Below are 72,089 nucleotides of genomic sequence, written 5' to 3'. Positions count from 1 at the left end.
TTTTGAAGCCTGAGGATAGCCCCCCCCTTCCCAGCCCAGTTCTTTGTATCACTTTTATCTGATGATCTGTAGGAAAGGAGCAAACACTTAGTATTTGTTTTTGTTTTTGTTTTTTTTTCCCCTTTTAAGATGGGTTTGGAGGAGCAATTGTAAATTCAGACACCATAAATTCTCACCCTAAATAGTAAGAAGCTTTACTTCTGATACTCGTAGGACCGCTTTAAACTACAGGCCATTTCAGACTGTGGAATCTAAATGAAAAAGGCATGTTAAGTTGGTTATAGAGTGCATGCTTTTAAAACAACCCATTTCCAAGTGTTTGCCCGCTCTAGCTGCGTGTATGCACCTGGCAAGTCTGGTAATGAAAACTACCAATCGCTGGGGAAGCCATAGCTGACACAACGTGGTGATGGACTATTCTTGCCTGCCCCTCTCACCTCCCCACTCCCCCACCCCCACCCCCCCAACACAATGGTCTTCTTCGAATTTAAATTCACAGAGCTAGGTAACAGAGAACCCAGCTGATTGACCAGGGTGATGATGATGATTTATTAACCAAAACATGTGGGTATATCCTAGGTAGGAAAATATTCCAAGGTCAACTTGGGGGGTGGGGGGGTGTGCGCGCGCGCGCGCGCGCACGCGTGCGTGCCCACAAACGCGTATGAATTTTTGTGTCTGTTTTTTTAAAAACAAAACCTAGAAATATTAACTCAGTCTTGCCAGAGGGGTGGCTGGATTTTTGGAGCTTGTGGTTCTAACAGAACTGAACTCCCCTCTCCTTTGGAAACACTCTATCCAGACCGTTCCTGTACATTATACAGTGTTTCCTTTCTGGCTTGGAACTGAGTAGTTTTGTGATGGATTAAAATCATCGTGGCACATCAGAAAACAATTCTCGCACTTTGGTGTCTCTGTTTTTTATTATTAGATCTTTTGGCATTTGAACTCAGCTATTGTCTGAGGAGCTGGGCGCAGCTTACCAGACTGAAGGCTGCTCTTTTGGACATTTTCCCCAATGTGGGAAAATGTGGCATCTCTTGGGTGAATGTGGAAATTCCCACTTATGTCAGGCTACCTCCTTAGGCCCACCCTAGACCCGTCAGCCACAGGGAGTCTTCAAGAAAGTGTGGTTATTTTGTTCACCTTTACAATACATTCCCAACTTTAAAATATATTACCAATATTTATTGATATTTGATACTTCAACTACTACATGGTTTGCAGCAATATAATTTCAGCCTTATATTTGGAAAAGAGACTTCGGTAGTAGAACTAAGTGACTTTGCTCACTGTAGCTTCATGTACTGGGGTCTGTCCCAAGTTAAAAGTTAGGTATCCCCTATTTCTTTGAAGGCTCCTCTCCTCCCAAATTTTCTGTAGGGAGCCTGATTACTCAATAAAGCCCAAGGGAAGGATCCCAGGCTTACAGTGATGCTTGACAGAGGTCAAATCTTAATTTAGTATTATATCAGGGTGCAAAAATCCCCATAAGTCACGGCATGTATTGTCCAAAATGGCCTAGGCTGTTCCCTTTATTTTTTGTTCACGACACAAAAACAAGTAAAATTTGACTTGGACAAACACTGACTATTGAAGTATCATAAGTTTGAAAACACTACGATTTTCTTGCAGGGGTCTGATAGGTGATTCTTTGCCAGGGCTTTAAAGTCCGATTGGAACTTTCCCTAGAAACTAGGTTTGCCTTGAGGGACACCAGCGTTCCAGGGCTGCATTGCCTAGTGGAGCGCCCCATTTGTGACTGTCGGAAGCAACTTCTCCTGAATAGGTGGTGACTTGTGGGAGTCTCAGGGCCAAGCTCTTCTTCCTTGGACTGCATTTTATTTTTTTAGATTACAGTTTGTGTAATAAAATTAAGAGGATCCCATTACTCCCTTTCTCTCTAAACACTGCTCTTAAAGGTCTTTCAAACTCTCGTTTGAACGCCCACAGCGGCGTTCAGAAGTTAAATTAGCATTGCTTTTCTATGGAAAAGAAAAATGGAAAGAGATTTAAAAGAAAAAATAAAAAGGCCAAGGGAGAAGGAGAAAAGGTAAAAGGAGTAAGGTGGAGAAAAAAGGAGGGCGATTGGGGACCGAAAGGGACAAGAGAGAGGGAGATAGGGGTGCGGGACAGCGAAGAGGTGAAGGCCGAGTCACCCTAACAGGTCACTGGGTACACAGGAGCAAGAGGGAGAAGTCCAGGAAAAACAGGGTGCAAATCGCTCCCCACCTCCCAGGCCTCCTTCCCGCTCCGCCGCTGGAGCGCCGACTTGGAGCTCGGCGCCGCCCGCCCGCCTTTGTCACCCGCTCGGTGCGCGGCCGCGGGCTCCCGCGGTGGGCTTTGTTCTGGTGGAGCAGGGCAGGACCCCTTCGCACCGCCGCATCCCCGCCCTCCCCGAACTGGGGACAGTGGGGGTGGGGACGGGGCGTAAGGGAAGGGGACCGGAGGAGCAGCAGCGGGCGCCTCCGAGCCTGGGATTTCTTTCCTTCTCTCCTTTCCGTAATTGAGCTGTTGTTCTCCCTTCGGGAGGGGGCCAGGGCTGCGCGGGAGGAGGGAGAGAGGGAAAGGGGGCGCCCGTTCTCAACCCGAAGCAAGGGCAAGGTGCAGCTCTCCATGCCTGCGTCCGCATATTTGTAGGGTATGCATGTATGCATAGATGGATGGAGACATGCATGTATGCATGAGGAGAACCATTGAATTTGGTCCCACGTTCTAGGTTTCTAGCCGAGGTTTTGGCAACTACAGGGCACCTCAGGTCGGTGCTGGTTATCTCCTAAGATCTGCTCTCGAGATGTTTTGGGGCCGCGGGTGGGCGCTGTGGACGCTCCCTGGGTCCGGGGACTGCCCACGGAGAGCGCACAGAACCCTGTGGCGGAGGCCTGTAGCGGGGGACAAAGAGGCAGACACTGGGAGCAATCAGAGGGCAGGCGCGCACATGCACCCACGCGCGCACCCCACCCAGAGTCCCTCCCCATGAGCCCCCGCGCCTGGATGCCCAGGGCTCTGCCTCTGGAAAGTTCGCTGCTTGCAGAGCTAGCTCCCTTCTCTCACCGTTGCATTTAGAAAACGGCGTTTTAACGTGTGTCACCCTCTCCCCAGCCATCCCCAAAGGTGTGGGCAGATTGCAAGAGTTACTGCTCTGTTATTGTTTGTCAAACAGGCCCTTTCTCTTGGGAGAGGGGCGAGGGGCATGTGGCGGATCCCGGGCCAGGATTACATTAATCAAAGCATTATTTCCCCAGAGAAGTCGAGCACAAATGAGAGTAAATCCTAATAAAATTGGATCGCGGAGAAATGGTACGCTTTAAGTAATCTGTACTGCCAGATAAAAATCTCACATTTATAAGATGTGGGTCTTTAAAAAAAAATTCGCACACCTCTGGCCATGGCTTGGCTGCTGGGTCCCGATCAGGACGTGGGACAGTTACTATCCAAAGCTCAGCTGAACTTCTGGAATGAGAAAGGGACGTGGACCCCAGAGTTCGAGGTTTCACAAAGTCAGGTTTACTCCAAAGGCACTTTTGACCCTGGGCGCCCCTGTGGGGTGTGTGCAGAGTCCCTGGAACAGATCAAGCTCCCCCTCTGTGCCTGTGAGGACTTGAACTCTATACTTTGGGAGCGTGGCCCCTACTCTCCTCCTCCAACGATGCTGCAGGGTGGGCTAGTCCCCGGGGATGGGGGCGCAGAACCCCGCCGAGCGGAAAGGCAGACGCGGCCGCCGATTCCGGGTCTCCCCGTTCCCCCAGCCCAGGACCGGCCGCATCCACGCTCGGCCAGGGAAGGGGCGTGCATTTGACGGTGACTGCTGGGGAAGCCGAGGGTGCAGCTCGCCGGCCGGACTTCTGGTACTTTCGGGTCGTCCCACCCAGGAAGCAAGGCTCGGACTTTATCCGCCGTCGTCCCCCGAGTGGTAGGAAACTTTGCGACGTTTTGCGCGGCTGTGCGAAGAGCGGAAAGAAAGCCGCCTTTCTCCCCCCAACTCCAGAGCCAGGACTGAGTCAAGCTAAGCCAACCAGCCAGGTGGCAAACACCCCCTGCCAGCTCTCGGCCTCCTGCAGCCGCGAAGACCGGCGAGCGGGCTGAGACGCCCCCCGGCCTCTCGTTGATGACCCGCGTGCAGTCACTGAGTCTGGTGCGGCGGGTGAGCCCCAGCCTCAAAACTCCGCCCGACCCTTACCGCGCCGCGCGGGGGAAACCCGCTTCTGTCCGGGTCCTCCGCCCCGCCCCTCCTCCGCGCCGGGAGGCTGGCTGCGGGGCCTACCGCCCCCCGCGCCAGCGCCCCCGCCCCCGCCTCAGCGGGGCGCCAACTCGCGGCGCCCCCTGCAGGCCAGCGCCGGGAGGAGCCAGCGCGCCGCTCTCCTGGCCTACCGGACCGCGTGGGCTTCCCGCGCTACCCACGGCCACGCCCCGCCCCCCTCCCCCGGCGCACGCGGCGCCACCGCCTCCTTCGAACGCCAGCTCCCGGCTGCGGGACGGGAGGAGGGAGCGAGGGCATGCAGGGAGGCGCGGGGAGGGAGGCGGCGGCGACACCCCATCCACGGCCTGCTCCCGCCCCCTCTCCGGTCCGCGCCGGGCAGCCCCCGCTCGTGCGGGCGGTCGCGCGCCTTGTCTCAGGCCCGCGGGCTCCGGAGCCCCGAGAGCCGCGCGGTGCGCTCGCGGGAGGCAGTGCCGGACCGGGCCGCCTCACCTCCGGCGAGCGCACCTCGGAGGGGCTGCCTCCTCAGCAGTCCGGCGAGCGGAGCTGCTTGTAGCGGTGTGCGTGTGCGAGGGTGTGCGTGTGCGAGGGCGTGCGTGTGAGTGCGGTGCGCGCGCAGAGCAGGGCAGGAGGCGGTACGGGATGCTCCGGGACAAGCGTAACCTTTGTAGCCTTGAGATCTAAATCTGCAATAACCCCCCCACCAACACACACCCCATCTCTGCACGTGCGTCTCCTTCTTTTGCCTTCGTCGGGTCTGATTCCCAAAGAGATCCCTCTTGTGGTCCGGGGATATTCATGGACGCCCCGACTCACGTGAGCGAGGGTAAGACTGAAAGGGACAATGTTCTCTGAGAAATGCCACCGAGAGCATTTCCATCATCCAGCCTGCTCTGAGGACTTGATTTCACTCACCGGGAAGCCAGGGTTCAGGGGCTTGTGTATCTGCTTCCTCTCTTTCTTGGCCTTAAAAACTGCTTGGAGGTGGTTTTGATTTTTGGACGCTTAGGGAGGAGGTAGCAATCAATTGAAAATCACTTTCTGGCTGTCTCTTTAGCTGACTAGTGCTCCTGTTCTGTGCCACTGTCCTCAGCCCCTTCCCAGTTTACTGGCTCCTTTCCAGTGATGGGCAATTTTTTGGGGGGGGGGCGTGAAGACACCCACACCTTTTCAGTTCTGAAATAATGACTCCCCTTTCCTCCAGTCTGTGATTTCCATAATTTCATACAAAACAGGCCTGTCAGTTATCTCTCATTAGAGAAGAGAAAAGCAGACTAGCAGAAGAAAACTTGGGCCAGATGCAATCCCTCCTTCTTAAAACATTAACCAGTCCCATCCAGATTGTTCAACTCTCAAAGGGAAGACAGGGCAGAGAGAATTCAGAAAAAGGCTCCATATTCTCTCCATTACTGAGAATATGAACCCAATTGCCGAACTGTATTTTAATAGTGTGAGGCTCAGAGGACCCTAAAGAGAAACTTTATAAACACTATTAGTTGTCCTCTTTTTGCCCTTCTGTTTGCGTCTGAGGATTTTTAGTAATTTGGAGAAAACAGTGGCATGTATATATATTTTTTATTTCTTGGATTTATTAATATTAGGTGTTTTTCCTCTTAGCCACAATTCTTTATAAGACCTCCTGTCCTGGAGAAAGGCTGTAAGTGAAATTTACAGATCCTCATCTCAAGAGACCTAACCAGCTAGCATCTTGATAGAATTTCAGTAATTCCTTGTCACAGGATAATTTATAGATGGCTACATTTTAATAAAGAACATTAATGGTGGATGTTAATGTTTAACGAGATGCGTTTTTGTTTTTGGAAAATCAGAATTTAGCTTTTCTTTGAATTATTAATCAGGCTGTTTGCCCATAGGCTTTCCTAAGAGAAGGGGAAGGTGCAGGGGAGGGTATCACTAATTTATTTAAAGCTTATGTTGACATACGATTATACAACTAGCCTTTTGGAAAACAGTAAATATCTAAACCATGTCTATAAACACCCACCTTTGGGACTGTGAGAAAAAGGAAAACCTAATTACTTCCATAGAAAACAGCACTCAGTTAACAGTTAACTAAAATATTGTTTGGCAACCCTTAGAAGCTCCTCCTCCTCCTTCAGTATAGTACCCTTTGGTAATATACACATATTTATACATGATGTAAATATACATATGCACATGGGTAGATGTTTATGTACATAACATAACAACATATATACATACCCCAACTGAATACATTTGCATATAACATGTCCATGTGTAATATAGCAAACTTCTACGATTAACAATACATTCTATAACAGATAGTCTTAAAATAGCTGGGAGAGTGAGTAAATCGTATTCCTATTGAAAAAATGTTCACAATTTATTTTGAAGTCTGAATTGTGCTAACTAAGATGACACCACAGAAATCAGTAAATAATACATACATAGTATTAATATTTTAAGCACACCCCATTCAAAAGTACTACGAACTTAAAATTACTTGTCTTATGCAGAATAAAAAGGTATTGTATTTTAGAATGCACATTTAAAATAAAAATATTCTATCTAAATTCAGATATTTTCCCCCCCTGCAAATTAAATACTGTTGTTTTAAAACAAAAATTAAATTCTGAATGCAATGAAAATAGCATTAGTTTTATTTTCCATTCTACCATAAAGAAAATATTTTTAAGTATTTTAATTTTATGGACCTTTCTATCATCAAAAGACTTTCAGTAGTCTAGTGATAATTCAGAGTGTAAACAGGAAATCTGAAGCTGTATATTGATACTTGAAATGATTTGTTTAACATGGGATGACATGTTACCTATTTGTTTCTGGTTAGATAAAATTCTGAATCGTAGCATTTTCCAAGTTTTTTTTTCCCTTCTTAAAATAAGAATTACAGTTAAAATGAATATATTGGCAAGAATCCAAATATACTTTTGTGTCGGCAAACGTAAAGAAATGTTATACCCGAATGTTATGCCTTAAAAGCGATTTGTCCTAGTTAATAAAGGAATCAATGGTAAAGTTTTGAAACTTTCTTGAAGACCATGATAGGATGAGCATTCTCACATAAAAGAGTTGCTTTTACTAATGTCATAAAATATTATTTTGGTGTTTCTATGTTTATATAAATGTATATTTCTTTCCTGGAAAACATATTTAAGGTGGTGTTCCCATGTGTAATTTGTCATTTATTGCAGAGAGTGTATTTCAAAGACCGATAACTCCTCAGTGGTATCTAAATATTAGTGGTGAGCTTATAAAAACAAAATCCAGTTTAGCAAGCTGCTTTTCCAGGTTTGTTTCTTAACCTCTGTATTAAAAAGTTTGAAGTCACAATGATGGAAATACCACAAGTGAAAATCTTAAAAAAGGAATATTGCTTGTAAAGAGGCAAAAAAACTTTTTATTCTAGATGGGGTTTTGAAATAACTGCAAAAATAAATTAGTCTTTTATTTTAAGAAAGTTTTCTGTGTGATGGTGTGGCGTGATATGAGTAGGCACAGGCTACGTAATGATTTTAAAATGCGCAACATTCATTCAAAAATTTGGACCAAGAGTCATTCACTACCAGAATGTAAAAGAATCTTTTCTGCCGATTTAATTAATGAAGTGGGTAAAGAACTATTTTAGTAGGCTCAAGTTACACATATAGAAAGATTTGTCAGAATAAATACTTTGGCATTCTGTGGCCTAACAGCAGACAGAACTATAATATAGCAAATAAAACACCCCAGACTGTAGGCATCCAAGATTCAATTTTATTAAAAAATTTGGCAGTTAAAGAAAAGAAGGAAAAATGCTTATTAAATCAGGGCAACTATAAAATGTTGACAGATCTCAAGTTTCATATCCAACGAGGCTCTGAGGAAACAGCTAGATGTTTGTGGACTACACGTTCGTTATTCTGTCAAACCATTTTTCCTAGCGAATTACCTTTTCAATCCCCTCAAATTTAAACTCCCAACTTCATAGACTAATCATTTTCTCTCTCCCTCCCCCATTCCCTCTCTCTTTCTCCTTCCCAAGCCTGTAAGCTTTTGGGTGAAGCTGATTCAGTAAAGGTTCCGAGAGACACCCTAGAGGGATTTCAGGTAGTCAGTGTTAATGTTTAGACGTTACCAATGACACACATCGAGGGGAGATATATCGGTGCTCTCTCAAAACATTTATTTATTTTTTTCTTCCCTCATCCAACCACCAGCTTCTTTTAAAGAGAGAACCAGGCGAGGTCTACCGAAGGCAAAATAAATTAGAGAGTTGAATTAATTATCTGGAGAATTCAGGCTGCTCTCCCTTCTGCCTAGCTATTAAGAAAAAAAAAGAGGGAAGACATAGCAAAATTTCAACAATCTAGATTGGCTATCTGTAGTGATTAAATTTGTAAGATCGCAGCTAATTCTGTGAGATACTGCTTGATTCTTCATTCTACCAGTGTAATAAGAGATGGAACACGCACCTGGATAGATCTCCGGTTGAGATATTTACCAAATTTAAATAAAAAGGGGTGAGGGGCCTGACTTGCCAGGTTTGGCTGAGGATATTGATGGGATCATTGTTCACCTCTCTGCTTAGCCCCATGAGAGGAGACACATACACATATCACAAAATACTTTAAATTAATGTTAAATAGTCCAACTGGGATCGCTAAAGTTAGTTACATCTAGCAACGGATTAAAATGTTAGCATTAGACGTGTAATGAACTAGAATCTTAGTCTCCTCGTCTGCTATGACTTGGAAACATTTGCTGAACAGGTTTTCAAGGGTCTTGTAGGGAGGACAGTTTTCTCAGTGTAATTTGGAAGGTGGTCTCCTTTTACTTTCTTACTTTACTTTTTCCAGAGGGAGACGAGGGACAAAATTCTAGAAAATACGGGAGGGCAATGTTACGTATTGTAGGTGGTAATTAGGCCCACAGACTATTTTAAAGTAGTGTTTGGTAGAGTAGGCTAAGATTGAGCATGATTTGGGCTTAATCTAGAGAACATTAATAAACATTAATTACTGGTGACTTAAAAAAAAGACACCTAGTGACAAATATGATTTTAAAAATAGCACCTAAGAATCTCTATTAATAAGCTTTGCTTTCTCAAAAATTTCTCGAAAATTGTGTCACTACATTTTGCATTCATGTAATTAAACACACTGAAGTATTGTTCTAACACATAAAGCATGAATACTCCAAGAACAAATAAAAATGTAGGCTAGATAAAAATAAAATATTGCTGATTTCATATTTGGTATAACTTCAGGGGGGAGTGGCCAGGTTAAAAATTATGGGCTAGTAATGCTTTATATTTATTCATAAAGTTTTATTATCCTGACCAAAATGATATCCTCTGGATTACGCCTAGAAAAGTGAGATCATCTTTTAAAATTTTAAATGATTCCTATTTCTATATGCACATAAAAATAGGGAAATACTTAATAGCGTTCAGGTTTGCTTGCACAGAAATTAAACACATAGCAAGATTTAGCGAGTAAATGAATGATGTTTAATAGACTGGGCAGTTAGACCCAAGATTGTACTTTTGTTGTTTAAACAACAGCCTACCCTATTTTGTTCCCTTGAGAATCAAGAACTTGTATCATGTGAAATTATTCCAGAATCACTAATTATTCCTCACCTCAGACCCTTTTCAATGAAGCGAGGCTATCCACTAAAGATTTACAGTGAAACAGGATGTTGAACTTATTATTAGGGAGCTCTCCTGTCAAAAGAATTTGCAAGATTTTTTGGAAATAATACCTACAGGGACATTTATTTTGCTTCTTCACTTTCTCATTGAAAAGTTAGGGCCCAGTGCTCCATGTTGGCCGTTGATCACGGTGGAGGCTCCTGCGAGGTAGGCATGTAATTTCTTTATCTTTCACCTGCAAATTACACACATTATTTTACAGCTCAAAATAAGCATTCCCAATGAGTTGCATTTAGCAAATGTCTTTCACGGCATTAGTACAGAACTGAGGTACAAAAGAATATTAATCTAATACATTCCAAAATTCAAATACTTGTGATTAATAAGCATTATTATCTATAAATAAGGCCCTAATGATACTTTGGCAGTGTTGTAAACACAAGAATCAGAGGCAATTATTGTCATTATTGTTCAGCAAGTACTTCCCATGAATACCAAATGGGTTTTGCTGTCCAGCTACTTGGCAAGAAAGGTTCCTATAAAGAAACAGATGTTGGCCAATCAGGACCGGCTACTATTAACGGCCCTTAGTCCCAAATGCAGAGTCGTTAAAGAAAGAAAGAAAAAAAAACACACCTCAAGACATCAAAACGGTTTTGTCGCGATTTTTAAAAAATGCCCTTTTATTATAAACGTAAAAGCATCTTGAAAATAATGCTGTTTTCCAGTACTGACTTTGGTGAATGGGACGCATTAGCAACCATTGTGCCAGCCGGAAGTAAAGGTCTTGTTTGTGAGGCTCTAGACCCGGTGGGATGAGGTGCCCTTGAAGTGAAATCAGTGGACAACAAAAAATAAATTGCAACAACATGAATAACCCTTCAAAGAGCACAGGCATGGCCATGTTTCTCTTTTCCCCCTCCTCAGGTTACACAGAGCTCATTCCCTCACTCTTCTCTGTTAAACAGGACCAGCACACCAGGCCTAGCTCCAACACCATGTGCGCGCTTGTGCTCCTGTGTGTGTGTGTGTGTGTGTGTGTGTGTGTGTGTAGGGAGACTGCTGCAGTATGAGTTAAAGCAAATTCCTGACGCTCACAGAGGAGTCCACGCAGGCCCCTTGCCATACATTTTCACTCTGCACTCTGGGTCCTACAAGCCAACGCAGGACCAGATTTGGCTGTGCCAAGGAGCTGATTTTAGCTTGCAGTCTTACTAAATTCAATGACACTGGGTAACAGCGAGATTAGTTTTTGTGGAGAAGAAAAAAAAAAAAGTTCTGTATACATTTTCCCAAGGGATAGATGCATTGAGCATTGAATATAGATTTATTGTCTATTTTCAAGTTTTCCTGCACCAAGTCTTATGCTTTAAAGATGTTATATGTCTGTATGGGGCTTGAGGGAGGGGCGGGGGCATTAAAAAAGCATTGGTTCCCCATGGCACTGGAGAAACTTCGAGAAGAGTGGGGTGGCCGTGAGGTAGGTGATGTTGCGAAGAAGCAACGTGTTTGTCAACCATCGTCGCTGGCGCTCGGTTTTGGTGTGAGCATGTTGTTTGTGGAGAATGCACCGTGGAATCGGGCACTGACCCACTGGAGGTGAGCGAGAGTGTTGTATGGACTCCCTTCACCCCCAAACCCCCAGCAGACACCTCTTTATCAGCACATTGGGTTTGATGGGATTTTTCCCTTCTTGCCTTCAGGAAATAGAAACAAGGGATCCCACTTTCCTGGCAATAAACTGGGTGGGGAACCAGGGAGAGTGTCAACCTATGAGAGTTTCCTGGCTCCTAAGGAGAATGTTCTTGCCACGCTTAGCCCTTAGCGTGGACTTTTGTCACGGAGGAAGTTCTCGGGGCTGCAGGTGGCTGGACTCCAAAGCTGTTGTTGACAGGAGGCCCTGGGCACTGTGTCCTCTCTTCTATTTTCAACTCCTCTAAATGGGCTGGAGGGAGAATGGCCCACCAGAATTCAGCAGCCCGTGCTCTCTCTCTGAGTGGGCAACAGTAATGATAATGACCCAGTCTTTTACTAAGGACTTAACACGTGTCTAATGTGCGTCGTTGTACTGAAGCCTTTAAGTTCATGTTTGTATTCAGGTTTGACAGAGGAGCTGAGGGGGTGCTAGGGGGGGTCCTAAATCACCTGCCCAAGGTCATGTGCTGGTGGTACCCCGTTTTGGCCGTGTCTCTTAGAGACAGTGTGTTTTTAACAGCAGTGCTTTACTGCTGTCCAAATTCTGGGGTACCCTGCTGCTTTCTCCCCTTCTTGGAGTTTCCCAGATATCCCCACTGGCAAAGCAGTCCCGTAACATTTGTGAGTGCAGCTGACCACCCCTCTGCACCACCACCCCCAATTGCAGGCTCATATAAAAACGAGGCTGGTAAAGGCTCTTAAGGCCTCCTAACACAGCATGGCCACACTCAGCCACATCTCCCAGCCCTGTGTAGTATGGGAACAGAATAAGGCTCAGCCTCTTAACCTGGAAGGATTACTGCAATTTGGTTTGGATGGCCCATTTCCACCAAAGCACAGCAAGTATGATGAGGGTCTCAGAAAGTGCATGTGTGTCTATCTGTAAATTCCTGCGCTGGATATGCAGAAAGGGATGTGTCAATTTCTCTGTATATGAACACCCTGGGGAAGAGAATAACCCGCTAGTGGGAAGTACTATACCCAGCCACAAAGTTAACTGTGACTTTGGAGATTGTCTCTGCTTCTAGGCTGACGAAGAGCCCATTGGGCTCTTTTGGCTGGTCTGCTCCTCACTGTGCACACATTTATTTGCAGGGAGTAAGTGGGTGCCTTGAAGACATAGGCAGAGCCCCTGTCTTAAGCCTCCTCACTGGCCTTGGGAGACAGTGGAGCTGTTTCAGATGAGCCCGGGATCAATCAGGGGGCCTGGACCTGATGCACCCCCTCCTCTCCCCAAGGGAGTGCTGTGAATCTGAGCATTTATTCCTCATTACACTGACCAGGGAGAAGAGTATGCAAATGCTGGTTCCTGCCAGGAGGGAAATGCATGCTTTCTCCTGGGGTTTAAGAGAAAGTACAGTCAGCTGTGGAACTTTGAGAAACACCCGTGCTATACTCACCGCAACAGTGACACAAAGGTTGAAAAATACTCCTCAATAATGATCTTGTCCTAAATGAAATCTTCGTGGCTTGTCACTGGCCCCCAAAGGGCAAAATGCTATCTGTAAAGGTCAGAGTGAAAAGGTTACTTGGCTTTTGGAAAATGACTTTCACCAATTAATTAATGAGCTATTAATTAGTTAATACTCTGCCTCATTCCAAGAAAGAATATGACACAATTTATAAAAATACGTGACAGGTGGAAACTAAGGTCGGAAAAATGAGCCAGGGGGAAGGCAGCATAAACTAATGTGTAACCTCAAATTCTGTGCTCTTCTTCAAGATGCTAGAAAGTCACATAAAATGACACGAGATAGCGTTTACTTTCTCTGTCACAAAAAACCAGAAAAATAAAAAAGAAAGCCTTTACACTAAGCTATCAATCTATGTTAACTTTTATTTGAAAAGACACTGCTTTCAAGATGAACTATCAATTACATATGAGTAGAATATATTTCCTAAACATCCTTGCTGTATTCAACCTCAAAGACGGTGTTCTGAGAGGAATTTACAACGATCGCTTTTGTATTCAAAACAAAAAAGCGAATCTTGAGTCCATTCGAAATGTATATTGGAGAAGTAGCATTATGATGCTCTTTGGCAACTTCTAATGTTAGCAATTGGCATTTTACTTCCTATATTTACTTCCCATAAAATAATTTGACAGTTTGGAAAATAGAGACCTTGTCTGCTTCTTCGCAGTGAGACCCAGGAAATCAGTGAATGATCCGTATTTTTACTGTTTCTTCTTCTTCGTCGTTGTTGTTATTGTTGTTTAGATAGTCAAGAGGCAGACAGTAGAAGAACTCAGCGAAGTCCCTTAGAGTTAGGCTTATCTCAATTCATGCACTAAGCCACCAACTAGTTTAGTGATTTGGTTACCTCATGTAACTCTTTTGCTCTCTGATTTCTCATCTGTTAAACCAGGGTAAGGGATTTAGTTGGTCTTTAGCTGCCTTTTCTAGTCATAAAATTCTGTTGTGTTGAATTTTCTGTCATCTAGAGAATCCATTAATGTAAGCATGATTTTTAAATATCTAGTTATATTTCAATTGCTATAGAACTTGCATGTGAAGAAGAATACGGGGCATTCTATTATGTGGTGTAAATCAATAAAATGAAAATGTATCCATTGACAACGTTTGTATTTTCACCTATTACAGAACGGTGCCATCTCTTTGAATACAATACACTTTTATGCCCCATTAAAGCATGCTTGACATAGCTTTCAACTACTTGCAAATGCTGAGAAGTTGCAAAACATAACATTTACAAAAGATACATCTGGTGCATATTTATATGACTTGGAATAAGGAATCATTTAAATACTGCTGAGCCATCTCCATATTAGGAGAAAAGATACTCCATGTCCATATCTGAAATCGGTAGTAAAATACGTGTAGGTTTAAATTTCTCTTATGCATTTTTTTTCTTCACACATGTTAAAAATATGAAAATACTGATTAGGGCTTAATTCATCTATTTGAGTTGCTGCAATTGCTTTTCCCTTGAATTTATAGATCACATCATTAAACCTAGTTTATATTCTAGAGGAGATGAGTTTTGAAAGGGGTTGAAAGTAGCACTTTCTACTTAGAAAAGTTGCTTCTTCAGGTGCAGGAATTCTTAACGTGGGGATCATGGATAAGTTCAACACCCAGAAATAAACCTCAGGGCTCTCTGAACCTCCTGGATTTATATGCAAACATTTGTGTGGGTCTATCTGCATGTACATATATTTTTCCCCTGGTGAAAGCATAACTCACAATTGTATCTTAAAGAAGTTTGAGATCCTGGAGTAGTTGGAAAGATTTGAAATCCTGGGAAATACTTGGGGTTACCTCTCACTAGTCGTTTAATCTACCTTCTGTAGCCACCTGTCTTCTGCAGGTCTTATCTGGAAAATGTAAGTGTTGCACTAGGTAATCTCAGATGCCGTATGCCATTTTCAGCACCCACATTCTGTAGGTTTCAGTGGGAGACTTACCTCCATCCACCTAAATACTTAAGCTCTAATGTCGTCAGAATTTGTTCTACCCCGTGCGTTTGTTTCTGGTTGTTACTGTGGAGTTTCTGAGTGGAGTAAAGGTGAGTTGCGCTGAGCAGTATGCAGGACTGCATACCTATCAATTTGGGAAAAAAGAACACCTAAATTGTACAGCTTTTCTAGAATGCCATGTGGTACAGCATATGAAATATAACTTGTACCCTCCAGCTCACACACACTTTAATTAATGTTATGGGCTGTGCTTTAAACGGAGACAAGTGAGAAAACCAAGGTTAAGGACACTCTGTTCTTTACTATGTAGAAGGAAAAAAGAGACAGCTATGTAAATTAAGGATTTCATATCTCCTTGTCAATTTCTTATCTGTTGTCAGTTTGAATGATTTCTAAATCAGAAGAATGCTGAAGATCTGTTTTCCCATCAATTTTGAGCCCAAGGAATTTGGAGCTGAAGTTCTGAGCCAGGAAACAGTCCTGTTTTGAATTCAGAGGCTCTGCTGCTGAGCACAGATGCCAGGCTGATGATAAATTCCAAAAGGTTCGGCTTGATATTTCAACCCCAGAGGTCAGAGAGGATTCTCGGAGTGGGCAAGGGGAGTAGCAGGGAATCTGCTGTTGTAGCACTTGGGAGAGGAGCAGCTTAGCAGGCCCAGGTGATGTGGCCAGCTAGAAGAGACCCACCTTTCCTCAGTGGAATAGTGTGGTGGGCACTGCCGGCCTCAGGCTAGACGGCATCTCTATGTTTTTGTATGTTTGACTGGGTGCATCTCTAACATCTAGAAGGCTTTCTAAATTTCTCACTTTACAGTTATTTATTACGGTGTTTCACAGGCCAAACCTCCAAAGCTGATGTGATCTATTGTGCAAATTTTCTTAATTTGAGAGGTATTGATTGGACAGGTTGTCCCGCATTATTATTTTTTGGAGCCCTTGAGATCAGTCATGTCAGTGTGGCAGCTGTGTGTGCGGGCTAAGTCCACAGGAACACCACAAACCAGATTCCAACCTCGGAGGCAAGCACTGACTCCCACCTTTCTAGCCTTCTCTCTTTCCCCAGATATTTTTCTCTGTTGCAGATCTCGTAAAACTCTTTATTTTAACAAGAAGCGATAACTTTTTCTGAGTTCAAAGCCCCACAGAGACTATTTTTCGGGGGAGGATGGCTTGAAAGTGTCCTGTAGAAACCGAGATGGCTGCAGTCATGAACTTCATATGAAGTCCGATTTAGCGCAAATGCGTTATGATGTATCTTGATGACAGGAGGAAACCGGGGATTTATTTATTATTAATTCGTATTTCGAAGGGTTGACAGAACTTTTCACGACCAATTGAAATGACAAAAAAAAAAAAAAAAGACATGATTCAGGCTTGAAATATCACAGAGCAAATTTCAATGGGGAAGGGAATAAAAATACGTTTTTTTCTTCTAAAGGACCATAACTCTAATGCTCCCAAGTGTTGTCAAAACCAGAAATACATCCTGCATCCTGTTTCCTTAAACAATGAAGGGATTGATCTGCCTTTTATGGTTATTTACCATGGTGCAAAGATGTGATGAGTCAACCTGAGTACCAGGGAACCCCAGGAGGTGGGAGGGAGGTCAGAGTAAATTCGGCTAATGATGTTGTGTTTTCATCTTTGGAAGGAAGGGAAATAAAAGACCGATGCTTGCTACTGACGCCATTGTGTCTCCACTGGAAGAAATCTGAAAGGCCAAAGTTGTTCTGACCGAGAGTTCTGTGATCTGTCCTCTCGGTTTTTCCCGAGCCCTGTCCCTGGCCTGGGTGCAGCAAGACCGTGGTTTGGTAAATGACACTTGAGCTTTCTACCTAGGAATACTCTCTCGGGAGCATCTTTGAGAATATCAGTAAAGCGACCACAATAAAATTGAATGACATGCCATTGATAACGTGAGCTGGTTTAGGTTTAACTGAAACTCATTCAGTCAATAATACATCTGTTGATTTCGTGTGCACGGACACAGGGTAAATAGTATTTCACTTCAGTGTCATAAGGACCTTGGGAGAAGAAATGAAGTGTGTCCAAAGCACCTTAGGAAAAGCTACCTTCCGGGTCAAAAGTAACCTTCCCGTCAGAGACACTCAGTGTTGCTTGCAGCAGAAGGTCATAAGACATCCCATGCACTGGAAAGCAACAGAGAAACGAACAACAAAAGGTATCTGGCCCTTTTTCGCCACGGACTTTTTAAGTCCCTTCCCTGAGGTCCTGGTATTTTTCCTGTAATCAACATACATTATTTTGATTCAGAAACACCATTGGTTTATCATGATATATACTTTTTTCTGTTGGATAGTATTATTCGGGGGGAGGTAATTCCATCTTGGAGAGGTTCTGCTTTGCAGAGGTGAGAACTGAAATCCTTCAACTCGGGTTTCTTAGATTGGAGTCCATCTAGAGAATATTTTCTTATGTTTCTTGAACTTTTCTATTCATTTCATTCATGAATTAAGTGAATCATGGGTGGGGAGGTTTTTTTCTCACCCTCCTCTCCCCGGTTTTATGGAGAAATCATTGACACGAATCCCTGTCTAAGTGTAAGGCACAGAGCATGAGGGTTTGATTTACATGTACTGTAAAATGCACAATAGCTTCAGCCAAGATCTCCCTTCTCATACAGATACAATGAAAAGAGAAGAAAGAAGAAAAAAGGAAAAAACAATGTTTTTTTTTTTTTCTCTTTGCGCTGAGAACGCTCAGGATTTACTCTCTTAACTTTCTTATACATCATACAGCTGTGTTAGCTGTAGTCCTCTCGTTGCACATTATGTCCCTAGTATTTATTTATTTTATAACTGGAAGTTTGTGCCTTTTGACCACCTCATCCATTTCCTATGAGGGCTTTTTATTCTTCCTTTTAGATTCCACATGGAAGGGAGATTACAGAGTATTTGTCTTTGCCTGACCTCCTTCGCTTAGTAGAATGCCCTCAGGGTCCATCCATGTTGTCACAAGTGGTGGGATTTCCTCAATTTCTTTTACAGCTGAATAATATTCCATTGTGTATATTTCCCAGAATTTCTTTATGCATTCATCCATCGACCGGCGCAGGATGTTTCCAGGTCTTGACTTTTGTAAATGATGGTGCTATGAACATGGCTGGGGTGCAGATATATTTTGGGATTAGTGTTTTTGTTTCCTTTGGATATATTCTCAGACAAAGAATTGCTGGATCGTAGGACAGCTCTATTTTTAATTTTTTGAGGGTGTTCCATAGTGTTCCATTTTCCATAGTGGCTGTACTAATTTACAATCGTAACAGCAGTGCACAGGGGTACCCTTTTTTCCACATCAATGCTAACTTCATCATATCATAATGTTATCTTTTGTCATTTAGATGATGGTTGTTTTACTGAGCTTGAGGTGATACCTCCTTGTGGTCTTGATTTGCATTTCCCTAATGACTAGTGATATTGAGCATTTTTAATGTACTTGTTGGCCTTTTATGTATCTTCTTTGGAGAAATGTCTATTCGGGTCCTCTGCCTATTTAAAAATTGTTTTTTTTGTTGTTGTTTGTTTGTTTTTTGTTATGGAGTTGTATGAGTACTTTATATAGTGTGGCTGTTACCCTTTATCAGATATATGGTTTATCAATATTTTTTCCCATTCTGCAGGTTATCTTTTCACTTTGTTAGTTTCTTTTGCTGTCCAGAAGCTTTTTAGTTTGATGCAGTCCCACGTGTTTATTTTTGATCTTGTTGCTTGTGCTTTTGGTGTCATATACCAAAAATCATTACCATGACCCATGTCAAGGAGTGTTGTTTTCTTTTAGGAATTTCATGGTTTCAAGTCTTACATTTATGTTTTTAACTCATTTTGAATAAATTTTCGTGGGTGGCATAAAATGTGGGTCCAGTTTCATTACTTGTGAATATCTACTTTCTCTGGCACCATTTATCAAAGAGACTGTCCCCCCCCACCCCCGCCAATTGATTATTCCTGGCTCTCTTGTCAAATTTTAGTTGACTGTATCTGCATGGGTTTATTTCTGGGCTCTTGATTGTGTTCTATTGGTCTATTTGTTTCTTTTTATGACAGTACCATGCTGTTTTGATGACTATAGCTTTATAGTATAGCTTGAAATTAGGGAGTATTATGCTTCCTTCTTTCCCAGATTTTTGTTTTGTTTTCTTTTGTTTTTTGTTATCTGGGATATTTTCATGGTTCCATATAAATTTTAGGAGCGTTTTTTTCTACTTCTGTAAAAAATGCCATTGGAATCTTGGTAGGGATTGCATTGTATCTATAGCTAGCTTTTGGTAGTACAGACCTTTTAACGATATTAATTCTTCTAATCCATGAACACAAGATACCGTTTTATTTATTTGTGTCTTTGATTTCTTTCATCAATGTCTACTAGTTTTCAGACTAGAGATATTTCACCTCCTCTGTTAAATTTTTTCCGAAGCATTTAATGTTTTCAATGATATTGTAAATAGGATTGATTTCTTTATTTCTCTTTCAGAAATTCGTTGTCACTGAATAGAAATGTTACAGGTTTTTGTATGTTAATTTTATCTCCTGCAACTTTACTGAATTCATTGATTAGATCTAACCATCTAACAATTTTTTCATTGACTCTTTAGGATTTTCTGTATATAAAATTATGTCATCTGTAAATACAGTTTTGCTTCTTCTTTCCAATTCTGATACCTTTTATTTCTTTTTCTTGCCTAAGTGCTCTAGGAACTTGAACAGGAGTAGAGGGAGTATGCACTCTTATATATTTCTCATCTTAGAGGAAAAGGTTTCAATATTTCACAATTGAGTATCATGTTAGCTGTGGGCTTGTCATATATGGCCTTTAGTATATTGAGAGATGTTTCTTTTATACCTAATTTGTTAAGAGTTTTTATCACGAATGGATGTTGAATTTTGTCAAATGTTCTTTTTTGCATCTAGATGATCATATGTTTCTTTTCTTTTCTTTTAGTGATGTGCTGGATTGCGTTAATTGATTTGTATATGTTGAATTATTCTTGTATCCTAGAGATAAAGCCTACTTGAAAATCATGGTGGAGGTGCTGTTGAATTCTGTTTCCTTGTAGTTTACTGAGAATTTTGCATTTATATTCATCAAGGATACTGGCCTGCAATTTTCTTCTGTAGTAGTGTCCTTTTCTGGTTTTGGAATCACACTGTCCTTGTAAAATGAGTTTGGGAGTGTTCCCTCCTTTTTGATTTTTTTTTTTTTATAAAAGCCTGAGAAATACTGGTGTCTCAAAAATTGATTTTTGTAATTGGTCTATTCAGATTTCTTATTTCTCCTGATTCAGTCTTGGTAAGTTGTATATTTCTAAGACTTCTTCCATTTCTTCTAGGTTGTTTAGTTTGTTGGCATACAGTTGTTCATTAGCAGCCTCTTATGATCCCTTGAATTTCTGTGCTATCATTTGTAATGTCTCATTTTTCATTCATGATTTTGTTGATTGGGTCTTTTCTCTCTTCTTGGTTAGTCTAGCTAAGGACTTGCCAATTTACTTTATCTTTTCAAAGAACAGACCCTTAGTTTGCTTAATATTTTCTATTGTTTTTCTGTTCTCTGTTTTATTTATTTCTGCCATAATCTTTTTTTAAATTTTTTATTTTATTTTTTATTTTTTATAAACATATAATATATTTTTATCCCCAGGGGTACAGGTCTGTGAATTGCCAGGTTTACACACTTCACAGCACTCACCTTAGCACATACCCTCCCCAATGTCCATAACCCCACCCCCCTCTCCCAAACCCCCTCCCTCCAGCAAACCTCAGTTTGTTTTGTGAGATTACAAGTCACTTATGGTTTGTCTCCCTCCCAATCCCATCTTGTTTCATTTATTCTTCTCCTACCCCCTTAACCCCCCATGTTGCATCTCCACTTCCTCATATCAGGGAGATCATATGATAGTTGTCTTTCTCCGATTGACTTATTTCGCTAAGCATGATACCCTCTAGTTCCATCCACGTCGTTGCAAATTTATGCCATAATCTTTATGATTTCCTCTCTTTTGATAACTTTGGGCTCAGTTTGCTTTTCTTTTTCTAGTTCCTTAAGGTATAGAGTTTAGTTTTTCATTTGGGATCTTTCTTATTTCTTAATGTGGGTTTTGATTGCTATGAACTTTCCTCATAAAACTGCTTTTGCTGCATCCCACAAGTCCTGATACGTGGTGCTTTCATTTCCATTTGCCTCAAGAAACTTTTTTATTTCACTCTTAGGTCTTTTTTGATCTGTTGCCAATTAGGCGAGTGTCATTTAGTGTCTTTATGTTCATGAATTTTCTAATTCTCCTCTTGTTCTTGGTTTCTAGTTTTATGTCATTGTGGTCAGAAGAGCTATTTCATTTGCTTTCTATCTTCTTGCATTTGCTAAGATTTGTTTTGCGGCCTAAAACATGGTCTATTCTAGAAAATGTTCCATACGAGGTTGAGAAGAATGTGTACTGTGTTGTTGTTGGATAGAATGTTCTCTATATGTGCATTAGGTCCGTTTGGTCTATAGTGTTACTCCAATCCTCTGTTTATTTCCTTATTGATTCTCTGTTTTGATGATCTATCTGTGGTTGAAAGTGGGGTATTAAAGTCTCCAACTATTATTGTATTACTGTTAATTACTTTTTAAATACTTTAATTCTGTTAGTTTTTGCTTAATATATTTAGGTGCTTCCATGTTGAGTGCATAAATATAATTTTTTATCTTCTTCATGTATTGACCCCTTTATTATTATGGAATAACTTTCTTTGTCTCTTTCTGCCATTTGTAGTTTAAGGTATATGCTATCTTCTATAAGTGTAGCTACCCCACTTTTTGTTGGTGACGTTATTTGAAATGTTTTTTCCTATCCCTTCAATCTTCTTCTAGTTTAAGGCCAAAGTGAATCTCTTATAGGCAGCATATTGTTGGATCTTGTTTCTTTTTATCCTTTAAGCCATTCTATGCTTTTTAATTTCATCTATTTGTATTTAAAGTAACTACAGCTGATATTTGAACAATGCAGGGGTTAGGGACCCTGACCTCCTACACAGTCAAAAATCAGAGAATAACTTTTGAAATTTCCAAACTTGGGGCATTTGGGTGGCTCAAAGTGTCTGCCTTTGGCTTAGGTCATGATCTCAGGATCCTGGGATCAAGGCCTACAATGGGCTCTCAGCAAGGAGTCTGTTTCTCCTTCTCTCTCTACCGGTCCCCCTGCTTATGCTCTCTCTCTCTCTCTCTGTGTCAAAATAAATAAATCTTTAAAGAAAAGAGAAACTCCCAAACTTCATCTACTAATAGACTACTATTCCCCAGAAGCTTTCCTGAATAAGAGTTGATTAACACATCCTTCATATGTGTGTGTATTACGTAGTGCATTCCTACCATAAAGTAAGGTAGAGAAAAGAAAACGATATTAAGAAAATCATAAGGAAGAGAAAATACACTTAGAGTACTGTACTGTATTTATTGAAAAAAAATTGTGTATAAGTGGACCTTTGCAGTTCAAACCTATGTTGGTCAAGGGTCAACTGTATTGATAGGTAGAGACTTACTATTGCCATTTTATTAATTATTTTCTGGATGTTTTGTAGATCTGTTCTTCCCTGTTTCTTACCCTGCTGTCTTATTTGTGTTTTGACATCTTTTGGTATCATGTTTTGACTTCTTTGTTGTGTTCTTTTGTATAGTTACCATAGGATTTTTTTCTAGTGGTTACATGATACTTACATCTAATACCTTAAACTTCAAACCCCTTATTTTAAACTCGTAATAAATTAGGAGCACCTGGGTGGCTCATTTGGTTAAGTGTCCAACTCTTGGTTTCAGCTCTGGTCATGATCTCAGGATCATGAGATTGAGCCCCGTTTCAGGCTCCATGCTCAGTGCAGAGTTTCTTTGAGATTCTCTATCTCCCTCTCCTTCTGAGTGAGGAGGCTCTCATGCTCTCTCTCTCTCTCTAAAATAAATAAATAAATCTTTAAAAAAACCCATAACAACTTAACTTTTTTTTTTTTTTTTAATTTGACAGACAGAGATCACAAGTAGGCAGAGAGGCAGGCAGAGAGAGAGGAGGAAGCAGGCTCCCTGCAGAGCAGAGAGCCCGATGTGGGGCTTGATCCCAGGACCCTGGGATCATGACCTGAGCGGAAGGCAGAGGCTTTAACCTACTGAGCCACCCAGGCGCCCCCATAACAACTTAACTTTAATGCAGTTAGTAAACTTTACAGTTTTATTTTTCTTCTCCCTCACATTTTAGGTTATTGTTGTCAAAATTTATGTGTTTTCTTTCATATTGTATAATTAATAACAGGTTATTGTAGTTATAGTGACTTTTACTACCTTTTTTTTTTTTTTTTTACTTTCAACCTGCAGGGTTTTCTTTCTTTCGTTTTCTTTCTTTTTTTTTTTTTTTTTTTAGGGAGGAAGGACAGAGGGTGAGGGAGATGTGTTTGATGTGTTTCTTTGATTTTGTTATTAATTGGTTTATATAATTGTTTGATTTTGTTATTAATTGGTTTATATAATTGGCTGGTCCCATTTTAGGGACATAGATATTTAAAATTGTTAGATCTTCTTGTTGGACAGACTTTAAGTATGATATAGTGTCCTTCCTTACCTCTTATTATAGTCTTTGGCTTAAAATCTAATTTATCTGATATGAGGATTGCCACCCCAGCTTTCTTTAGATGTCCATTAGTACAGTAAATTGTTTGCCACCTCCTCACTTTAAATCTGAGGTGTCTTTGGGTCTAAAATGAGTTTCTTGTAGACAGCATGTTGATGGGTCTTGTTTTTTTATCCATTCTGATACCCTGTGTCTTTTCATTGGGGGCATTTAGCCCATTTACATTCAAGGTAACTATTGAAAGATATGAATTTAGTGCCATTGTATTGCCTGTAAGGTGACTGTTACTGTACAGTATCTCTCTTCCTTTCTGGTCTGTTACTTTTAAGCTCTCTGTTTGCTTACAGGACCCCTTTCAATATTTCCTGTAGGGCTGGTTTGGTGTTTGCAAATTCTATTAATTTTCATTTGTCCTGGAAGCTTTTTATCTCTCCTTCTATTTTCAATGACAGCGTACCTGGATATAGTATTCCAGGCTGCATGTTTTTCTCATTTAGTGCTCTGAATATATCATGCCAGTCCTTGCTGGCCTGCCAGGTCTCTGTGGATAGGTCTGCTGCCAGTCTCATATTTCTGCTGTTGTATGTTACAGGCATCTTTTCCCGGACTGTTTTCAGGATTTTCTCTTTGTCACTAAGACTTGTAAGTTTTACTTAGATGATGAGGCGTGGACCTATTTTTATTGATTTTGGAGCTATTTTTATTGATTTTGAACAGGGTTTTCTGTGCCTCTTGGATTTTGATGCTTGTTCCCTTTGCCAAATTAGAGAAATTTCTGTACTACAATTTGTTCCAATATACCTTCTGCCCCTCTCTCTTCTTCTTCTGGGATCCCAATTATTCTAATATTGTTTTGTCTTATGGTATCACTTATCTCTTGAATTCTCCCCTCATGGTCCAGTAGTTGTTTGTCTCTCTTTTGCTCAGATTCTTTATTCTCCATCACTTGGTCTTCTATATCACTAATTCTCTCTTCTGCCTCATTTATCCTAGCAGTAAGAGCCTCCATTTTTGATTGCACCACATTTAATAGCTTTTTTGATTTCAACTTGGTTAGATTTTAGTTCTTTTATTTCTCCAGAAAGGGATTTTATTTCTCCAGAAAGGAATTCTCTAGTATCTTCTGCGCTTTTTTTCAGGCCCAGCTAGCACCTTGATAATCGTCATTCTGAACTCTGGTTCTGACATCTTACTAATGTCCACATTGATTGGGTCCCTAGCCTTTGGTATTGCCTCTTGTTCTTTTTTTTTTTTTTTGGGTGAGTTTTTCTGCCTTGTCATTTTATCTAGATAAGAATAGATGAATGAGAGAACAAAATACTAAAAGGGTAGCAACTACCCCAGAAAAATATACATTAACCAAATCAGAAGAGACCTGAAACTGGTGAATAGAACAGAGCCACACACTTGATTTGGGGTGTATTTTGGTCTGTTAGAAGAAACAACCTTCCAAAATTTTAAAGAAAGAAAAACATATATATATACAAAAATAAGGGTAAACACGATGAAGGGATGGAATATGACTGTAAAGATGAAAATTTAAAAAGATTCTAAAAAAGGAATTGGTAAGATAAGAAGTTGGCTGAAAAAAGAAAAAAAAAGAGGAAAGAATGTGATCAGGCTGGAGACTAGAGCAAAGCCATGTGCTAGATTTAGGGTATATTTTGATCTATTAGAAGAAATTGTATCCCAAAATTTTAAAGGAAAAAGAAAGAAACTATATGTATACAAAAAATAAGGATTAAATACAATGAAGGGATAAAATATGAGCATAACAATGAAAATTAAAAAATATTTTTAAAAAGGTATTGATAAAGTAGTTAAAAATGTTAAAATAGGAGAAGAAAAATAAAAAAATAGAATAAGAAAAATAAAATTAAAAAGTTTAACTTTGAAAAACTAAAGAATCATGGGGAAAAAGCCATGAATTCTATGTACAGCATTCCCTCAGTTCTAGAGTTCCACGGTTCTCATGGATGGGTACACTTGGTCTTGGCTTGAATATTCCTGCTGATCTGGAGGAGGGGCCTGTTGCAGTGATTCTCAAATGTCTTTGCTGGAGGCAGAATTGAACCACCCTTGCCTGGGGCCAGACTAAGTCATCTGCTTGGGTTCCTGCTGGGAGCTTTTGTTCCCTGATCGTTTTCTGTACAGCTTCAGAGATTGGGAATGAAGATGGCTGCCTCCTTGTCTTCGGCCCAGAGGAGCTGAGAGTTTGGGGCCCCACTCCTCAATGCTCCCTCAGAGAAAGCAGTCAATCCCTCCCGTCTCCTTGGTCTCCAGCCTCACTCTGTGCTCACCTGGCCTGTGACTGAGTGTTTTCTATCTCAGCACATGGCCCCATTTGGAGTCTCCAAACCCAGCTGATTCCTGAAGCACACTCCAGCACCACTCCTTTCCAGGGAGGAAGGTGAGTCTCCCAGGATCTGCCACTTACGGGTTCCTGCTCGAAGAGCAGGGGCCTGACTGCACCTTGAATCATAGTTTAAGGTAACCCCAAGCTGAAAGCCCACTCCTTGGCTCCCTCTCTGCAGCTGGCTTCCCTGCTCCGATACCTGGGGGTTCTGCCACACTCAGACACCCCAGGTCTTTCTGTGTCTCTGCAGATCCTGAGACCACACTGTCCCTGCAAGGGCTCTACCTCCTGCTTAGCCTCTGGAGGGATGTCTCCCCACAGAGTAGACTTCTAAAATTTCCGATATTGGGCGTCACTGCTCTACCACTTGCTGGGAGCCCCCTGCCCCTCGGTCTATGGTCCCATATATCCTGTCAAATTCACTTCTCTACACGTCCTACCTTCCAGAAAGTGGTTGATTTTCTGTTCCTAGAATTGCTGTTCTTCTTCTGTTCTATCTCCTCTTGAGTTTGTAGGTATTCAGAATGGTTTGATAACTATCTAGTTGAATTCCTGGGACCTGCTATTTCAGTCTCCTACTCCTCTGCCATCTTGCTCCTCTCTCCAAATAAATCCAAAGTAGAGAATCTTAAGCAGACTCCATGTCTAGCATGGAGCCCTATGTAGGACTTAATCTCACAACCTTGACCTGATTTTATTGTGTCCCATAATTCATGTAGGTTTTCTTCAGTCTTTTGTATTCTTTCATCTTTTTGCTCCTCGAATGGATAATATCCAATGTCTTACACTCCAGATCACTGATTCTTCTGCAAGGTCGAGTCTGCTTTTGAAACTATTAAATTCTTTAGTTCAGTTATTATTTTTTCAATTCTAGAGTCTCTCTCTCTCTCTTTTGGTAGTTGCTATTTCCTGTTGAACTATTGATTTTGTTCATGCTTTGTGTCCCTTATTTTGTTTAGTTGTCTATCTGTGGTTTCTTGTAGTTTACCAAACTTCCTTAAGAGGATTATTCTGAATTTTTTGTCTGACAGTTCACAGATCTCTGTTTTTTTTTGGGTTCGTTATTGGCACTTTATTAGTTTTCTTTAGTGGGGCTATTGACTTGATTCTTCATGATCCTTGATTCCTTCTGTCGGGACGTTCACATTGAGTGATTGTACTCTTATTCCAGACTTTACAGTTTTCTTTGGGCAGAGACAGTTCTTCACCAGTCAGCTCAGTTTGAGTTTCTGGGCAGGTTTACTGGTAATGTCCTTGGGAAGGTGAAGCATGCTGTTATGGTCTATTTTTAGGTGAGGCAACTGTTCAAGCTCTTAGGAAGTGGATGGGGATGTATGCCACTGGCTAAGAACAGTTGGCTAGTATGGCTAGCTCAGTTTCCTACTCAAGTGAGGCTGTAGGATGGGCTTCATGGTTGTTGGGGTTCTCTGGTCAACCTTGCTAGATGGTCAAGGAATTAGCATCCCTGCACTGGCAGGGAAGCAGGACTGACCCTAGAGCCTGTACAATTCATTGTTTGGGTGCCCAAAGGAGGTTAGAGTGTGCCTGAATTCCCTGGGAAGGTCTGGCTACCAGTTTTGCTCTGCCGGGAGGGGAAGGCAGGACTGTGCCTTCTGCTGAAGTGCTGCTCCAGGTTGGGCTGTTGAGTGGGCTCTGCAGCTTCCTTTTGGCTCTGGTTAGGTTTCTTGGTTGGACAGGTTGAAGGTTGTATTCAGTAAGGAGTGGGGCTAGGAACCATTCCCTATCTTGGTGCAGCAGGAGCAGCAGCACCTCTAAAGCTGGTAAAGCTCTTTGGTTGTTGTCTTAACTCAAGCCAATCTGCACCCTAGGTTCCCTGTCCGAACAGGGTCACTGGCTTTTCTCTGAAAGCTATTGGCTTTGCCAGGATAGTTTTGCTAAGTAAATATGAAACAGGCATCTGGATGAAAACAAAACAAAACAAAACACTAATAGATGTTCTGTCACTCCCAGTGAAGGCACTGAAACCGGAAACAGGAATAATTCTTCTAGAGATGTTATATAGAAAACAGGACCATGACATTGCAAAAATGAGGTGGGACAGTTTTGTAAACTATCTTTATGTTCTAGGTTGAAATCATTATCATTTAAAATGTAAAAATATTTTCTTTTTTTACTATTTGTTCCAAGAATACTATATAGTGTCTCAAATTTCCTTTTTTCTTCTATTATGAACCAGGAATATTTTTTTCTGGTGGAGAAGATTTCTAAAAGAGATCAGGAAATATGCATTTTTGAGGTATAATTCTCCATAAGAAAAGTCATAGACTACTAAATTATCCAAATAAAGTGGCATGGGTTATTAAATTATCCCTCCAGTGTTGGGAATTTATGGGTGAACATTCACTATATAATATTGAATGTTCATATGATAGATCCAGAATTTTTTTAAAAGCCATTTTGCCAGTAATCTGCTCTGAGGAAACAGTGCAAATTCATTAAAATTGAAGAAAGTACATCATGAATCTATATCCTTAAATGGCTGGCCTGTTTGGACTGAAATGAATGATAATTGAGCTACAAATTCCAGTTAAGTTGGTGGAACAGTTAATGCAGTAAACAAATTAAGTGGGCTAAATTTTAAAAAACAGATTGGAAGATTAAAGTAGATAGATCAAAATCAAAGAATGCTATAAAGGAATATGGACATATCCTCCAAAATGAGAAATTTCTTGTGCTGCCATTTCCAAGGAAGCGAAGAAAGAGATGACAAACGTGTTTTGTAATTATTTGAGATTAATGTGTAACTTTTTGGGTATGTAAAGTAGGAAAATAAGTGAAGAAAAATATTTGAATAAAAATCTGGAGCATTACGACAAAAATATTTTTTAAAAGCCTGCATATGTTTTGACTATTAAAAGGTCTTCCTTTCTCTTATTTTGGTTATGCCTTTTTAAATAGCTAATGGATTTATCAGCATTTTTAACCTGAGTCAGATGATTTGGCCCCTTGGTGACTTTTTTAGTGCCTCTGATACCTATTTCAACTTGTTTTCTAAAGAGACAGAATGTACTTAGCTTTCGCAGAAGTAATTTGGAACCTTTCAAACTCCCGAGTTTTTGTAGTCTTCATTTTGTTCATTGGAATTTCCTCCCCTTTGCCTTTTCCCCCTCCTCTTAAAGTTTAAAATTAATCTTCCATTCCCACTCTGTTTTTTTCTTTTTGCTTTCCTCTGTGGTTCACTTCTTTCCCAGTGATACTGCTAGGATTTTTTTTTTTTTTTATTTTTTGCCTCACCCATTGAGTTTCTCTTTCATTTTTCTTTTATGCATCTATTGACTCTCTATCCATAGCATCCATTTTTTTAAAGATTTTATTTATTTATTTGACAGAGAGACAGTGAGAGAGGGAACACAAGCAGGGGGAGTGGAAGAGTGGGAAGCAGGCTTCCCACCGAGCAGGGAGCCCAACGCGGGGCTCTATCCCAGGACCCTGGGACTCTGACCTGAGCCAAAGGCAGATGCTTAACGATTGAGCCACCCAGGAGTCCTATTCATAGTATCCTTATCTATCCCTCTCCCTTTTTCTTTTATGGACATAGTCATGTTGTCTTCTTTCTGTGGGGCAATTTCCCAAGCTACTGGAAATTTCAAACCAATATATGTTGATGGACAACTGATGTTTCATGCGGTACTGGATTTCTCCGTGGCCTTTCTCCCTAATTTCTTATCCACAGCTGCTCAGGCTTGCCCTCTGGCTTCCTAAGGGATGCCAGCTCTGTCTTTATTTGTGTTTTCGGACCCTTCTTTGTCTGGCCAGCTTTGGTTATGTCTAAGAAACTTGAGGTTGGGAGTTCTGCCTCACCAACTTAATGTGGCATTTTATTTTATTATTATTTTTGCAGATCATTCTGTCTTTTAAAAAGTTTTTATTTTAGTTCCAGTTAGCTAACATAGTGTTGTATTAGTTTTAGGTACACAGTAAACATGGACATTGTAGTACATTCTTCTCATCAGCTAAATACAGGGTACCTCCCAACCATCCTTTTTGGAACAGACCTGGCTGATAACAAGAACACCTTTAGATGGGAGGCACTGTGTTCATGTTGAGTCAACAGACAGACAAGGGTTTGGAGAGGGGTCCTCCGATTATACTGCATGTGTCACCCTGGGTAAGCCATTGGATTCTCTGCACCTCTCTTCGTTCTTGGAGATAAGGGCTTTTGCGTACATTTTGTACCTGGAGCATTTCCAATAAGGTTTCATTCCTTGTGTATGCACCTGTGGTTGAGACCTCAGAAAACTTAAAGCAGTACAGTTAGGCACAGTAGACACGGTGGCACGGCAAAGGCAGCGGTGGTAGAAATAACGCCATTACCATAGTGCTCTCAGCGTGTACATTTCATTTTATCTTGACGATGACCCTGAGGTCTGATGAAGACCCCTGGCCCCTCAGTGGGGAACTGAGACCTCTCTTTGGGCCACCACTGCCATGTCATTAATTTGGGAGGGAAGAAATGCCTACAAAAAAGCCACGTGGATATTAGGAAGGTAATGGGTAGTACGAGATCATCCTGAGTGTGGAAAATTGGAGCCATTCAGCCTCGTAGAAAAGAGGAGTTTTATGTTTCATTCCCAAGTTCAGAGAAAAGAAAACCTTTCCTTTTCTTTTCCTCTTTGTTGTTGTTGGCAAGACTCTGTAAGACTGCAACTCACATGTAAGACACACTGGGCCAACTTTTCAAAGAGCCTCTATACTTTGCATGTGTTAGATTTTTCATGCATAGCTACAGTTTTGGGCGGTGGTGGAGCTTGTGGGGTGGAGGGGAGGGTGGGCACAGATGGATTTTTCACATTTGCCACCTCACTTTGAATGTGTAAATGTACTAATTTTGTGAGATTTGGTTTCCGGAAAAGAAGAGATCCCGAAGCAGGCTTATATCTAGAGCAGTGTCTTCTTTAAGTGAACAGCTCTGCAAATGGTCAGGATTTGCAGATCTGCCTGGACGGTGGTAAGAAGGTGGTATATTGTTTGAAATAGAAATCAGCCCGAGGAGAGCTCCGAGGTGTCTTGCAGTTTGCGTGGGCTAGACATTAGTCTTGCAGTTGTATACGGCTCATGTCATGCCTTTTTCCTAGGCGCTTTTGTCTCAGATGGACCTTTGCTGGGGAATGATCGAATGTCTCAGACTTAGTGATTTGCTAACGGAAAGCCTGGCAGGTTTGGTTTATTCTCAGAAAGATCTAGATTCCTTCTTTCTGATGTGACCCTCAGTAACTTTAAACTCCCTAGTTTTGTCTATTTGCCATCAATGCCCATTAGGATAGAGAAAGTTATATTATGGAAGAGAGTAGGCATCAAAACCTCAGTGGCTTAAGATTACAAAAGTTTCTTTCTTTTTTTTCTGTTGTTGTTGTTGGCTCTGTGTTTTTGCTATTTTACTTATTTATTTTAACTTTTGTTCCAGTATGGTTTCTAAAATTTGAATTCCAGTATAATTAATGGACAGTGTTTTATTAGTTTCAGATGTGAGATAGAGTGATTCAGCCCTTTCATCCAATGCCCAGTGCTCATCACGACAAGTGCACTCCTTAATCCCAGTCTCCTATTTCTCCCTCCCACAACCCAAAAGTTTATTTCTTGATCCCATTTCATGTCCACTGTGAGGCAGAAGGGATGCCCATCAGCCATAGATAATTAGGGACTCTGAATGTTGGAAGCTCTTCTTTGTACCTGTTTCCACACTCACCATAGCGGGAGGAAGGAGACATGGCGAGGCTTGCCCTGGCTAAGGCTTCTGCCCAGAGGTGACACCTGCCACTTCTCACATTTCATTGGTCAAAAAGTCTCACGACCATGCTCCACTTCAAAGCAGTGGAAGGCACATTCAATCCTACGCCAAGTCTAGGAGGAGAAGAGAAATTAACAACCTGCTGGTGACTACCTCATTGGCCATTAGACATCAGCACGCAGGGAAGGTATTTGTCTTGTGTTTATGGTAATTAGCACCACCAGTGCTAATTTCTCTACCCTGGACATTTCTGAGCATTGGTAAAAAAGTGTTGTCACATATTTCCACAGTCGTCCCCATGAAGTGAATGTTCCTCCTCCTTGGAAGCTTATAATACAGCAGCTTCAAGGACTATGGATACTTTGAAATGTTTTCAGTGACAATGATTATGATGAAAATAATAGTGAAGAATAAAAACTTACCACAGAGAGAAATCCATCCCTTAAGCCATGCTTTAAACTCACTTCTTTCTTTTGAAAGTACCTTTCAAGTCTTAATCAAAGGACAACATCTTCATGACCAAATTAATCAACATTTGATGGATAAGGAAGTTAAGGATCAGAGAAGATAGAGTAGACTTCTCGGGTCTCTAAGATAGAAGTGAAAGTGTTGAATTCACATTGGGGGATTTTACTGTAATCACCAGAACAACCTCTGCCACCATCGCTACGGACCTCCCTCCCCACCCCACCCCCAGCCCTATCATTATCCCCACCACCCTCCTCACCCCCCCATCTTTACCACCTTCACACTACAACCACTATGTCCATCTAGTGTTATAAACACAGACAGTATGACCCAAATAATGTTTCTTTTCAGAACAATCAGGAGGACCATAAAATTAGGTAAGATTTTTTAAGCTATTAAGTTTTTTTTTTCCTTATACATTTCATAATCCAGGAATGAAAAAGGTCACGGAAGAGGATTGGCAACTCTGAACAACCATGGGAACATGGTTTGGACTAAACGTGTCTTTCTCCCTCTTCAATTTGTCTTTTTATTTTTCCCTTTCGATTTTCTTCCTGGGGTACTTTTTCTTTCCCCTTTAAACTTAAAAGAGAACCAGCGTTAAAAAATGCCACACTCCATGACCTTCACGGCCCAGAAGGGGTGGTGTGTTCCTGTACTATGGTAGTGCATACTTTATTTTTATATAGCCCTTTGAAGAGCACAGATGTGGGCAGGATTTCCAAAGTCGGGGCTCTTTTTCTTGCCAAACTCTGCTTAGAAACCGGCACGGGGATGGTAGAAGGACCATCCGAAGCAAAGTGGCACAGTTGCCCAGTGAATCAGAGGGATTTGGCAGAATCATTGCAATCAGCATGTTGTACTTCATGAATCAACCTGTCTGCTCTGATTTGGGTGTGATGCCCAAGGCCTCTGGGAGGGTGTTCAGAGTGGGCTTTCTTTGGAGGTGATTCTCATTGGCCCCTGAACTGTGGAGATCAAGATTCTGTCTTAGCCTTTCCGGGTAACATGGGGAAGGATGGCATCTTGGACCCTTGCCCATGGCCTGTGCAGTGTTACCAACCTTCTACAAGGCCTCAGGCATTTGTGTCTTTAAATACCCTTGCTGGCTGAGATAATGATGGAGGGTAGAGAGATTCTGGCCCAAAGCTAACACCCTAGAGCTTTACTAACCCCCCTACCCTTAGCCCCAAATATTAACAAAACAAGGACGTTATCACATTACCAATCCAGGCTGCAATTGAATATTTGCCAAGAATTCCACGCTTCCACCTCACATAATACATTTTATTTTTCTTTTGGGGATTTGTTTTCTGAATCAGTTTACTTCTTCGTGGTCCAATAATCACCAAATGGAATTCTCTCCATCTTTCATCCTTCATCATTAGGGGAAAAAATACAGTATCATTTTCTGGCAAGAAATAAATATCTCAAAATGAAAGACAATATTTAGTGACCAAAAAAAAAAAAAAAATCCCTCAAGAGCACTACTTTTCTGATGAATCAGAGCTGGAAGTGATTAAGGGCTCAGTGCATTAAAACAATGAGCACTCACGTCCATTCCTTCATTTTCATAAGAAAATCAAACATCCTCTTTTAAGGAAGTAGGGGGTTGCTTAACAAATCTTTCAAGTGAGCCATAGATAAGTGCATTGGCATAGTTTGAGGAAACGCATAGAGGAAATTAAAAATATTTATTTTATTGAACTAATATTCCCAGTTGGAGATTAAGGTAGCAAATGGAACCCACAACCGTAAGGTCGATGCGATTTGGCCATTTAGTTTCTATTTATTTTGTTCCTAACTGTCAACTTGAACTTGAGGAGAAGTTTAAAATTGTAACTTACTAAGAGCTTAAAAGAGTGTTCCTTGTATATGAGATGGGGTTGTCTGAGATTGTATTTTTGGGTAAAAATACGTGTGGTTTGATTTTATTTGAATTGGTGATTTTTTTTTTATTGTACGTTCAGAATTTGAAATACCTGGCTGTTTTCAGGTTGACTACAATTTTGCTGTGTTGTAGAGTTATGATTTCATGATTGTGTGAGTTTGGAAAGGTTCTTACATCTTTTTTGTCATGGATTTCAAAAGAAAACATTTTTAAAGGCACCATTTAGGAGGCGGGCACCTTGCTGGCACAGTCGGTTAAGCATCCGACTCTTGGTTTCGACTCAGGTCTTGATCTCAGGGTCATGAGATCGAGCCCTGCACTGGGACCCACACTCAGCAGGGAGTCTGCTTAAGATTCTCTCTCCTTCCTCTGCCCCTCCTGCTCATGTGCACACTCTCTCTATCACTCAAATAAATAAATAAATCTGTATAAAGAAAATGAAAGGCATTATTTAGGAATCAGGGCTAACTGTTTTTTCATTTCCGGCTGCTACCTCTTAGCTATTGGATCTGGACATACTATTCCAGGCTGGTCGTGTTCCGTTCAGTCATCGATGTCTTCTTCCTGGATGGACGACTGTTGTACTTTTTATTTTAGATTTACAAGGAAAGGGACATCTGGAATGCACACCTGTCACATCAGACAGTCACGTTTGCTCAAGAAGCAGATAGTCGCTACCATGGTTAAGCTTCCACCAGTACTTAAACTACATTCCAGGAAATAGACTAAGGAATTTATGTCCATTATTTCTTGTGGAGACAGTTACTGTTTTGCAGTGACTATAATTATCCTCATTTTATAGGTGAGGAAACTGACCTCTCAGAGAGGATACCTCACTTTCCCATGAGCCCCTGGCCGGCAAGTGCCAGAGCTGGGGTTCTCCTGGTGGGTGTCCTCTTGGGTCCCCCCTCCCAGATGTTGTGGGGCTTCTCTAACAGTGGCAGAGACCCAGGTGTTTCAAGATGGTCGTAAAGCTCCTGGGGCAAAAGGTGATAAATGCAAAAGCAGGGCTACATCCCCGTCCTCTTCCAGTTCACAGCAATTCTCCTGCAAAACAACTGTGCATTTGCAGGCCAGCTTTTCCATGGAAAAGCTAGAGTGGGCACACGTTCAACTCAATTCCCACTGTGCTTTCTCACAGAGGTTCTTCCACAAGATTACAAAGACTGGGAACCCAGCCTATTATTATTAATAATTTTTAAAAGTTATTCTGGCTTCTTCCAGGGTCATATCAGTTTCAAAGATCGCTGTCAGGGTGGGAGCAACTGAAGTTGAAATGGCCTGAATGCTAAATGCAGCCTGAGAGCGGAAACTTTGTTCTTCAGAGTTGAAAAGTCGGTGGAATATTCATAGAAATGTAATATGAGCACAGGATACCGAGTCAGTGTCAAAACTTTGTTCCAAACCATATTTGCTATTTGTAAAACTCACTCCTCAGGGCCCGGCTGGGGGATGAGAGGGCAAATGGATTACAGCACGCCCTGAGTCAGGGCTGTGGGTTGGGGGCTCCCTTCCCACGGGGCTTTTCTCCACAGGAATTAGGGTTCATGGTGGTGGTGGGGGCAATGGTAATGGGGTCCAGCCCTTCTAGGAGGACCATCTCTGCCTCAAATACAGAAACTTTTCCTCTGTGTTTTACCTGAGTTTGAAATAGAAACTGTGGAGGGGTCTATGTAATGTTTCGCATGTGCAGAAGTGACACCATTTGCTTTTTTCCTTGAAGCTCTCCTGATTGAGATATTGATTAAAAAAAAAAATCATGGTGGCATAGGTCGCAATGAATATCATCTTCAGATGCTGGACTTGTATCTTAAAACTAACCAAAGGACCCATCTACTGATGACCCAAATTTCCTTTCAAGAATTAACAAGTTCTCTCGCATTATTCCCCCCGTGGAACTCTACTCATCTGTAGTTAATCTAAGAATTAACATTTAGCAAATTACTGCCCTAAATGAGGTATGTGCCTGGTGGCTCCGTTGATTAGAACCCTGTGCTAATGAGATCACGAGTTCAGTCCTCGGGAGGGCTGGTTCCCTTCACCGTGGTCCCTGTCTGAATCCCAGCCAGGCCTCCCAATGCACACTGCTTACAAGGGGCCTTCTGGGGAAGAATCAACACAAATTCTTCATCATTTGTGGGAAAAAACCAACTCAAAGCAGATGCCATGAGTTAACTCAGGGCATGACAGTGATCCTGTGGGGGTAACGAAATGGTACCCTAGAGAAGGCAAGGGCTGCTTGCAGATGGTGGAGGTGTCGCACTTCCTGGGGATGGCTTCTGGGCTGGGAAAACAGATTTGGTGTGTGTAGGACGTTTCGGTCCTGCCAAGTGAAAGGGGGACTGTCATATAGGAAGGGTAGGAGGCTAGATGCTTATCCATGGGGCAGACTCAGAAGGACACTTGGTGGTGGGGGGGGTTGTTGAACTTTCACTCATCACTTTCACTGATCATTCTGGGCCTTCCCTATAATATCAGTAGTCATGTAACCCATGGGACCATTTCTCCTACAGCCAGGCCACTCCAGCCAATTGTCTTGGCTGGCAGGAGACACCGCAGCTAAGAGCTTGAAGAGCAGGGGTGGTTCTCACTCTTACTCCCTCTCCATTTTCTACTCTCAGAAACCACCTTTTCAGAGGTAGGTCCAGGTCTGAGGCTAAATCTCACCCAAGCATGACCGGATGCATTGATATCCTCCGAGGCCATTTCTTGGGTTTAAGGAAGAATAATGCCTAATGAGCTCCAGCTGTGCCTGGTGGCATTCCCTGTTGAAACCAGCAGCCCCCACTGGCTTTCTTTCATTTTCCAAGAATACCTTCTTCAGGGCAGTGGCCACCTATTTTTTTTTTAATTTTTAATTTTTTTTTTAATTTTTTAAAAACTTTAACTATTACATCCTTATTGCCCAGCAGATTGCTTTGTGTTTGGAAGTTCAATAAATATATGATGGATATTCAATTGTGCAACTGGTTCCATTTAGACAAAGGTAGTATTTCAAATGTTATCGTCTTATTTTTCTCTTTGCAAAATTATATGCCCTTACCAGAAAAAAATGAGAAAATAGAGAATAAATATCACCCATAATGTCATCTCTTGGAGATAGCCTTTCTTGGCATTTTAGGGTGTATGATAGTTACATCTGTATGCATATCTTTCAACTACACAGGACTCAGACAATACATATTATTGTGTAATCTTCTTTTTTTTTTTACTTATATAAAAATCTTTGCATGGTACTATATATTGAGATTATATATTATTCCACCTTATTACCTTTAATTTTTTTTCAGAGCATTTTATTGCATGACTGGACTTCAACTTAATCAGTCACATATTAAAATCTTGTAGTTTAAACTCTTTGCATAGTTTTGTTTATTTCCTTGGGACAAATTCCGACAGGAGGAATTGCATGGTTCCACGGTTTTCTAATTTGCTATGTGTTGGCAAAAGTTGGGGGTCAGAGAGGTGCCCCCAGTATGAACTCTGGCCTGCAACAAACAATGTAGTGCATTGCCACTCTCCTGCCTTGCCGACAGTATTTATTAATCTTTTGTATATTCGCTAACTCATAAGTGAGAAGGTAGCAATGTGCTTGTACTTTGCATTTCCTTTATCAGTAGTGAAACTGAGTATTTTTTTCATGTGGCTATTTTAATGTCTACTTTGCAAGGTGACTGTTAGTATTTTTGAAGACCCACGTATTTTAGGGGCTAGTAGACCTCCTTCTCTCTTTTTCTTTATTGTAAAAATTAGTTGACACCATCTATTTGAATACAAAGCCATACACAAATATGTTGATCAGCTTTGTGACCCTGCAGGGTGAAGGTCAGAAGGAAGGGTCACCCAAGAGTAAATGGGCTGAGTAAATGGTTTCCAAGCAAAGACCTGGGTGAGCTTTGCCAGAGGAGGGGTGGGGAGAGACACCTGTGAAGAAAGGGAAAGAGGATGTGACTTGAAGATTTGTGACTTTGAGAAGGTCACTGGAAATAGACAAGGTCAGAGATAGTACAGGGGCTGGCAGCTCCAAATGGGAGCCAATTAGGCACAGAAGGGAGCAAGATGGGCAGGGGAGCTATAGGAAATGAAAGAGATGGTGCCCGGGGGTGGTCTGTGGTCTCCCTGGGGGGTGGGGGGCAGGCATCTCCTCAGATGTCCCTAACACAGCAACGGAAAAGAGACACACCAGCAGCTCCTGCTTCTCTGAAGACTTATCTGAGTCCAGTGTGACCAAGGCAGGCGTGTTTAAGACCAGAAAGGGAGATAGGTGCCACTGCACACATGCGTGGTCTTCTGGCTGGAGCACACCTGTGCTTTCCTGGAAAGCCCGGGAGTAACCACACCTGGGAGAGGGAAGTGAAATACACAAATTGGTGGTAATTAAATAAAGATAAAATACTGCACTAAAATTGCCCCAGCATGTATATGACTCCACTTATGGAAAACTGTATATAAAGATATGTAATATGTCATTATAATTATAGGTTTTAAACATGATATGTATTACTATATATATAGCATGTGTGTGTATAAATATATATATATATGTATACATATACATAAAATACCTGAATATAGGAATATACACACTTGCCCATGATCATGTCCAGAGAGTGGCAATGAGGTGAGACAGGGAGAAGGAATTATTCTCGCTTTTCCTCACATTTTTAAGTGTTGCTTCACTTGTTCCAGCAAACATGTATTCATTCTCTAGCTTGTACACGGTCAAATGAAGAAAAAAAATGATTAAGACGGGGAATATATGTGTGCTGAGGGCGGCCTTCCACTTCCCCTCAGTGGCGTGGCTGGGGATTCATGAGGGCAGTAGAAGCTGAGGTCCTGGGCTGTCACCGGAGCCCCTGCCGACTTAGACAGAGGAACCCCTGGAAGCACCTGAGAGTCACACCTGGGCCCCGCAGGGCACCGAGCTCATTGGCATGTCACACTTAGATGACAGGGGAAGCCGTGCCTTCTTGGCAGGCGGGACTCTAGCCAACAGGTAAGACATTTCCAGGCCACCTGTTTCCAGATCAGGTGAGCATCGCCACCTGGCAGGGAGGAGGCACGGGTTCATTGCAGGGGAAAGAACTCGAGCTTGGTGCAGGAGGAAAAATGAGAACTTTTCTCCTTCCGTTCAAGAGCTGCCCGCGCACCATGAAACAAAGTATCTGACTGGGACTTTTTGTTATTTTACATCAGGTAAAGCCGCTTTAAGGCAACACCGTTTCCTGCGTCCTTTGTGTTCCCCTGTCCTGTGGTCTGGAGACAAAGCTGGAGAACAAGACTCAGCTGACCTCTGACTTTCTGGAGCTATCCTTGAGTAGGGGAGATGGACGGATGGCACGCGAGGGACCGAACAGAGAGAGGGTCACACATGGTAAGATTGCTCTGAAGGGAACCAAAAGCGGTGGGAAGTTCAGGGCTGGGCTTTTTTGGATCTGGAGGCAGCGGAAGGTCTTTCGGAGGAGAGGACGTTTACCCTGAGTCAGGAATGAAAAGAAAAGGTTAACAGGTGAGTCGCCAACCAGCTTAAGAGGGACCCGGGAGGCGGGACTCAGCTCAACCTGCTGGCCGTAGGTCTGGAGAGCAGCGAGTGTGGGGGGAGCTAGTCAGCATGAGGTTTGAGAGGCCAGCAGGCATCAGATCATGCCTGGCCCCATAGGTGGGTCTTATCTAGATATTCAATTTTGTCCTTAGTGCGAAGGCAAGGTAAAGTGTGCTTAGAAATCTGACATCATGATGCCGCTTCATTTTACACAAGCTTTACACCAGCTTCAACTCAGCATGTGTAAAGATCTGTTGAAGGAGTGCAAAATAGATAAACGGACTGATGTTCCAGGGTCAGAACATGTCCCATGTTTATTTTATTTTATATTCTATTCTATTTTATTTTATATATCTTATTTTATATATTGTATTTTATTTTGAAGCTACAGTTTTGACTTCCATTACATCAACAATCACCCCCATTTAGATTTATTTTCACAAAAAGACCAAGCTACAGTGATGTGAATGAAGTCTGATGCTGCGGAGCGTGCCTGAAATCAAAGGAAAGGTTAATGAGACACTGTCTCCACAGTGTGGAGTGTATGAAGCGCTTCCCCAAACAGGACGCCGTCCATCTTGGTCATCTCCCAGCATGCTGGGTGGAGCAGACGCTCCTGCTGTCTCTGTGGTGTCTCCAGATGAGGAAACATCTCAGAGAAGTGAGAAAGGACTGGGTGGGGCCATACCCCCAGGAAACCAAGAGGCACCTGGGAGTCAGCGTGAGGTAGAGAACAGACATGGATGTCGAGCTTGGGCAGATCTGGTTTCCAGACCAGCTCTGCACTTACTGTTGTGGGGTTTTGGAATAGGCACCCTACTGTATGATCTCCATGAGGCCCACCTTCTATCTTTAAAATGGGGGTAATATCAGTTACCTCATAATATGTTGGTGCAGATTAAAAGAGAAGAATTAGAATATCAGGCACACATGAGACACTCAAGAAATATTAGTTTCTAGGTTCCATTACCCATAAAAATTCAATGAATCCTTCCCAAAATAGAACATCCTTTAGAATCTTACCCACATCTTTTTTGTTGTTGTTGTGGATGGGACATCCAAAAGGATGTTAGGGTTTTTTTTTTTTTTTTTTTTGGTTTGGTTTGTGGTAAGCTGACTTTGCACTTTAAAAGGGAAAAGAAGGAAATCTGTAGTACCTCAAACAATGAGCCTTTTTAAAGCCTGCATTGGACTCCAATTTCAAAGAATATTCTTATTAACATACTTTCTTATAAATGGAGCACTACTCATCAAATATTTATAAGTAGTAGCCTGAGAAGCCAGTGCAGTTCTTGGCAAGCCTGGGGACATTTCCCACGTGCACTGTGGGATGGCGTAGGCAGGAGAGACCCTTTAATTTTGTGACATGGTTTGGGGGCTCCAGCATGAGCTAGTCTTGGCATGGTTTCTCCCTGCTCTGGGCCTGTTCTGGAGCCTTTCAGGACTCCCACGTAGACTGTCCTTGCAGGCAACTCCCTTTGAAGTCCCTGGGAGCTCTTTGAATGGAAAACATACACAACGGGGGTGTTGATGCAAATAAGCATCAGACCTGATGTACGTGGGGGAATAAAGGTGCTTCTCACCCCAAATATTAGCTCTCAAGCCCAGAAACTACGGTGTGATCATTAAAGAAAAAAAGTCATCCCTCCAACAACCCCCCCCCAATCTATCACCAAAGCTCCATCATCTCCATTCGCTCAGGAAATGATAAACCTGCTAATTACCCGAGAGTTTTAATTAAGCAACAGATACAGACAGTGCAGGGCTCTGTTTTTCCTTTAAACATATCAATAAAATGAGATTCTCAATTCCAGAGCAACTTGCTAAATGAAAAAAAAAAATAAACATTACTCTCTTTTGAAATATCACTCATCGAGTGTGATAATTTAGAAAAATATCTCTATTAGAGATAGTTAGAGATATTTTTTGGTGGAAAATGCAGTCGCCGATGTGGCACAAAGCTGCAATTTGTAGACAGGTTAAGTAAATTAAATCACTCACTGTCTTTTTTTTTCAGTGGCTTTAAAAGTTAAAGGTAATTTGCAAAGAAAATGCTCAGTTTGAATTGGTTTGTAATATCTGTTAATGATCTTTAAAAAAATCCACTTATTCACAATCTGGTCCCTGGGGGAATTCCAGCGTGCTATCAGAAAAATTTCTGAAGTCTGAAATGTCATTAGCTAGTGATTCCTTTGAAGTAAAAAGCCCCGAAAAAATAAATTATATAAGGTATACAAGTGCGCAGGACAATCACTTTGATGAATAATGTCTGTGTTTTTCATAACTAAGAACGCAACAATTGAAATCCAAGCTGCTAAATTATAGAGCTGTCTTGTGAATTACCTCGGTGGAGGTATGCCTGTTCTGTTTATTTCACACATATATTGAGTTCTTCCATATATTTATAGATTGTTGATGTAAAAACAGTAGTGTTGGAACAATTTTGATTATATTCATTGTGTTTACCTTTTGGAAACACAAGGTGTTGCCTAAATACAGCTCTACAGGTGTTGCCAGCCGGAACTAAAACAATAGCCTGTTTTAGGGCAGCCTCCTGGATCCCAGATCCAGGTGCCCTGAACGGTGGCGCGAACACCGCACAGCCCTGCGAATTGTCGGATATTAGATAACAGTGCTGTGAAATACTACACCAAAGGGGACATTTTCTTCCTGACCCTGGCTGGCTATTGGTTTTTGCCTGGAAGCAGGGGAGTCTTTGTAATAAGATATTAGTCAGTGTAACTACAGATGCTGCTTCGGCTGCTATAAATAGCTAATCTTTTTTTTTTTTTTTTTTTTTTTTGAGAAGAGTCGGATTTTAGTAAACCGTTGGCTACAGGTTAATTATACATTTCGTAAGAAGGCACTTCCTTGTAGGCAGCCTAAATTTGTTGCCTTTTAATGCTGCTTTTATGTGAGGATAGCCACGTATGAACCTCCAGGAGGAACTTCATTATTTCTTTATTTTACACATTGGGGATTTAACTTTTTGTTCTTCTCACCTGAACTGCCAAGGGACCCAGTCTTATTCATTTTTCCTCCAGGGGAAGGCATTCTGTTCTTCCCAGTTTGGCTGATTTATAATTGTAGGTGTGGTTCTTCTGGTTTTCTGCTCTGTCACGGACATCCGGAGAGCACACCAAACGTGGTTAAGAACAAGCCCCTGATTGATTCGGTAATATTTAGTGCCTCCGTGTGCTTCATCTAAGAAATGGAAATCAACACTTGAAACTTTTTTGGGAAGCTTTATTGGCATTCCATGTATGGAAGATGGGACTCAATGTGTTATCCTGGAAAGGGTACACCCTGTAACTACCTCCCGGGACAAGAAAGAAAATATAGCCAACATTCCCGACTGCCCCTAGAATGGGACGCCCCTTTCCTCCTCAAAGTAGCCACTCTCCTGATGTCCAACACCATAGATTTGGTTTTTGTTTTTGTTTGAACTTTGTATGAATGGACTCCTATGGTAAGTGTTCTTTTGCGTCTGATTCTTTCTTTCAACATTGTGTTTATGAGCTGTGTCTATGTTGCCAGGTGCAATTATATTTTCCTTGTTTTATTCCATTCCATTGTATCAATAATATACCACAATTAACCATTTTACCCTGGATGAACATCGGGTTGCTGTCAGTTTTTGGTTATTTCAGAGAGCCACTATAAGCTTTGTCATGCATGTCATGGGGGGTGTGGCTGCATTTCTTTTGGGTGTGTAGACTAAGAGGGAAGTTACTCAATTGTAGGGCGTGACCGTGCTCAGCTTTAATGATGTCAGTTTTCCAAAGAGGTTGTATAAGTTTCCACTCCCATTGGTGGTGGGTGAGAGATGTGCTGCTCTCATTCTTGTTAACTGGTATTTTTCTCCTTTCTGATTTTGGTCATTATGGTGACATGTAGTTGAATATCATTATGGTTTTGATTTCCCAGATTATTAAGAAGTTGAGCATCTTTTCATATACATTGGCTGTTGGGAAATTTTACGAATGGGGTTTTCAAGGAACTTGTTTGTTCATTTTTCCATTACTTTGTTCATCTTCTTTGTTTTGAAGGAGATAGTTATATATTCTGGATTATTCTAGTTATGATTTTTTTTTTTTTTTTTAAGAGAGAGAGCACACACATTCGCTGCTGCTGCTTCAGCAGCTTTGCATCCACTTCTGGTGCACAGGAGTTCCCAGGCATAAGAGCTGGAACAATGCTCTTCCTCTCAGGCCTAGGAGCAGGGGGGTTGGCCCCTCAGGCTGGACCTGAAGAGCACCTTGGATAAGGAAGAGCACTTTAGATGAGGGGTTTAGGGGGAGGGGTGAAGGGAGAGGGAGAGAAAGAGTCCCAAGCAGACTCCATGCCCAGAGTGGAACGCAACATGGGCCTCTAGCTCACGACCCTGAGATCATGATCTGAGCCAGAATCAGGAGTCGGAGGCTTAACTGACTGAGCTACCCGGGCGCTCTAAGGATATAATTCTTTTTTGATTATATATATTGCAAATATCATATACCAAAAGTTTGACTTTTCACTCTAAATATGGTATCTTTGGATGGCTAGAAGAGTTTTTTTAAATTTAAATTTTAAATTTAATTTTTTAAATTTAAATTTTAAATTTAATTTTTTTAAAATTATTTTTATTTTTAAAAATTTTAAAGATTTTTATTTATTTATTTGACAGACAGAGATCACAAGAGGCAGAGAGGCAGGCAGAGAGAGGGGGAAGCAGGCTCCTTGCTGAGCAGAGAGCCCTATGTGGGGCTTGATCCCAGGACCCTGAGATCATGACCTGAGCCAAAGGTAGAACCTTAACCCACTGAGCCACCAAGGTGCCCCAAGAAGAGTTTAATTTTTATGTGGCCTAATTTCCCAATATTTTCCTTTATAGTTAGTGCTTTCTATGTCTCATTTAAGAGAGCTTTGTTTATCCCATGGCCATGAAAATATCCTTTTATATTTTCTTCTGGAAACTTTATTGTTTTACTGTTCACATTCAGAGTTGTAATCCATATGTCATTGATTTTTGTATGTGGTGTGAGGTTGGGATAAAATTTGTTTTTTCTTCCACACCCTACACCATTAGTGAAAAAGACTTCTTTCTCTGGTGCTCTGAAACAATACGTTTGTCATAAATTAAGTACTCACTTATTTATAGAATAATCATGACTACCCCACCCCCCAGCACTTTATTCTGTTAGTATGACGAGTTATTTAATAGGTTTTTGAATGTTAAACCAATCTTCCATTTCCAGACTAAATCCAATTTGGTTATGATATATTATTTATTTGAAGTACTTCATATATTTTGATAATTTTTACAACAATGTGTATGCATGAAACTTACCTGTACTTTTCCTTGAGTGTAATGTCCTTGACAGGTGAGTTATCAAGGTTTAGCTGGCTCATAAAATGAGTTGGAGAAGTGTCCTCTTTACTTTCTTTAAAAAATTAAAACATAAATAAGTCTAATCTAATATAGTTATTTAAAATATATGTAGTTTGTCCTAAGAATATTATCAAAGTTCTCCAGAAAAGCAGAACTAAACATTTGTGTGTGTGTGTATTTATTTATTATAAGAGTTGACTAGCACAATTATGGAGGGCAGGAAGTCCTACAATGTGCTGTCTGCAACCTGGAGACTAAGGAAAGCTGCTCATGTAACTCACCTCAAGTCTGAAGACCTGAGAGTCACAGGGGTCCATGTGGGGAGCAACTCTGTAAATTCTAGCTGGATTCTGAAGGCCCAAGACCCAGAAACTCTGATGCCTGAGGGCAGGAGAAGATGGATGTCTTCACCTTTCTTCTGTCTTTCTCTTTTATTCAGGTCCTCAATGGATTGGATGATGCCTACTGCATCGGTGAAGGTGATCTTTCTTACTCATCTACTGGTTCAGATGCGAATCTCTTCCAGAAACGCTCTCACAGACACATCCAGACGTATGTTTTACCAGCAGTCTGGGCATTTCTTAGTCCAGTCAAGTTGACACATGAGAATAACGGGCACAGTGAGTATTCGTCACAATTTCTTTCATTCCAGGCTTCTGTATATTTTAATGTAGACTTGTGGCAGGAGACTGGTTTTGTGTGAGTTTGCCTGGGAAAGAAAATGGAAGTCACACTATCTTCTGGGACTCACAATCTGCTCATGTGCCCAAGGTTGAAATTTATTATCACATCTCAATCCTGGGACCCACAGTCAAGGCTCATCCTGGGTTTAAAGGAGGACGTGTAAGATGAGAAGCTTTTGGGACCTATGAGAAGCATTCATATAAAACACCTGCTCCCCTATGAGAAGCTTCAAAGCCAATTTCTCCACTTTTAACCCTTCAGTTACTGCTCCACAGAGGGTATTTTTTTTTTTAACTTTAATCCCCTTCAATCCTGTATATCTCATGCCTTACCCCATCTCTCCATTCCCACTTGCTACTGTCCAAGTTCAAGGCCTTATCACCTACTGCTTGGGCTATGGCATTTGTGGGACATCTAGTGTCCATTTTATCCCCTTCCAAGCCATCCACGTGCTCGCTTTAAAATGGGCAGCTGGCCATGTTAGTCCGTGTTGGAAACTGCTTGGTGGGTCTCTATTGCTCTCTGAGAGGCAGTCCAGGTTCGTGAACACAGCACATGGATTCCCTCGTGTCCTGGCTCTTGCTGACTTCTCCAGCACGTCTTGCTCCTCACACTCCAGCAGTTCTATCTGCTTGCGGTTCCCAGTACTCCCCCTGGATTCTTCGTGTCCCAGCTTTTGTGTGTGCTAATCTTTCTCCCAGGGATGGACTATCTATGTCTTACTCCTGGGCCATCCATTCTTTCACAGTCAACTCAAGCCAGAGACCCTTCATCCCACCCAGCTGGGGTGGCATGGTCTCCTTTTTCATCCATGCCTCTGGCTCTGATTAGACTGTGAACTTCTTGAAGCCTGGGTTCAAATCTGAGTCATTCTTCCATCTATAACTTGCTCTGTGCTGGAGGGTAACAGGTGTTCAATAAGCATGGATAGACTTAAACAGAAGAGACAACACTTACTAGTTGACTAGTTTGGGTTTCATTTCATTTTTTTTTTTTCTTGCAAGCCCGAGATGGAATGAAATGAAGTGGCCCAAACACCATGACCAGAAAGGATGCAGGAAGTCAAAGACGATGGAAAATCTGCAGATAGCCATCTCTTCCTGAACGACTGAATTCGGTTCAAATGATTAACATCCTTAGGATGGGATTCATTTTTGTAGAATGGATTCGTGACAAGGATTTTCTATAAAGATAAATTTTTTTCCAGAGAAACAAATTTGAACACTCTAGCCCAAGAATTTAAATGAGGAAAAATAATCCTACTTAAAAGGCAAATTGATCAATATCCTTCCTCTTTTCTCTTATTAATAAAAGAGTTTACACAGAAACTCTGTAAGAAATTGTGTAAGAGATTCACAAGGATCATTAAAGTCTCTACGAGACATTCACTTTCACTTTGTAAAATTGGCTATACCCTCAAAATGGTATCCCATAAAAATGGACTTTCTGGGGCTCTTATATATATGAATGGGTTTTAGTTGCACAGTGGTGCCATTCATTTTATTTGGCCCATTTATTGCAAGTACATTCTAAATTTGGCCTTAATTATTTTTCCTTTCACAAAATATTTTGTGGGCTCTTTTTGAACCCCGACTACTTCCTTCTTGCCCCTTAAGACAGAATCCAGGAGTGTTACTTTTGTTCTCTTCTAATTAAAATAATTGCTTGGTTCCTTTTAACTAGATTCATGCAGTTATTAGCCTAATACATGGATGGGTGCCATGGGGTGCTTGAGAAACAAAATGAAAAGTGATCGTGTAGCTTCACATGAAAAAGATTGTGCAGTGCCAAGGAGCATTACTCCTTTCAGCCGGCATTTTATAACGGCCTTTAGTAAACCTGGCCTCCCCCTGCCCCCATACCCTCACTAAAAGACTATTAAGTGAAAGAATGGGTCTATTTTCTCCATTAGGTAGACAGTGAACTCACTACAATTTGAAGAGGGGCACTTGATATGCTGGGTATGGCCCAAAGACTGGGGGGCTGGTTTTAATCTCTGCCCCGCTTTGTCTTTCAGAATAACTGCAGTTGAAGGATAAATGCTCCATGTCCTCTCTCTGCCAGTTGGCGTTTATCAGAAGGCACTGGAAGAAGAGGGACAAAGGTGCCTGGATATATGTGTTCACCAAGAGTTGTCAGGACCTTGATTCTAAAAGGAAGTTGTAAACTAATGTTTTTGACGTCAAGATGTTTCTGGAAGTGGAGGCAGTTCAAGAGTTTGGCAAACAGAGGCTTGCAGGCTAAGTTCAACCTATTGCCGGTTTTTGTAAATAAAGATTTATTGGAACACAGCCATACCCATTAGTGGACGGGTTGTCTGCTGTGGCGTTTGTGCTACAATGTGGAGCAGTAGTGGCCTAAAAGATTTACTGTCTGGTTCTTTCCAGAAAAAGTGTGCTGACTCTTGATACAGTCCGTCCAATGCACTGAATATTTATGAATGCACTGCTCCCTGCCGAGAAAGGTATTTACTGGAATTTCAATGGGGGTCCTCATTTGATGAGATGCTGAGGGCTTTTGGTAATGTGCTTAGGTTATGAGTGTTCAGTACTTGTGAACAGACAGCAGGAAGTGAGGCGGATTTGGGGCAAGACATTATGGTTTGAGAAAGAGGCTTTGCCATTAAAGTCTCAGTGGCAAGTCACTGATCATGGCTGGGCTATTCCTGTTAGATAACAAGATTGCTCTACTACGTGGAGAAGGTGCTGAGATTTCCAACGTGGAATGCACCTTGATTTACTCCTTCAGGACCTTATGGTCAACATTATGGATGTCTGCTTCCGGGCCAAAAGGTGGGCACCCTTTGCCACCAGTTGGTAGTTGGATGGGTCAAGCAAGAGAATGTGCATCCCAAGCATTCCCTAAACCGTAAGATGCTCTATTTGTGACATATGAAAACATCAGGGTAAGTGTTGTTTCTGTCTGGCACATGAAGAAATGACACAGCCTATCCAAGATCAAGTAGTCAGCCAGCAGAGGACCCGGAGGCTAGCTCTCTTGCTTTAAGTCACCATTCTTTCCAGTATACCATATGCTTCTTTGCATCACGCTTCTTTCCATTGTTTCAGAAATGCTCTGTTCTTTAGTTCATTTCTTTATTCTTTCATTCACTATTGAACGTTCCTTAAGAGCCAATTGAATGGAAAAGGAGCTGGGTGTTTCAGGGAGAGTGAGGACTATGTAAAAAGAGTTGGAAGACCCTTTATAATAATTTTTTTAAAGATTTTATTTATTTATTTGTCAGAGAGAGAGAGGGAGAGAGAGCAAGCACAGGCAGACAGAATGGCAGGCAGAGGCAGAGGGAGAAGCAGGCTCCCTGATGAGCAAGGAGCCCGATGTGGGACTCGATCCCAGGACGCTGGGATCATGACCTGAGCTGAAGGCAGCTGCTTAACCAACTGAGCCACCCAGGCGTCCCCCCTTTATAATAATTTTATTCTTGGACCCCTGTGGCCGGAATCCTCCAGAAGGACGTAGATTCTCCTCTTGAGTTCCCCTGCCCTGACCAAGGAGCTGGACCTTATTTGTGATATGGAGAACAAGAAAGTAGATTGGATGAGAAAGGGAGAGCAATCCTGTCATCCAAAAGGGTTGCCTGACATGTTGTTTTACGTAGTGTGTGTGTGTATAGTATGTGTACACACCATGAAAGCAAAGAGAAAGAGGGATTCTGAAGTGTTGATAGCAGATTTTAGCAGCAGCTAAAGGATGGAGACAGTCTGGGTTTGGAGGATTTGCAAGTTAGGATTTTGTATATAAAGTCCAAGGGAATCCATATCAGAGGAATTTTCCAATATGAATTGTCCGATTAAATGACATAAATTAAACACGCCAGATGTGGATTTATTTTATCACACTGTTAAATACAGCCTTCATTCAGATTGTATTCATTCAATGATGTGTCTTTTAAGTTTCGAAATGATGATTATCAAATGTGCCTAGAGGAAGCAGCTTCCACGAAAATATTAAATTTGCCTTGTCATGGTAAGAGAAGTGAAATTCTTGAAGTTTCTGTTTTTGACACTAGCTCTTTTAACAGGGAAGTTTGCCAGTATTTTCTTCATATTCAGTGTTGTTGGCTACTTGTTTTTTTCAGGTTTGTCTATGAGCCTAAGTCTACAATTCTCTGAAGCAAATATGCTGGTGAAGTTGCCTGATAAAAAAGCAAACCTTCCAGAATCTTCCATTGGAGAATTGTCACCTGCAAAGACCTCTGAGAGGTAGAGTAGAAAATTCTGCCTTATTATTTTCTCCCTCCCTTTCCGTAAGTCACTTACAGCCCTGCCAACTGAATTTGGAGGTGGTGCTATCTGATTCTGCAATTCATTAATGAAGCCATGTTATTTCTTGGATATTCCCAGGATCCAGGATGCTGCTGTCTTAAGAAATGTAATTTGGTTCAGCACAGAGAAAGTATATTCATAGCAGGTCTCAGCCGTGATACAGATAATACTTTTCATCTGTAAGAAATTTGTAAGCATTGACTAATTTACTTAAGTTCCCTGTAATTGAGCGAATTTTCTTCCATTTGCTGTGGGAAAACCCTTCTTTTTCTAATTCTAATCTTTCAGCAGGTATTCTCCTGAAACCTTGTCACCATGCTGGAAATGTTTTGTAGAGGGGAAATACATCTTTGAACACAGTGTAATATTTCACTGAAATAGATGACCTCCATTTCCCCCGTGTAGAGCGTATTTTTAAATGTTTAGACAATGTTCTGGGAAAAAAAAGTGAAATCTCCTTGAAAACTGAATAACAGTGGGAACTGTTATTGCATTACTCCAGCCCCCATTCCTGCCACGACTATGGACAGTGTTCTTCAGGGCTTAGAGGTATTACTTTGGGTTCCCCAGAAAGGAGAACTGGAGGAAAACAAAGGTGCTGTCTTTTTCGCGGAGAGTTCAGTGTCAGAGTGGGACAGGCTGGGGAGAATGGTGGTCAGGCTGAGATGAAAGGAACAAATACAATGGTGCATTATCAATGTGGCCCCAGCTTGGCATGGGGTATAACCGACTGCTCTGTCCTTGGGATCGTGGTTGGCTAGACAGTGGTCCTCCAAAGAAATGTCTGCATCCTGATTCCTAGAACCTGGGGATGTTACTTCTGTGCCAAAGACTTTGCAGATGTGATTAAGGATCTTGGGATGGAGGGATTGCCTTGGATTATCTGAGGTGGTTTGAAATCCAATGGCAGATGTCTTTAGAAAATGGAGGCACAGGCAGAGGTGCAAATGACAGATGAGAGGGCAGGGTGACTGTAGAGGAGGGGCTTGGGAACTCACCAGAGGCTGGAAGAGTTGAGGATGGGACCCTCCCCTGGAGCCTCTCCGCACAGCCCCTGTTGGTGTCTCCACCATATTGACGGTAGACTTCCACAGTCATACATCTCTGTTGCTTCCAGCTACCATATTTGTGGTAATTTGGTACAGCAGCCATGGGAAATGAATGCTGGGAGGTCTCAGGATAGACTAATAGAGGAAGGACAGTGAAAGAATTTATTTGCTACTTCTAACCATTGATTGCGGAACGGTTTTCCTCATGGGATATTGATACCCCTTTGTGTGCCCCTCTTACTTCCGGGTTGAGTGTGGTTGGGTGCAGAGTTTTTCTGGAGTGTCTCATGCTTTAGGGATAATGGGGAAGCTCCAGGAAGGGAGCACAGAGGCCAGCCAAGCAGACTAGAGAAGGGGCTTCATTTACATGCTAAAGTTTGTGGACTGGAAGCTGGTAGAAACAAGCAGCTGAGAGCCCAGAGCAGTGAGGCCAAGTCACCACCTGAGACGAGGCATAGAAAGGGATTGGAAATGATGATCTCCTTCGTTCTCACCATAGCGCCCTGAGGCAGATCTGGTATGATCTCCTCAGTAGGTACTCATTCTCCAGTCTTTTTTTTTAAATTTTTTAATTTTTAATTTTTTTTAAATTTTTTTAAAGATTTTATTTATTTGACAGACAGAGATCACAAGTAGGCAGAGAGGCAGGCAGAGAGAGAGGAGGAAGCAGGCTCCCTGCTGAGCACAGAGCCCGATGCGGGGCTCCATCCCAGGACCCTGGAATCATGACCTGAGCCAAAGGCAGAGGCTTTAACCCACTGAGCCACCCAGGCGCCCCGTCATTCTCCAGTCTTGACTAGCATGAGCTTCTGGAACTCACTGTCACTCAAGGTTGCCTGTCTCATCTTCAAATGCAGTGACTGAAATCCTATCCTTCAGCTGAGTCGAAACCCCCCTTCACAGACGACTCTGTGAGTGGCTCTAGTATTACTTCTCGAGGCACATAAGGTAAAGCTCATTCTGGCATGTGAAAGCTCTCTCCAAATATCTGAAGAGGTTTTATCCTTTTTCTCTCTACCAAGAAGAGCATACCCCATTTCTTCAACTCTGGCCTAGTAGAACAGCTTTCTCTTTGTGGCTGGTGGTTGTCCCCTGTCCCTCTTCTGGACATGCTGCAGTTTGTCTCCCCATAGGAAAGCTCCGAGAATACACTGGGACTTCAGGAATGGTCTCCTCAAGCACACAGGGATCTTTCCTCCTTGGTGTTTATGTCAATTATTGTAGTCAGAGCTTGTTTTTATTTTATTTTTTTTGCCAAGCACATCCTTTTTGTTGCACTAAGCGTGGTGTTGGTTACAGTGCTTCTCATACATGTGAACGGATGTAAGAACAGGTGTTAGTACTGAAGGTGCCCCCCCAAGAGCTCTAAAGAATGGATCAGTTTGCAAGTGGTGTTACTGTATGGTAGAGATCAAAATGTCACCCCATGTCATGGCAGATAAATAGTCACAGTTTTATGCAGAATTAAAGTCAGTTGAGGCTTCTTATAGGTCAGTCCCAATTGGCCATTCTCAGCCAACTTGCCCTGCCACCATCCTTCCTCCTCAGAAGAAACAACCAACCAACCAACCAACCAACCAACCAAACCCAATTCTGGAGCACCTCCTGGGATGGAGGAGATCTACCTGGGTTGAGCAGGCAGAGCTCCCCTCCTGGTCCCATCCAAGACCCCAGGATCTTTGGCAGGAAGAGCTATTACCATGGGCTAAGAAGGCCAGTGGACATGAGTTTTAGATCCATTATCTGCCATCTTCACAGGAACCCTGCAAGTTAGACATGACTGTCTTCATTCTACTGATAGACAAGTTAAGGCTCAGTTCAAAGGAACTTTCCTGAAGTTGTAGTGCAGCAGACCTAGGGTTGAGCCTCAGGGGGGCCAGCCTTTCTGTGCGGTGGTCAAAATGATTTTGAAGCTGTACTCGAGGGGAGGGGGAGTCCTTGGACCTCTGTAGGTGCACTGAGCCTTGAGCAGACCCTTCCAGGCCACCTGAAAGAACTGGGGAGCACACAGTTGGCATCAAATAGCTTAAGCTCTGTAGGGTCTCCCTCAATGACTGGCTCTTCTGGTCTCATATGTGTTAGGAAACATCCCTGCCATGTTCTGGCCCAGCCTCCACAGTTCACAGACTTGGGACTTTCTTTGGCCCAGTATCCATTCACTAAATGCCTTCTGGCTCTCTTGCATAAGCCAGGGTAGAGATGGAAGAACAGATGCCCTTGGCTTAGGTCATGCAGCATGGGAGTACAGGGGTTTGACTGAGAGTCTCAAAGGTCTAGGTCACTCAATCTGATCCTGCAGAGATGCCAGTAGCACTTGAACTTCCTCTGGACATCTACCTAGACCAGGGTGCTCTTGACCCCATGACACGGGACAGTAGTTTATGAAGCGTTAGCCACCCTTTTTACCTCTAGGATTTTTCTTTTCACTTTTACCTCAGCAGGCAACTAGGCCAGTGGGAGGGAAGTGACAGTGAAAAATGGGTCTTCACCTGGTCATGGCAGATTCTTTAAATTGGCAGCCTCACACCCCTCTTAACTGGTTATTTCCTATAACAGAGGCTAGACACCAGACATTCAAGTTCCCGCCACCCTACAGATTGGAATGGGCAGATGCCTCCAGTGATGAGTGTGAAACACAGGCCCCTTCCTTCCCGGCCAGCTTTGTCCCACTTGTCTGGCATGGACTGCTCAGGGGACAGCTGTCATTGTTAAACAGGGGCCTGGCTGGAGGCTAAGAAGAGCTTGCCTGCTTCCTTGACTGCGCCTTTGAGCACTGTGCCCGATTTTTTGCTTGTGTCTCACAATAAATTCCTATTTCGCCAAACCTCTGTTGTTGGGTTTCTGTGACATCCTTCCAGATGTGAGGCTTACCCAGTATACTGTTCTGTTTTGCTACAGCTGTGGGGGAATGAAACACTTAGGGCCTTGCTGAAGAGTGGAGAGAACAAGCCTGTGGGGACATTTCACACTCATGATGGTGGGGGAAGGGGACCGGGAGAAGGACATCTGTCCTTGGTGTCTTGACACCTGAAAGGGACTGGAAGGGTAGAACCCAAGGGTGTCCAGGTCAGCTTCGGCCAAAGACACGTGAGAAGCAGGTAGAGGGACTGACTGATGTATCAGAGGTTGCCTGCATAGACAGCTGGCACCAAACCCCGACAGCCTCTCCCCTACCACGTCTTAGAACTGAAGACTCCCCAGAACTTGGCCATGACTGAGGCAAAGGGGAGACCCCACGACTGAGTTTCTGCCACCTTGCAAGAATGAGGCTTCAAAGTAGACATGATATTAAGTTATTACAAACTTATATTTTTAATGCCTGAGTTGTGGACTGAACTGAGCACCACCTCTGTGTTAGCCATTGTGTAGAACGTATAGAAGCACTCATTTGCCAAGCTGAAATGGATGAGTCATGCTGGGTGAACCCTTGAGTGGGCTTGCCTCTACTCCTGCATGAGCGCCCAGTCTAGGGGACAGTACCAGGCTGATTGATGGGGAAGGGCTGCCGGGGTTCAGGGTTTCTGGGGTCTCAAGCTGACCTCTCTGACGGGGCCCCTGTTCTCTCTCACAATCCCTGAAGGACTTCTCAGTGCCCAGCCTGCTTCCGCCCAGCAGGTGGATTCAGCCTGGAGGCCCTGGGAGGGTGCGCAGAGAGAGGAAGTTCGTCTCTCTGTCCTCATGGAAATGTTGCCGAACACTGCTGAGGTGGAGAGGGAGAATTCAGCAAATCAGTTTTGATTTTGGAGATGATTATAATTAAGCCAAATCGTTTCCTGCCTTCTTTCAAGGCTGCCACTTTTCCAACTTTCCATTCAATTAAATGCTGCTCATTTGAGCAGCAGCCCTGTGGTTACTCTGTACTCTCCGGGCTGGCTGGCGGGCTTTGAGGGCTTCTCCAACATGTGACCTTGGGCAAGTCACTTCATGGATCTCTGCATCATCTGCAGACCGCGGTGGATGACAGGACCTCCTCCCTGGGTTGGGGGAAGAGCAAAGCCCTGGGAACCGGGCTGGGGCAGAGCACACAGTCGGTGAGGGCCTGAGCATGCGCTTTTTTACCTGATGCCCCGTTGTTCCCTAGGAGACAGGGACATTCGGCATCATTAGGAAAGAGCTGCGTCGCCAGACACAAATCTCATGCTTTCCTTCTGACGGTCATCAGGGTGCAACAAGTCCACGTTCATGGCTCTGCCTAGGTGCCTACTGAATAGTGTTACTATTTTGTATTTTGTTCGAGAGGAGGAAGTTTGCTTCAGTTGACTACCTTGTACTTCCTGGAAAGGTGATTTCTTTTTCGTTTCTTTCTGGTTTGTTGTTGTTGTTGTTTGCTTTTTGTTTTTAGAGAAAGAGAGAGAGAGAGCATGAGGGGCAAAGTGAGAGGGAGAGAGAGAACCCCAAGCAGACTCCCTGCTCAGTGGGGAGCCTGACCAGGGGCTCAGTCTCAGGACCCTGAGATCATGACCTGAGCCAAAATGAGAAGTCAGACGCTGAACTGACTGAGCCCCCCAGGGGCCCCAGGAAAGGTGGTTTCTTTCTCACTGAAGGGAACCTTCTCTTCCACCCCTGTAGGGGCCCCCAAAGATGGCTGAGTTCTATCACAGGGTTGAACTCCCCATCAGAAAGTCAAGGATAGTTGGAATAAACCTTTAAAGATGAAATTCCTAATTGCATTATTTATGGTCACACCTTCATTTCTTTGTTCCATTCTAATAGTTTCCCTATTTTGGATGATGATGATCTGCTGCTCCTCATTACAGCACTCCCCCCCACCCCCAGCGCCTCTCTGCCCCCAACAAGGAAGGGTTCTCCATGATAGTTGGTCTCACTCTGTTGCTCAGAAGGGCTGTATTCCAATGAGCTCCTTCCTTTCATTCATTATGCTGAAATCATATTTCTAGAGGACAGAGATGAATGCTGTGTACTTATCTGATTAAACTGCCTGTTGTTTTAAATCTATTTTCACTGACTTTTTCCTTCTGATAGACATTCAGTGACACAACACATTAAAAATTGTATCTGTATCAGTGGTTTCCTCCTTTGTATTTATGTAGCGCATGCGCACGCGTGTGCATGCGAGTGAGCAGGGCTAACCCAGCCATCCCCTCTTAGGATGGGTGTGTATTCAACAATCATGAAACAGTTGCCCCTTTGAAAAAAGAGAGGTTGGAACATATGTTTTATTGATCGGTTAGAAAAATCACACCGGGGGCGCCTGGGTGGCTCAGTGGTTAAAGCCTCTGCCTTCGGCTCGGGTCATGATCTCAGGGTCCTGGGATCGAGTCCCGCGTCGGGCTCTCTGCTCAGCGGGGAGCCTGCCTCCTCCTCCTCTCTCTCTCTCTCTGCCTGCCTCTCTGCCTACTTGTGATCTGTCAAAAAAAAAAAAAAAAAATCACACCATTGTGTGAACACCAAACATATAAATTACATTAAAATGAAAAAGTAGAAAGAAACGCTGTTTACCAAAGGCTTTTTACTGGAGTGCCAGAATCTTCATTGTCATGGGCAGTTCGTCAGGTCTCCCTTCTGGGCCATTTTCCGAGTATTTTTGCTGTTCAGCAGGGCCTGGGGATCAGGACTGAGTGTATTTTCGTCCTTGCCTGCTGGTGTCATCAGAACCTCCATTAATCTCTGAGTTCTTTGCCCCCACTTTACCAAAAGAATAATGCCTCCCCCGGAATTACGCAAAAATCAATGGCAAAGTTAATTGAAATCTGGATCTCTTAATGTTTTCCTCTTTCTTAAGTGATGGCTTGGTTTCTGAAAAGTGAGGTTTAACTCAAAGGATGGCTTTAATTGAGGGTGAGTGAATTGGGAGGTGAGCGAAAGTAGAGGTAGATAATTTTCCAAGAGACTGAAAGATAGTGTTTGCATTTAGGATTTCATTTCCTTTCAAGTTTTACACTGGGGCTTAAGGAATGTTACCAGATGAGAAGAATGACCAGGGCTGCTGCTCTGTTGTCTCTTTAGAGGGCTGGAAATGCTTTGAAGGAGGCCGGCCTCTTCCCTTTCCTCCCACGGGACCCGGGAGAGCAAGAGGGGCGAGAGAGAGAGCGTGGTAGAGGACTTCCTGCCACCAGAAGGGGGTCAGCTTCTTTATTTTCAAGATTCTCCACTTTTTTGGTGATTGAGGTATTCATATTATAGGGATTCAGGCCTGTAATTTGGCTTAATGCTGGCCACACTCGTTATATTTAAAACAGTTTATAATCCTCAGAGTAAACTCTTTGGCGGGATTCACATGCCAGTTTGCTGAGGCAAATGCGACCAGTATTTTAATCTCTACTTTGCAGAGGAAGACACGGAGACTCCAATGGGTTAGAATTTGTCCAAGATGACCCAGCGGGGGGCAAGGGATGCCGGTCTATAGACTCTTAGGGAAAGAGATAGGGGGTCAAGGCCCAGGCACCCACCTTGATGGGGTTCCCGACTGTGGGGTAGACAAGGTTCAACTTCAGCTGGTGGGGACACAGGCAGCGTCCCTCTAGTGCCCTCGCTTAGTTCCAGTCTGACCCCTGGGCTTTGCCGTTCAGCGTGCTGGTTCTGCCTCTCATTGGGATCTTCCAAAAATATTCAGACAAAGGACTCCGAAAGGCATCTGGTCAAGCTTTGCGAGGGGAGAAAACTTATCCTCTGATTCCCAAAGCCCCGAAGTCAGGGATTTGATTATGCTTATCATGATCTCAGCTTCCACCGCTCCAAATGTGATTAGTTTTGTAATTAGTTAATGTCATTACCTGTCATCAAATCCAGACAATGTTGGTCTCTGAAACCTCCCGTGGCAGAGAAACCCACAACCTGACATCTTTTCACTGTTTAACACTGAGTTTCTTTAAGAATTCTGGCAACTGTCCCCTCTTTCCTAGACCACAGGTCTGAAAGTTAGGGGAAAGATGTATTTCTTGTGTTTCTTTAAGGCAATTTAAAATTCTTCGGTCCGCTTCCCAAAACTTTTCTTCACTCCAAGCAAAGCATAAATATAATCTTTTCAGCAAATCTTATACCCCACCATATTTTCCTTCTTATGTATGTTGGCTATATTTTGCTTTGGGCGGAATGGCCAAAATAAGAACCAGTTTACCGTAGGGAAACACCCCGTTAAGAACTATTTTTACCTTATATAAAATGCTGCTTGTCTTATTGCTTACTTGCTGTTAAATGCTGGGAAAATGGTTTTTCTTCTTTGCTTCTATTCAGCCATTCAATACATATTCTCCGAGTGCCTGTTGTATGCAGGTAGTTGGGAATACAACAGAGCACAAATGAGCTAAAATCCTGTCCTGAGGGAGCTTACATTCTAATGGGGGAAGGTAGATAATAGGAAATGAATATGTTGAAGTAAAGTACACAGTATGCAGGTTGGACCATTTCCATTTGCGCCCCTAGACCCCCTCTCTTCCCTTTACTACCCTGCTCCGTGGACAGTCCTGGGAAAGGAGGTCACTAAAGTTTGCATCAGTGGCTTCTTTGCCCCCACCATGGTCTGGCTGGGTCAGGATCTGGAAACTGAGGCACAAGACAGTGAGGTCGAGGTACTGATGACCAGTGTCCCCCTCTGCTGGCCCAAGGGTAACATAATCGCTTTTCTATCTGGTGGGAGTCAGCCCTCCCCAGTGCTGCTTCAAGCCCAGGGGTGATATCTGCTCACCAAGTTTTGGTTTTCTTAACCCTCATGACACCTCTGTAAACAGACCCTTCGTTGGCCTCTCCCAAGTCACCCATTTGAATGAGCCCTCTGTCTCTCACCAGGACCCTGACTGCCACAGCAGGTTAGAAGACAATGCCACGGAACAATGCCATTCATCGGTTATATTGCTTGTTGTCATGTGTGTACTTTTGGACTAAATGTCATCAGACTTCAGGTCTCATGGCTCCCTTATGACTCAGCATCTCCTGTCGTGTGAGGGGGCCCCAAAGAGCTGCTTCTTCCTCCACCAGTCCAGCAAGCCTCCGAAAGCCTGCAGGAAAGTGTAGGTCCCTGAAATGTGGTCCTTGAGACCCTCCCCAGCCCTTCTTCCTGGCCCAACTGCTCTCCCTTTGCCCCGTGCCCTACCCCACCACGTCCTTTTATTCCTCTGCGATAAAGAGCTGGTTCAAGGCCTCTCTTAGAAGACTTTGTTGGTTGCGCCATTTTGAGGAAGGAACATATATATAAATATATAGAACATATGTGTATTTAAAGGTTTGATTGAATTAAATTTCCTGATGATGAGAAAAGCTCACATTGACCATAGAGAACACAAAGTACAGGGATTTCACTTGGGAAAATTAATCTTACTCTCATCTGTAGGTCCACAAACATGCTGGATGTATTCAGGAGCCTTCGACTTTAGCTTTGAGGGGAACACATTTATATGTTGCCAGGCCGCCTCTGTTGACCAATGCCTTTTTGTTTTCTAAAGAACTTTTATAGAATCTTGGACTCTTTTCTGCTGCCCGGTTCACACTGGCCTGAACTGCCCACTTAAGCCAAACCAAGTATTTTCCTTGTCTGCATTGGAGCTTGTTGCTTGGGTGTGGGGAGTGAACTTGGGCTCCCTTCTCCCCAGTGCAGGGCATCTCCTCCTCTTGAAAACAGGATCCAGGGATTCAGATGGCCTGGAGTGTGCCCCGTGTTTGTGGGTGGTTTATATACTTACCACCTTCCTGCTGGAAACCCCTGACGGGTGCTGTCCAGTCAAGGAGTTTTGCTCCTTCGTAACTCTCCCCCTCCCCACCCCTTCTAGAGACTTCTGTGTGTGTTAAGGCCACATTATGGTGCCCTGTGCAAAAAGCCCTTAAAATATGAAATCCCACACTTCTCTTGATAGAAATGATGCAGAAAGAAAAAAAAAAAAAAGCATAACAGCTTTGTTACCTGATGGTACTTATTAGTTAGCTTCCCTCAGAAACAGTATTGAGAGATTTCATGTGGATTTAAGTTAGACTCGGGGAATTCGTCAACAAAAGCCACTGATTGAATGCCATTCATATGTTCCTTTTTTTCCCCCAGTCTAAAATAGATGAAATAAGGATAATAGTCTTCATTTGATAATGCACTCAAGAATCATTCAATATAAGTTTTAGTTTAAAACTCCCAGTTTCCAGCAGCCTATTTAAAACATGTGCGTGCGTACACACACACACACACACACACACACACACACACACACCCCAGTCTGGCTAAGAAATATCCTCAGGAAACCAGCCTGGAAGAACAGAGGGTGAAACATGAATGAGCTATTTAGCTTTTCTTGGAAAATGGCATAATTCTCAGAGGAATGAAAGGCCAAGCATTCCCCAGATTTTTGTCAGGCACATGTACCAGTCCACAAAATGCTGGAACCCCAAACACAGAATCTGGATTGATTTCAATCTCAGTAATTCAGGTGTTTGTGGCAGAGAAGAAACACCACCCAGAAGGCAGCATCCTGAGTTACCAGAAGTTTCGGGTGCAATAAAATTTTCGGCAAGACTTTCAGCTTCTTCCACACAGGGATAGTAAGTTAGTCATTCAGTTCACAGAAGCAGAATGTTTTACTATTTGAAAAAGAAATCCCGAATCCACCAACATTTGGGACTAATATGCGGAATTAATGTATTTTTCTAAGGTTGGGTAGATCTAGCTTCAATCTGCTGGTATCTTTGTTTTTTTCGAAAAAATATTTTATTTATTTATTTGACAGAGAGAGAGACACACACAGTGAGAGAGGGAATACAAGCCAGGGGAGTGGGAGAGGGAGAAGCAGGTTTCTTGCTGAGAAAGGAGCCCAATGCAGGGCTCCATCCCAGGACCCTGGGATCATGACCTGAGCAGAAGGCAGACACTTAACTAACTGAGCCACCCAGGTGCCCCTGCTGGTATCTTTATTTCGACAGCTCTGTGAAGTGTTTGTTGAATGTCTGTCTGACGGGTGGTATGCGGTCTCATTGTGTTAGATGGTGCGAACTGTGGGAACTCACATTGCTATCTCCTGCTTTCAGGGAACTTGTGATCCAGCCAGCGAGACTGGACAAATACTTATGAAACAATCAGTGGATAGCACAAGGCACTAAATAAAATATGTGAACGAGTGTGGGGCAGGAATTGAGGAGAGAGAGTGAAAGAGAGAGAGAGACAAATTGTACTAGACTGTTACAGACAAGGCTGTAGGCATGGGGGTACAGGCTGGGGGGTGGTTTGTATAGGTTGAAGAAGAGAGGTTAGTTTATCAGGCTGAGATTTAGCAAGAGAAAAGCCAATAATTGAAAGAAAAATAAATTGAATATCCAGGTGCCTGGTATTTCTTAAAAAGAATTAAGATCTTCACATTCATGAGTTATTTCTAATAATAACCACATGACAAGTTATCATAGCTCCCATTTTGGATATGAGCAAAATGAGACTTAAGGATATTAAATAATTTGCTCAAGATCATACTGAGGGTAGCGGCTACACTAGGATTGTCTCGGGACCACCGAAGAGGTCTGCCTATTTATTTCCCTTGCTTCCAATTAGAGCAGCAGGCACTCTGGTCAATTGCATTTTGTATCTTGCATAGGGAATGAAGAAACGGATGGGAAATTTTAGGTGTGAAAACAAAAACCCATCTAGATGTTTACTGAACTTTGGAGCCAAAGAGGAAGGGGAGGATTGATCATGTTGGAGTCTCAATGCTCGAAGTAGCCACAGTGATTGTCACCCAGGGGGTCTTGGCAGGGGGGACCCTGGCAGGCGAGGTGGAGGTCTTCTTCCTCCAATCAAAGACAGTCTGCACACAGGTTCTGCTATCCTGGGGGGAGAGGTCCCAGAAAGTTCTCTACTCAGAAAGGAGTCGAAGAACATGTGGCAGATGGCGAGTTTTCCCTAAATCTGTCCTTCTTTTCTCCCCGGACATGAAGTCATTCAGCTAGAGACTCTACTTCCCAACCTCCCTTTCTGGACAGAAGATTAAGTCTTGGCCTATGAGATGTGAGCAGAAGCGATGTGTGCAACTTCTGTTTCTGGTCTTCAATGGAACGAGCTCTTTCTAGGCTTCCTCTCTTTCTCCCTTCCCGCGGGCTGGAACTTGGGTGTGCTGGCAACCCCATTAAGCCAAGCAGATGCTCAGTGCCCTGCAGGCCAGGAGGCAAAAGGAGGGAAGAATCTGGGTCTCTTCATCACTGTGTGAAACAGAACATCCCACCAGCCTCGACTGTCCAACTCCAGAATGTGAAAAACAAAACAATTTGATCCTAGGCGACACTCTTGAATAATACAGAACATTTCTGGGCTCGAGAGCAGAGAAATTATTTCAAGTCAATATCTTATCTTCCCTCCTTTCCCCCCCTCCTTTCCCTCCTTCCACGAATATTACTTCCACAAATATTCCCAACTCTATACCAGTAATGCTCAATTGACAACAGAGTCATGTTCCTCCCGTGTCAGAGCCTCCTTTCCAGCAGGGAAGAGAGACAAAGCAAGCGGACAGACATAAAATTAAAACACCGGCAGACTGGAATACATGTTGTGAAGGACATGCACTTGGGTTTGGGATATATATGACTGAGCGAGAGAAAGCCACTCTGGACAGCAGGGGCAGGGGGAGCCTCCATGGGGAGGAAGTGTTTCCGCAGAGTCTGAAAGGAAAACAAGAAGCAAGATGCGCAGAAATTGGGGGCACACCCTTCAGAATGGATGGGAGCACGTGCAAAGGCCCCAGACATGGAGGAACTTCTCGAGCACAAGGAACTGGAGGCAAGGTTGAGAGTGGAGAGAGACACAGTTGTTTTTGGCAGCCTGGGGTGGGGTGGGGGGGGGCTGGTGTTCCAGTGGCTCTTGAAGGGTTTTAACAAGAAGGGTCTTATGTGTTTGGGAGTAGGGAGAGTGCACTCGATTGTTATTTAAGATCATTTTTTTTTGCCTTTTTATAGAAAAAAGACTGAAAAGGTAAGAATTCTTATAGTTGGCACAACTATGGTAGTCCTAGCCGTGGAGATGGAGACAGGTTATTAAAAAAAATTGCACTCACATAGATGAAAAATGCAGCATAAGGGGATATTCAAAAAATCACAGAAGAATTTCTCTAATCATATAACATTTGAATTCAGGTTAAAAAAAAAAAAATCAGTACAGGGCGCCTGGCTGCTCAGCCATTAGAGCACATGACTCTTGATCTTAGGGTCATGAGTTCGAGCCCCACGTTGAGTGTGGACCTTCCTTAAAATAAAAATAAATACAAGTCAGTAGTTTGAAGCACTAAGTTGAAAGAGGATTTTGTCAGCCATTCGCTGTCAGTTCCAAACAGGTCGGGAAATGCTGCTTTAGAGTTTAGAAAGGCAGTCATCTTGTCAACATTTGTAGTTTGGGGTTGTGGGTAAGGTTGTTGAAAAGGGGGTCTCCCCAGAGACACTGAGCATTGCCATTTCTGGGAGTTGGAGGGGATGTCGCCGTCTTGGGACTTTTGAAAGCGTCTGTGTCCTGGCCTTTGGAATTTCTCCTCCTGGTTTAGAGACGGTTAAGAAGGAAACGGGCACATTTTAATTCATAAAACTTCGCAGACTGTTACCGCTACCTGTTTTTTTCTCAAGCAAGTGAGGGCTGTATTTAAGATCCATCATTTCCTCCAAATATTAATTTTTCTGTGTGAGATTTTGCCTCTTAAAGAGCAATATCCTGGCTCCTTTTGAAATAACTATTCACAAGCGGGATCTTTCAGAAAGGAAATGATACAGTTCCCAGACTTGTAGATGTCAATGTCGTTATTACTGGGGTATTCTTTCTGAGTTTTTTTTTTTTTTTCCCCAGCCTTGTGGAGATAGAACTGACATATAACACTGTGTAAGTTCAGGTGTACAGCGTGTGGATTTGACATACTTACATAACTTACAGTGCTGAGGTTTTTCACAATTGTCTTTAGAAATAGGACATTGTTGTTTATGTCCCCCCCCCCCCCCGTTTTTTTGGACAGAGAAGTGATATCGGGGTCTGAAACAGACCCAATTAAGTATATTGCAAGATACTCTTTTGTTGGCTAAGGCTTTTTTGTGCATCTAAGAAATCTCACAATAAAAGAAGTCCAAGTTTCAACTTCTGCACATCAGGAAATGGTTAGTGTGTCCCAGGCTTGCCTTACAGACCTGCTGGGGAGGAAAACCTTTCTTTCTCTTCCCTGCCCCCCATCCCTGCCCATCTCTTACCCCCAAAGGATTCTCGAGGGAACCGGGGTACGCTTGAATGCCCCGGGAGAATGGCCACCGTCTGTCCAGCTGCTCCCGGAATCAGCCTTGGAACCAGGCTTTCTTGGGGGCAGGAGGGGGACGAGGGATGCGGGGTCAAACATGGCTGGATTTCCTATGGCAAGACTTCTTTGCGGGTGCTTTCTCCCTCAGCTCCAAAAACAAAACAAAACAAAACAAAACAAAACAAAACAAAACACCAAACCAAACCAAAAGAAACAAACAAAACAAAACAAACAAACAAACAAAAAAAAACAGAAAAAAGGAGAAAAAGAAAAAGCGCCCCTGGAAGAGGCCTGGGGAGTCAGATCAAATGTACTGGCTCAGAGCCAAAGCTTGACTTGTCCCAGCCTGCATCTCAGACCAGGGACTCCACATTCTCAAGTCTTCATTTCTGTCCCGTTGAAACTGATAGCGAAGGTTAATGAGATTAACGTGGCCAAACACTGAGGGCTTCTGAGAAAAGGAGCCAGATCCGCGCTGGCCACTGTGAAAAAAGCGGTGGGGCCATTCCCGTTGGGGACATTTTCTTGGGCTCTCCTCGAATAAAACTTGATTGTTTTGTATCAGAGGATTCAAAAGGGCTAGTCCCACCAGTGGCTCCCCCCGTAAATGCCTGCTGAGGCCCTGAATGAGTGCACGTCTTAGTTTATTTTATTTCGCTTCTGACCTTTTCACCAACTTGGCCCAACCCTTGCCACCTTTGCAAATATACAGCGATTAATATTTCCCGGGATGGGACCTTTTATTCAGAACAGCCGCTGCGGCTGTGATGAAATGCGGTAAAAGGAAGACCTAGTTGAGAACGAACCCCAAACGCCCTACGGGGCCGAGAGAGGAACTCTCTCTTTGGTTGGAGGCTTTCAGAATAAAATGGTCTCGAGAAAGGCGGCGAGGAGGGAAACGTTGGCCTGTGCGTTTATGAGCATTTTAAAAAAATGAAATAGAAGCGAAAGGAGGGGAAGGAGGAAGAAATTTTGGTAAATCTATAAAGTCGCCACAATTTATGAGAGTTTAACAGGCAATTTCTTTTTAAGGGGCCAATTCCTAATTTCCCACATAAAAGTATGGGAATTGAATGGTAAATCCTTCTGCGGCGACAAGACCCCTGAAAAGAGGTATGAAAAAGAGTTACTGTTCCTCTTCCATTCATGTCTCTTGAAAGCCCGTGGATGTGAAACCGCCCTGAAACACACAGCGCTGGGTTTCAAAGCTGCCCGGATGACTTTTCAGAAATGATCTATTGTGGTGCTTTGTTTTGTCCGGGTCGCCCTCGTTTTGTTCTGCTCGGGCTGTATCACTCTTCTGCCGCTGCCATTAATCCACCCTGTCTACTCCTCCCCATTCAGAGGCACATTTTACCCCCTGCCCGGTACGGGGAGTCCTGGGACGACGTGGCTGAAAGGCTCAGCGTAGCTGCTCTGGAGGGACCGAGGCAGAAAGGCAAGGGGGGCGGGGCGGGGTGGGGGGGGGAGCAGGTGGGGTGCTGGGTGCGCAGGCTCACCTGGGTGGTGCGGGTGCTTGGGAAGAAAAGCCCAGGGAGTGGGGGAGGGAGGGAAGCACGCAACGGGAAGAGGCTTTATCCGTCTTCTGGGAGCCCGCGCACGTTGGGAAAACCTTTTGCTTGCACTTGAGCTGCGGGGCTGAGCTGGCCCGTGAGGCCCTGGGAATGGGAGCTCGGGTAGCCTGCGAATAAAACCGCCCTTCATTTTCAGTTTTGCTTTGGCTAACTTGCTTGCAGCTAAGTAAATAAGCTCCTAGTCGCTCCGGGCGGGGTGGGGTGGGGTGGGGTGGGAGGGGGGTGGCGCGGACAGAAGGCAGCCTGGGATAAAATGGCAAAGGATACGATGATTTGTAAAAAAGACCATTATATCTGAAATCTGGTGTTTGGGCAGTCACTCAAAATTTGGTTCCCATCCTTGTCTTCTCTTGGAAATATCATTATATTCAATTATATTCTAAATAAGGAAGATGCTTCTTTTTTACTTCTCCGTCCTTCACATCTCTCACTCTAAGCGCCAGGGGGCTGCTCAGAAATCGCGAAGGGTCCTGGGATATGCTGGGTTATACAGTAGTAACAAACATCCCCCCCATTATCAGTGGCTTAACCCATTAGTTTGTTGCTCTCACCACACATCCAGTGGGGATCGGCAGGGGGCTCTGCTCACCACCCTTGTTCGGGGAGGTAGGACGATGGAGGCTCAAGTCTCTACACGTTCATCCATGATCTCCATGGACAGAAGTAGGTACCATTCTAGGCTCTCACACTGGCAATTAAATTTCTGGCTCAGACGGTGCTTCCCCTAACAACTAAGTCCAGTGGCTGCCCCCCTACTGCTGGGGCCACTAGGCTCCCTCCCTGGTTTCCAGGAGAAGGAGGAGAACCAGACATCTGCCAGGACAGATCCCACACACGTTCTCAGGATTCATCAGAGGGCCGCATAAGAGAACAAAGAACAGGGCAGTGAGCCATTTCCAAAACTTTGATTGATACAAGTCAGCAATGAAACATGTCGAACACAGTGCAGTTGGCCCTAGCCTCCCCTGTCATTCGAGCTGTGTGACCTTAGACAGGTTACCCAACTCTAATCATTCATAGAGTCAATCAATGGGTTTGATCGGTGGTTCTCAAATCTGAGTGGGCTGTAGATCACCAGAATCGTATTAGAGCATTAAGCATGGGACCTGACGCCCACGCTCTCTGATTCAGCAGGCTTGGGCTTGGGTCCAAGACTTTGCTCTACTGACCAGTTGCCGAAAGATGTTCCTGCTGCTGGTCCAGCGACCACATTTCTCAGATGGTGTCTCGATGAACTCTACAGTTGGATGTAACAGGGAAAGGTAATCTCTCCTATAGGGAATGGGATAGAATTAGTCGGTGAGTTGGCTTATAATTACGGTAAAGTTTTCATGTTGAAATTTGATTGGAAAATGATTCACCGGAGCCTCACCAAGGCTTCACCTTTTTCGAGAGCACATTTGCATGTTGGGCTGACACGTATAGTTTAAAGACACATCTCAATTACAAGATGTGGTCCAGACAGCTGCCCTTGTGGGGACAGAAGCGGCCACTCAACTCTGAGCAATTACTTAAAATTAGACTTGTCAAATTTGTTTAGGGTGACCAGGCAAGTACATACATTGACCTGATGTCACTCTTCCCGGAGAGACGCTGTAATGATTTTGTATATCAGTCAAACTATTCAAATACTTACGCTGCCTTCATGCCGTAATCAACATTCTGGTCAGATGTCATCTTTAGAAGCCCTTGGGGATTTGCATCCCTTAATTATTCTTCAATACCCAAACCAAGCATTCTTTAATTGGTGTAAATTGAACGGTGTTCCAGTGCAAACAAGGAGAGGGCACACTGATCAATGATTCCATGCATGTCTATTGGAAAGCCATTGCCATTAGATCAAGTCACAAATCCTCAACTCTCTTTGCTGCCGTGGAAACACCAGCTCACGGAGCCCGCTGATACTGTTTCTCCTTCAGTCATCAAGATGGGCAGGCACGGAGTAAGTTGTGACTCCAAAAAAATCTAATCTTTCAGGGAAAGGGTTAAAAAAAAATCCATCCTAAAAATGCTTTTCTGTTCCAGTGTCAGAAACCGCATTCAGGAGATTTTTATTGAGAATTCAGCTAGAAGTGTTTCTATCCTCCTGTGATTTGACGTCTGTCTCTCTCTTTCTAAATTGGAAACAATATAAAATTTTTGTTAACTTGTCAAGCCGTTCTCTCCCATGATATCTCTATTTTTTGTTCCTGATAGTGCGTGATCCACGCGATCAGACATCTGTACTGTGGTCGGGGACGTGAAGGAGGGGCTCCCTCCTACTTTTAATATGATCGAGAAAACTTAAGGCACTATACTTAAGCAGCCCAGGAAAAATTCTTCTGGTAAATGCGGCGTGCCTGCTTTTCACTCTTGTCTTTTTGTATCAGCTCTCTCAAATCGATTATTTATCACTGGGCTGGGAAGAAAGAGAAGCAGCAGGCCCGTCCCACGCCCCTGGCTCCGATCTGCCAGTCTTCCGCTCCCATGGCTCAGAAATACTCGAGGTGCGGTGGTTATGTGTGTTCATTTTTCATCTCTCCGGCTTTTGACAAAAAAGTGCTGATTCTTGGGGCCAGGAGGGCGGGGGGGAGTCTTTCAAGTTGATTTGAGTTTGAGAGTGGTGCAGGGCCAGATGCTTCCAGTGAGTAGAGAAGAGGAGTAGAGAGCTGTCAACTTCCTCGATGATCTATGTTATGTTGCTTGAATGTCAAGGGCGGCTTCCGGTGGGTAAGCTTGTTTGGGAAGCATGTCTCCATGTAGGGCGCTGTCATTTACACACATCCTGACAGAAGGCACGTTGCTTGTTTTCAGCAATCTAGGCAAGGGTTTTGAGGATCTCAGTGCAGGCGTTATGAGGGGTCTTAGACTCGGGTGGGGGGGTTTCACTATTGAGGTCTGCTGGAAGAATGCAGACAGGGTAACACGGGGTGGTCATATTCCTGTGTCTCAGTAGGTATCATGGACCGGAACATCAGCCTTAAAATAAAAGCGCATTCATGCTGGGAAGCCAAAGGAGATCAATGTTCCTTTATTTGGATCAATGTTGAGAGTCTGAAAAAGCGGACTTGAAAATGGACAGCAGAAATGATCTGCCCCCTCCTGGTTTTGAGGGACCCCTTGGCATCTGCCGTGGAGTGGCTCCCCACCCTCCCTGCTCCATTTTTGTCACCCTTCCTCCCACAGATGCTGTTGTCTGGCTTTCTTCAGCCCTGCAATGGGCACATGGGACCTAAGAGTAGAATCCTTGGTTTGGGTCCTGGCTTGTCCTTTAGAAGTCATGTGACCTCTCTGGGTTTTGAATTTGTCACTTGCAAAATGAGGGGGTACAATGAGGTGGACTCTAACATCTCTTGGAGGTATTACAGCTAAAGAGCTATTTTTTCCAGTACTGACTCCCATGGAAGCCAAGGGAAGGGAGCCCAAACTGCATTTCCTTGAAATCCATGGTCTGGCTCCCATTCATGGAAATGGGCATCCTATTTCAAATGGAGACTCTAGGGGTGCCTGGGTGGCTCAGTGGGTTAAAACCTCTGCCTTAGGCTCAGGTCATGATCTCAGGGTCCTGGGATTGAGCCCCACATCGGGCTCTGTGCTCAGCAGGGAGCCTGCTTCCTCCTCTCTCTCTGCCTACTTGTGATCTCTGTCTGTCAAATAAATAAATAAAATCTTAAAAAAAAAATGGAGACTCTAGTTCAGTAGGTTTCCAGTGGGGGCTGAGACCTCGTTTTTCTCAGGTCTCATCCTTCCCGTCTCCCACTGTACGTGTGACTAAACAGGCCGGATGCCTCACTGAGCGCTGTGCTTGTGGGAGTGGGAGGAAGGTGGAGGCACTGGTGGGAAGAAGCAGGTGCCTCTCTCCACCTCTGGCTCCTGACTCATGGCCCAGAGGCCATAGTTCTCAAGCATGAACTCTTAGTGCTTTCTTTCCCTCCTGTTGGTTTCTCTTTGATGTCCATTTCAACAACTACAGATTATTTAGAGAGAGTGCCATGTTGCACGTAGCATGACGGTGGCTCCAACCATCACCATTGTATGAAAGGAGCACTGGTCTGGGAGGCAAAATATAGGGGTATCACTCTGGCTGGCCCACGAACTAGGGCAGTGAAGGACAGCCCATCAAAAGGACTGAGCTCTGAAGTAGGCGGAGCCTTTCCAGCCTGACTGTTGACTGGAGATGATGTTTGCGACAGTCCTCTGGAATCTGCAGCGGGTAGGTTAATGAGTTTGAGTGAGTTTGAGTTTTCACTCTGCTGTACCAGGGAGAGTCCTCTCTGGGGGCCAGAGACAGTGCTTCTGGCTTCTCTTGTCGCAACCCTGGGATCTCGCAGGTATGAACTTACAGAAGGAAGTTCTCTCTCCCTCCCTTCTTCCCCCCCCCCCCCCCCCCCCGCCTTCTCTCCCCCCACACACATGCGCACACAAAGGGGGGGGGAATGTTTGCTTTTCGCGCGTGTAATCTATTTTCAGTGCAGGATTCCCCAAACTTTACTGATATAAATAAATTTGGGCCCTTGTGGAGCTCCTCCATTTCCAAGGAGCTTCTCTGAGTCGGCAGGTGTGGGGTGAGCCATGGGGATCAATCCTTCCATCCCATTCTCTTTTCCTCTGTCTTTTAAAAGAGTTCCAATGGATTCTTATTTTCAGAGATGTTTAGGAAAGAGTGTTTACAGATCAGAAAGTCTGGGGATGGGACCAGGCATCAGTGATGTGTAATATCCCCCAGAGGATTCCCATGTGAAGTCTGGTATGGTTTCTGATTTGCTTGCATAGCGCAAGGAAGAAGTTAGGGGAGCCCATCACCTTGTCTATAGGCCACTGATTCCCTAATGTGACCACGTGTTAGAATCGTCTGGATATATTTTAAAAAATCCCGATGCCTAGGTCACACTTTATAGCAATTAAGTCTGAATTTCTGGGGGTGGGAGCCTGGCATCGGGATTTTTTTTTTTTTTTTTTTTTTTTTTTTTTTTTTTTTTTTTTTTTTAAGATCCCAGGTGATCCCACTGTGCAATAGAGCTCAGATTCTATTTGGTTGTAGGTTTCAGTGATGAACCATATGGCCTCTGCTCTTGGCCTTGCGGCTGCTGAGGATGTGGTGCCTTTCACCCTTGTGTCTTTAATCACTCCCAAATCTGCTGGGGAGTCCTCTCTCATCTTCTCAGGCACTTCTCAGCAGTGGACCCCCTTAGCACCAAGCAGGAGGAGGATCTATCTGACTCAAGCCTTCTTCACCTCCTGCAGATGTTTTGTTTAATTAAGGTGAAATTAACATAAGATGAAATTAACCATTTTAAAGTGTAAAACTCAAGGCATTTAGTCCACAGTAAGGTACAATTGCTTCCTGACTCTAGTTTCAAAACCTTTTTTATTACTGTGGAAAAATACACCATACCTATCACTTACTCCCCATTCCCCCCTCCTCTGGCCCCTGGCAACAACCAATTTGATTTCTGCCCATGTGGATGCCTAGTCTGGATATTTCATACAGATGGAATCATAAATTTGTGACCTTTTGTGTCTGGCTTCTGTCATGTCACAGAATGTTTTCAGGGTTCATCTGTGTGGTAGAGTGTTCCAATGCTTCCTTCCTTTGTATGGCTGAGTAATATTCCACCACATCTCTGCCTGTTTTTGTTTTTTAAAGGCTTTATTTATTTATTTGATAGACAGAGATCACAAGTAGGTAGAGAGGCAGGCAGAGAGAGAGGAGGAAGCAGGCTCCCCACTGAGCAGAGAGCCTGATGTGGGGCTTGATCTCAGGACCCTGGGATCGTGACCCTAGCCAAAGGCAGAGGCTTTAACCCACTGAGCCACCCAGGTGCCCCTCTGCCTATTTTTGGAATGAAGTTTTCACGGGCCCAACCATTTCCCTTGATTTACATACTATCTATGGCTGCTTTTGCATTTTCACGCCAGAGTTGAGTTGTCATGACAGACCATACAGCCTGCAAAGTCTAAAATATTACCATTTGGCCCTTTACAGAAAAAACAATCATTTATTTGTTTATTTATTTATTTATTTCTGATTCTTGTCTTAAGTAATATTGGGGGAAACTTTGTTAAAATCCCATGTATGGACATTCTAAAGTTTTAACATAGTTTATTTTTTTCTTGTGACACAATTTATAAGTTCAGCTAGATGAACACATATGATAGAAAGGCTCTGACAATTTTGAAAAAGACGGGTAGCAGGGGAAGACCTTTCCTACAACATAGTACGTAAATCCCGGAGCTATGTTAGCTAACGGATGTGGTGTTGGAACAATAATAAGCAGGCAATGGAAAAGGCTGGAAGCTAGGGAGGGTCAGAAATATATGGTCAAGGTGGCACTTCAGGTCATTAGCCGGGGGAGATGGGTTAGTCCATGTAGAGGGTGTTGGACG

The 72,089-nt window shown here is 43.1% G+C and overlaps 1 long non-coding RNA gene across 1 annotated transcript; it reads left to right on the top strand.

Moving 5' to 3' along the window:
- The first annotated feature begins 39,246 nt into the window (after window positions 1-39,246).
- LOC125109544 (uncharacterized) lies at window positions 39,247-47,898 on the top strand. Its single transcript, XR_007130272.1, has 3 exons — window positions 39,247-39,416; window positions 45,395-45,575; window positions 47,657-47,898. It is a non-coding gene; the product is annotated as an uncharacterized LOC125109544 (long non-coding RNA).
- Window positions 47,899-72,089: the final 24,191 nt, after the last annotated feature.

Source organism: Lutra lutra, chromosome 9 (genome assembly GCF_902655055.1).
Source record: "Lutra lutra chromosome 9, mLutLut1.2, whole genome shotgun sequence".
Taxonomy (NCBI): domain Eukaryota; kingdom Metazoa; phylum Chordata; class Mammalia; order Carnivora; family Mustelidae; genus Lutra; species Lutra lutra.
This window is presented reverse-complemented; position numbering and strand designations above follow the sequence as displayed.